The 70,919-nt window shown below is 46.1% G+C and overlaps 1 protein-coding gene, 2 long non-coding RNA genes and 1 other non-coding gene across 6 annotated transcripts; 2 read left to right on the top strand and 2 right to left on the bottom strand.

The window, feature by feature from the left end:
- Positions 1-13,239: 13,239 nt before the first annotated feature.
- On the bottom strand, positions 13,240-14,503 carry LOC132685769 (uncharacterized). The gene is made up of 3 exons (XR_009613319.3): positions 14,044-14,503; positions 13,685-13,789; positions 13,240-13,425 (listed from the first exon to the last, which is right to left on the bottom strand). It is a non-coding gene; the product is annotated as an uncharacterized LOC132685769 (long non-coding RNA).
- A 5,546-nt stretch (positions 14,504-20,049) lies between these two features.
- On the bottom strand, positions 20,050-46,131 carry LOC132686570 (uncharacterized). Its single transcript, XR_009613764.3, has 2 exons — positions 45,529-46,131; positions 20,050-20,454 (listed from the first exon to the last, which is right to left on the bottom strand). It is a non-coding gene; the product is annotated as an uncharacterized LOC132686570 (long non-coding RNA).
- A 282-nt stretch (positions 46,132-46,413) lies between these two features.
- MGST3 (microsomal glutathione S-transferase 3) lies at positions 46,414-70,501 on the top strand. 3 transcript variants are annotated; one of them, XM_060644427.2, is made up of 6 exons: positions 46,458-46,590; positions 63,416-63,539; positions 65,861-65,934; positions 66,701-66,758; positions 69,267-69,339; positions 70,251-70,501. In XM_060644427.2, exons 2-6 carry the CDS (start codon positions 63,423-63,425, stop codon positions 70,385-70,387), a joined length of 459 nt encoding a protein of 152 aa, XP_060500410.1. In that variant the 5' UTR covers positions 46,458-46,590; positions 63,416-63,422; the 3' UTR covers positions 70,388-70,501. The 3 variants fall into 3 exon arrangements, with proteins under 3 accessions (XP_081648059.1, XP_060500410.1, XP_081648060.1); XM_081791934.1 differs by lacking the exon at positions 46,458-46,590 and adding an exon at positions 61,043-61,299; XM_081791933.1 differs by lacking the exon at positions 63,416-63,539 and having other exon boundaries at positions 46,414-46,590.
- TRNAR-UCG (transfer RNA arginine (anticodon UCG)) lies at positions 53,089-53,174 on the top strand. Its single transcript has one exon. It is a non-coding gene; the product is annotated as a tRNA-Arg (tRNA).
- Positions 70,502-70,919: the final 418 nt, after the last annotated feature.

The raw sequence follows: 70,919 nt of genomic DNA, 5'->3' as shown, positions 1-70,919 counted from the left end.
GAATACTTCCCGGGGTGCCTGGGCAGCTGAGTCGGTTAGGCATCTGACTTCGGCTCAGGTCACAATTCGTGAGTTCAAGCCCTGCATCAGGCTCAGTGCTTACAGCTCAGAGCCTGGAGCCTGCTTCCTATTCTGTGTCTCCCTCTCTCTGTGCCCCTCCCCTGCTTATTAAAAAAAAAAAAAAAAAAAAAAAAAAAAAAAAGAGAGAGAGAGAGAGAGAGAGAGAGAGAGAGAATACTCTGGGGCGCCTGGTTGGCTCAGTCGGTTGAGCGTCTTGGCTCTTGATTTCAGCTCAGGTCATGATCCCGGGGTTGTGTGATCGAGCCCCGCGTCGGGCTGTATGCTGACAGCATGGAGCCTGCTTGAGATTCTCTCTCTCCCTCTCTCTATCTGCCCCTCCCCCGATCCTGTCTCCCTCTCTCTCAAAAGTAAACAAATAAATTTTAAAAAATAAGGTAAAAAATAAAAACTCACGTACCAAAGTTTATTTAGCCAAATGAAAACAATTCCTTTTGAAAGAGTCATTTTAGGGGAAAGGAAGTTGCCACTAAATACTCAACCGAAGGGCAGAAGGTTTACGTCCTTACCAGTTACAAATATTTGTAATTACAGTATTAATCAAGCACTGAGCAGTATCTTGGAAGAAGCAATGTACATCATTGGCAAGCACACTTGCCTCATGCCGCAGAAAGAAGTCACTCAAGGGACAGGAAGGAAAAGTATTTGCTCCCCTGGGGCGCCTGGGTGGCTCAATCGGTTAAGCGTCTGACTTCGGCCCAGGTCATGATCTCACCGTTCGTGAGTTCGAGCCCCGCGTCGGGCTCAGTGCTGGCAGCTCAGAGCCTGGAGCCTACTTTGGATTCAGGGTCTGTCTCTCTCTGCCCCTCCCTCACTCATGCACTGTCTCCTTCTCCATCAAAAATAAACATTTAAAAAGAGAAAAAAGTATTTGCTCCCACTCATATTCAAACTACAGGGTGTTGCTCTCTCAGTCAGCACGTGGATGCCCCATTCTGGACATTAGTGAGTAATCGATGTCCTGTCCGTGAACCAACAGCCTTGAAACCAGCAGATAAAATACCAATTCTCAGCAAAATTAGACCCGAAGTGCCCAGACAAGTCATATGCCAGAGTCTACCTTTGGCCTCAGATTTTCCTATTCCCAACCCTGACTGGGCTGAGACGCACTATATCCTCTCCTGGGACAAGGTCAGCAGTTCAGCTAAGGCAGCACTTTTCCAGCACATTTCCATCCCTGGCTCCCGACCCATGGCCGGCACTGCCGCCCAGGCTATTACACCAGTGGAATTGAGTCATAAGACCACGCTTACTCACCACGAGCGATGAAATGGGGGGAAATTGCAAAAAAATAATTCTCCCTTTAGAGCTTTGCTACTTCTCTTCCTGTGAATAAAATGATATTTGTGATCATTATGTAATCAGGGAAGGATCATATTAACACCAAGAAGAATTTCCTGGGTTTAAGAAGAAAATAAGGGCTTCCGAAGTAAAGACCCTCAGAATTCAACTCTGAGGTTCTTTGCCTCAAGCCTGTCTGTGACCTCCGCCAACGGAGCTGAGGAAGTGAGGGGGATGTTTCCCCTGGCCCATTTCTCTACAAGTTCTGGTTGGTGCTGTTGAGCTGGGACTAAGCACACTGTTGGCCCCTTTTCCCCTGCACAGGAGAGAGTGAAAACCCAGACTCACGTCTTGGGCTTTTAGCTCATATAACACCCATAAAGCTGTGGAGAGGTGCTGAATCCAAAGAAAGAACAAACTGGCCTTCAAAGAAATCTTAAAAGCAATTAAAATCTTAGCTGGAATTTTCTTTAAAGGACACCCAGTGAGCATTCCATTCGTAATAATAATAATAATAATAATAATAATAATAATAAAACTTCTCAGACTGTCTTTCCCTATCCGTTTCCTACTCTCTCTCTCAGAGAGCACAGACGTGACATCCCACACTCCCCCTCTGCCCAAACACGCTCTCTCAGACCTCAGCTGGCATTTGCTGTCATCCCCCTTCTGGCTTTGCTTTTTGGAATGCTCTTCTTTCCCTCCAGGACTGCCGTGCCCTTGCCAGGGAGCCCATCCCTCAGCCCCACTGCCTCCTTAAGATGTGATCCCACACATCGTGAGCAAAAGCGGCCACACATCCAAGAAGCCTACTTCCTCTTGCAAGGCAGGGGGAAAAGGAAAGCTCCTGAATGTGAACACGTTGTAGGTTTTTTTTTGTCTTTATCTCACTTGCCCACCAAAATATAGACTTAAATGTATGGAAGGTGGATGATACCCGAAGTCAGATGACCTGGATCGTCTTAGTCACTGTGTATGAGAACTTGGGGCAACGAACCTAAACTTTCTGGCCTCAGTCTATAAAATAAAGTAATAAAGTAAAGTAATAAAGTATTTTATCTATAAAATAAAGTAACAGTGGGGCGCCTGACTGGCTCAGTTGGTTAAGCATCCAACTCTTGATTTTGGCCCAGGTCATGATCCCGGGGTTTTGAGATCGAATCCCATGCTATTCAGGGCAGAACCTGCTTGGGATTCTCTCTCTCCCTCTCTCTCTCTGCCCCTGCCCCACTCCCAGTCGCACTCTCTCACACGTGTTCTCTCTCACCCTCTCAGAATAAATAAATAAACACTAAAAAAATATATATATATGGTGGGGCACCTGGGCGGCTCAGTTGGTTGAGTGCCTGACTCTTGATTTCAGCTCAGGTCATGATCCCAGGGTCAGGGGATCAAGTCCTGCATCAGGCTCTGTGCTGACATCATGGAGCCTGCTTGAGATCCTCTCTCTCTCTCTCCCTCTGCCCCTCTCCCCCACCCATGTGCTCTCTCTCTCTCTCTCTTTCTCTCCAAAAGAAAATAAATAAAAATAAAATAAGAAAATGAATTTTAAGAAACTTGGGAAGGGACACCTGGGTGGCTCAGTCGGTTAAGCATCCAACTTCAGCTCAGATCACCATCTCATGGTTTGTGGGTTTAGGCCCCGCACTGGGCTCTGTGCTGACAGCTCGGAGCCTGAAGCCTGTTTTGGATTCTGTGTCTCCCTCTCTCTCTCCCCATCCCCTGCTTGTACTCTCTCTCTCAAAAATAAATAAACATTAAAAAATTAAAAAAAATTTTTTTGATAACAATAATGTTTTCATCACAAGGACATGATGATGATGATAAAGTGAGAAAATATGCTTTGTCATAAGAAATAACAAGAAAACTGTGAAGTACATACTCCTCAAACTCATGAACCCTGAGATCATGACCCGAGCCTAAGTCTGATGTTTAACCGACTGAGCCACCCAGGTGCCTCTGCTGGCTTCAATATTTTGCACTGCTTTGGATATTATATATGGATCATTCTCAATCATTATAGAAGGTTTAAGAACATACTTAGAGATATAAAATGGCCTGTTTTCCAGATTGTCCACTTTTCTGAAATAGACTTTTTTTGGTTATTTGCTTTTTTTAACTGAAGTTGAGTTGACCTACAATGTTATGTTAGTGTCAGGTGTACAATATAGTGATTTGACAATTCTGTACCCTACTCAGTGCTCACCACAATAAATGTAGTCACCATCTGCCAAGTTTGTCACTCTTCACAATCTTGGCTAGGATATTAAAGATTAGCTACCTTCGCTTGTGTCGTGAGTCACCTGATTCTACCAACCTGTTTGGGTGAATTCCATAAAGCAGAAGCCAAAATCTTTAGACCACCAATTCTAAATCTAAATTCCTAATTCTCAGACTCACACTCCACATAAAATTTCCAAACTATAGCTTATCCATAGCACAAAAGGTATTTCTGATCTGATCCCCTTTTAAAAAGAGACTCCTATTCATTTTGAATTCTAGAAATCAAGATTCTCCTGTCCTCAAGTCTCTAATGAATAGCAGGCAAAGGCATCAGACACAGATTATAACAGGGCTAAGTTAGAAGGGACAAAAGCGTGGAACCCAGGACCAAAGGAACAAAGAATTAAGGAAAAGTCACTAGAGTGCTTACACAAAAATACCAAATCTATTCCTTCTAAAATAGATGAAAAAGACTGTGAGCCTCTGTGGATCCAATGCCTTCTGGTGAAAAAGATTCCAAAGTGATCCCTTCAGGTTCTATGTGGAAAGGTGCCGGTGTGGATAAGTCAGAGCTTAGGTGAAAGGGGACCCAGAGAAAGGGAGGACGCAACCACAAAGTGATATGCAAGCTAACGGAGGGTGTAGCACATAGGACCTTCTTTATTTTTGAGCTTCACATTTGGGATATAGGTACCTATGGATCAGGTCAAAGAAGAACCAGGCTGCTCCTGGTCTGGAGCTCCTACTCCAGAAAGGCAGCTGGTGGTGGGTATCTTTTCCCACCCCCAACCCCTGGATTGGAGGAGCCCTGCCTTTTAATGGAGATGTAGCATTCACCTTGATTCACAACTGCCTATTGGCTAGCTCATCGCTGGACTGAGGGAAGAAGATGTATAAGAAAGATGAGGAGAGGCAGCTGGGAAGAGATTTTTAATAAGACTATTACTGAATTGCTCTCTGCCAGATTCCATGCCCAGCAGATAATCAGCAACAAATTTAATTTCCCTGGGTCTTCTATAATGAAGATCTGCTATCTTCTGTAGGACATTCAAGTTTAAATAGGTGGATTGTCTGAAGCACTCCCAAATTCTGGATAACCCCAGGATCTCCTTACGTGAGAGTTTTCCCTTAGATTATCCACACCATCATCAACAACAGTAGCTAAAAAGGATATAAGGAAACCTGGATTCCATTCCCAAAGAGGCATTTAACTCCGTCAAGCTGGTAAGAAACTAAGAGCTGCAACTGATCATGTGCTCAAATTATAAGACTTAAACTTGACAACGAAACCCAAATAAACATAACACCATAAGACATTTTCCATTGATCCCTCCTTTGAGTTCCCTGCATTTTGCTTAACATGATGCTCACCATGTGTGGCTAAGAAAAGACAATACCCTCAAAGGCAGAGAAAGCTCAAGAGACCTGTCCATGGGATAATAGGCTCAGCTGTGGAAACTCCACACTCCAGATTGAATTTCACAAGCAGGACAGGCAGGCACCACCAAACTGGGTCCAGCGTCATGGCGATGGCTTCTGCTTCTCTAATCCGCTTTCGTCTATGAGTCAAGGGAAAACCTGGAAATGTTATACTAAGCATGAAGGCGTTTCCAAGAGACCCAGGACGCCATCCCCAAAGAAGTACCTTTTCCTTTTCCTTTATCTACCCACCTTCAAAGAGCGATCACATAATGGGGCACCTGAGTGGCTTAATCGGTTAAGCATCTGACTCTTGGTTTCAGCTCAGGTCATCATCCCACGGCTCATGAGATCAAGCCCCAAGTGTCAGCACAGAGCCTGCTTAGGATTCTCTCCCTCTCTGCCCCTCCCCAACTTGCGCTCTTGCGCACGCGCTCTCTCTCTCTCTCTCTCTCTCTCTCTCACACACACACACACACACACAAAATAAATAAATAAGCTTTAAAAAAAGGTGATCACATTAAATGACTCAAGAATAACCTAATAGGATGCTGAGATGCTCCAAACAAAAGTCCAGTAGATTTTTCCCCAATAGGAAAATTTAGTTCTTTAGAGCATACCTCAAGAATCATATATACTTAATATATGATTAATAATTAAGCCTTCTATTGTAGACATTGACATTAAAAAATAAAATATACAGAGATTGCACAAATCTTGACAGTAATGTCAGTTATCCATCCATCCATTCAATAAATATTCAACTAAACCAAACATCTTTATTATAAAACACTCATGTGACAAGCAAAATGAGGAATAGAAAAATAGGTAAGAAATAGACTTTGCCTTCAAAAACTAAGTCAAGACACATACACAAAAACAAAAATAAAATCAAAACCAAAAAAATAAAGAAAAGAAAAATATAATAGAAAGTAGAAAAAAAAAAAAAAAAAACACAGAAAGTTATTGCCCTGAGAGGGGTCAAGTGCCATACTCATCTGAGCTCAGAGAAACCTGAAATCATTCCTGGTGGAAGGGGTCAAGAAAAACTTCACAGAGAAAAGAGTATTTCAGATGACCTTTGAAGGATGGGTAAGATTTCAACCTGAAAGATGAAAGAAAAGTGCATCCAGCTGGAAAGATTGGCCTAACCAATGGATCTGAGGAGGCCAACACAGAAAACAAGACATTTTTCAGTCTGGCTGGAAAATAGGCTGCGAGGCATATAAAGCAGAGGGGGGAAAGTCGGAAAGTAAGCTATAACTATTTCACAGATGGCCTTCAATAAGAATTTGGAATTTGTATTGTAAATAATGAAAAGCCACTGAAGGTTCTGAGCTCAGGAGTGGCACGGTGAGACTTCAGAACACAGATTAGAGGAAAATGCAACCAGAGGCAAACAGACAAGTCAGGATAGAAATATGATGGTGTAGATTAAAAAAAAAAAAAGATCCGGGGTTTCAGAGAGGGTGTGAAGAGGAAGAGGTAGACTAGAGAAAGGTTGAGTCAGGGTCAACGGGATTTGCCATCGGTGGTCATGTGGGACCAGAACATCAAAGACCATCCTGACGTATGCATTCTGGATGTCTGAGAAGATAGTCATATTATCAACAGAAACACAACTTAGGGGGTGACAAAGCCTGTGGAGCCCCTAAATGTTTATGTTTGGCCATCAGATGGCATTGTGGAGCTGGTGCCAGGAAGACACTCAGGGGAGAAAATACAAAGGTCTCATTCATGGGGCCCCAGGTGGCTCAGTCGGTTGAGCATCCAACTTTGGCTCAGGTCATGATCTCATGGTTCATGGGTTTGAGACCCGTGTCGGGCTCTGTGCTGACACCTCAGAGCCTGGAGCCTGCTTCCGATTGTCTCCCTCTCTCTCTGCCCCTCTCCTGCTCGCTCTCGCTCTCTCTCTCTCTCTCTCTCTCAAAAATAAACATTAAAAAAGCAACGGTTTCATTCAGTCCGGTTACTTCACCCCCCTGTGATATTTGCCACCATGGACCCCTCTCCCCTTGAAATTCTCCTCTTGGCTTTCTGGACGATATGCTTTCCTTGTTTTCCTCCTCCCTCCAGGCAACTCCAGTCTGGGCTCTGTGAGCTCGTCTGCTGCTACCTGTCCCACAAGCATCTTCCGCAGAGCTCCCGCCTTAGTCCTTCTCTCATGTTCCATCCTGTCCCTGAAAGGCCTGTGTGCTGTTGTCTAACTTCACCTCTGTGCAGGCGGCTGCTGTAGAAGGCCGTGGTGGGGCGTTCAGGCTCTGAAATCAGAATGGGCTCAAATCCCAGCTCCACCCCCTGCTGGGCAAGCCAATGTTGGACAAGTCACTGTATCTTGATCTTCCTCACGTGCCAAATGTGTTTATAGGGTTGTTAAAAGGATTTAAGGTGAGAGTTCGTGCAGAATCTGGCACATCCTAAGTCTTCAGCAAATGGTAATTATTATTAACCAAAATGTGTAACTGGAAATCTAATCTCTCTCCTGATGGGCAGGTCCATACAGTCAGGCGTCCCTGGGCCAGATCCCCCGAAGTCAAAGCGACTACACCATTTTCTCACCTCCCACAACCCTTTGTTACAAACATTCATCCGGTCGTCCGAATCCATAGCCTAATGGGACTCAACCCATATCGCTCCCGCCTACCTCCCCCCCAACATCCATTTCTCATCAAATCCTATAAAATTCCAAAGGATTCAACATGGCATAAAACGCCCATTGTTATCTCACCTCCACTTCCCTGTCCAAGCTCATCTCCCACCCCTCCCTCTCCTGCCCCATATATTTACACATTCTGCCCCCGCTTCATACAATGGTACTTACCATTCCTTGCAAACATCAAGTAATCTAATATAAATGTCTTTACACGTTTCTTTCCTCTGCCTGAAATGTCCTTCTTCCCGACTCCCACGCCCAATCTATTTGCCTTTAAAGACTTGGTTTGTGGCATCTCCCTATAAAGCCTTTCCTGGCCACCAGTGGGCAGTTCAATGCCTTTCTCTCTGCTTCTATAACAAAGTGTGTGCCCCTATTGTGGTACTCACCGCACTGGGATTTTGACTTGCTTGTCTCTCTTCTCCAGGAAACTGTAAGGAGCTTACAGGCAAAAAACCGTCTTATTCAGTGCTTAACTCCCCTCTCCCTGATCAGCACGCAGAAGGCCCTTAAATGATTTCATATATTAGTGAATAACTGAATAATCCGACAGAACAAGATAATCCTAGATGCTTCATGTTCCCCCCCTCTTTTGTCAGCAGGGTTAATCATAAAATGCATGTAGCTTGACTTCAATTCAGAATTTTTTTCTGGTTTAGTCCATGCCTCTATAACAACCAATAGTTTTCTATCCTATTACCCAACACACGTATCTTTTAAAGCTAATGGTTGGATTTTATTTTCTTCTTCGTGATTTTCTGCATTTCCCAAATGTTGTTCTCTTGGTCCATACCAAATCAGTCACCTGACAAAAATCAGGAAATGTAAAGGAAAGTCTGAAAGAAGTCTAAGTCTGCAAGTATGATCAGACTCCCTTTAATTCAAATAGTCGAGTAACGAGGAGCCTAAAGATTAGTATTCAGAAAGCCAAACCGGCATTGTAGTGGGTGTCGGGGGGGGAGGGGCGTGTATGGCAAATTTCAGGTGATGAGATACTAAAAGAAAAAAATAAAGGGCAGAATATTTTTAAAGCACATCCTCCTGATTCAAAGATGATCCCCTAATAAGGGGATGAAAGTGATAAAGTCATTTCCCAGTGCTCACAGTGAACCTACAGGACCAGCATTGGGTGCCCATCAGCCTCCCAGACTCCTGCCCTGGACCCACCCCGACAGACACGTTGACTCTGGACCTGAGCAGTCTCCCCCGGTGTCTGAATGAACAGCAGCTCTGTGTCCTGGCCTTCCTCTCACATTCTGGAAGCTGCCATTGTACTCCAGAGTCCTAGACTTTTTGGTGAAAAGCTCCCTCTCTTCCAGGTTGAGGGAATGAACCGCAGATAATTGGCAAAGCACAAAAAAAAGGAAAACTAACCCTGAAGACCCAGCAGCTCAGAGATCAGTGGCTTAGACAATGCTACCACCCATTGGCCAAAAACAGAAGTACTGCTGCTCTTTGCGGACAGTCTGGAGTGACTTAATGGAACATTTCACGTGGATTTGGAGCGGACAGTAGCCGAATTGTTGTCGCCATCATTACTGGTGCCTCAACAATAAGTTTCTGATATTTATACCATAATCACAACAGCAGCAGGCCTATGAGTCAGCGCTGCATCAGAAATTGAGGTTCTGGGAATGCGGAGCAGGAAATCCGTTCAGACTTTAAAACAAGGAGCGAAGGGAGATGAGCAAAGTGCCCTAATGGGAAAAATAGATGGAGTCGGAGGCAGACAACACCAGGAGACTTCCACATACTGCACACTGACCGCACGAAGTACAGTCCTATAAGGAATCTAACTTAATCCCCACTAAAATTCTGCAAGACTAGCGCTTTTGTGCCCATTATTAAAGTGGGTAAGGGCCAAAGAAGCTACAGACGTGCATAAGCTCACAGCTCAGACACAGCAAGGCTGGTCTGAACTCCATTCTACCTGTTCTGTTCCCAAAGCCCACTCAGATTCCATCAGACCACAACCACCTACTCTCACTTCTCAACTTGTTTAGGACAGACACTGGGTCTACAGGATTGTTTTCTTCTTGTAATCACAATCTCCTGCTGGGGTGTTAAAGAGTCAATGTTTTCGGTTTAAAGGTTAGATGTTGAACGGAGGAATGCACACTCTTGGAAATCTGGTGCCAAGGAATCTCTGTATCCAGAGGGACTCTTTTTTTTTTTTTTTTCCCTCTCTCTCTTTCCTGCCCATTTCTCTCTCCCCTATAAAACCCTCCGCCTAACTACAATCTCAGTTTAAAGCTGCACTGTCCAGTCCAACAGCCACTAGCTACATGCGGTGACTGAGCATTTGAAATGTGGCCAGTCCAAATTAATATGTACTCTACATGGACAAATATATACTGGATTTCTAAGATTTCATACAAAAATAAAAATACAAAATATCTCGTTAATGATTTTTATAGTGATTACATGGTAACATGATATTTTTGATATAGTAAGTCAAATAGTTATCACTAAAATTAATTTCACCTGTTTCTATTTACTTTTCAATGGGACTACTAGAAAATGTTAAACCACAGATGCAGAAAGCCCTCCATTTCTACTGGCTTGCACTCACTTAAAGACACGCAGGGGCACCTGGGTGGCTCAGCTGCTTGGGTGTCTGACTTCGGCTCAGGTCATGATCTCACGGTCTGTGAGTTCGAGCCCCACGTCGGGCTCTATGCTGACAGCTCAGAGCCTGGAGCCTGCTTCGGATTCTGTGTCCCCCTCTCTCTCTGCCCCTCCCCTGCTCATGCTCTGTCTCTCTTTGTCTCAAAAATAAATAAAAACATTAAAAAAAATTAAAGACATGCAAACATGCTTTTGTAAATAAAGACATTTCATACCTTAATTAGTACAAGATAAGAGCATGAAACCAAAATCTATTTCTTCCTCAGCTGATAGAAAACTACCACCTGATGTTCAATTAAGACAGCTATAATTATTAACCAGGAGTTTCACGTTGTGAAGAAACTAATGAAGCCAGATTTGCTCTGATTGTGTGTCTTACGGGTGACTGACTTGTTCACTAATTATCCCAAAGTTTTTATCCTGCAAGCTGCATTAATAATAGTGTAATTTATATTCTAGGAGCATGTGCCCAATAGGGCTCAACAAAGAACTTCACATCTTATGTCAAGGAAAGTAGGGCTGTTACCAGTGTTCCTAAAGCTGTGGAATCGTCTCATCCCTGTTGAGCTCACCACCTTCAAAGTAGAGGGAAATCTCATCGTGAGCAAGACCAGTCATACCTTAAGAGGAAAGCGATTCAGCTTCCAAGGTTCCCTCCAGGCTAACTGACTAAGGTTCTTGGCAGCTTTTCCTTATCTCATCAAAAAAAAGCAACAACAACAACAACAACAACAACAACAAAAACCCTGGGGGGATGCCTGGGTGGTTCAGTCGATTAAGCATCTGACTTCGGCTTGGGTCATGATCTCACCTTTCATGGGTTCAAGCCCTGCATGGGGCTCTGTGCTGATGGCTCAGAGCCCGGAGCCTGTTTCAGAGTCTGTGTCTGCCCCTCTGCTACTCGCACTCTGTCTCTCTCTGTCTCTCAAAAATAAATAAATAAATGTTAAAATTAAAAAAAAAAAAAACCTGGAGAAAAATGGCCTTAGAGAAATCGACAAGCCAATGAACTCCTAAAAACAAGATATATTCAAAGTTCCAACCAAAGATTTATAGGACAGGTCTAGTCAATGGCTCTCCAGGATGACAAACTACTGGTGCAAACCACTAGGAGTTCCCTCCTGTGCAGGGCCCTCAGAACAATGGGGACTTGGGGGGCACCGAGGTGGCTCAGTCGGTTAAATGACTGACTTCGGCTCAGGTCACGATCTTGCAGTTTGTGGGTTTGAGCCCCACATCAAGGCTCTGCACTGACAATATGGAGCCTGCTTGGAATTCTCTCTCCCTCTCTCTCTCAAGATAAATAAATAAACATAAAAAAAAAAAAATAGTGACTTGGGACTAGAACATCAGCAAGGGTGAGGGCCAACAAGAATGCCCCCTGCCTGCCCAACAATTTTGAAGAGCCTCCTCTTGCCTTGGACCAGGCTCTGTGTCCATCGTGATGCTGAGTTTCCAGACAGGGGGAGGCTGGGCTAATTGATTTCTCAAGTTCACCTTCAAAACCAGACTCTGATCCTCTGGTCTCCACAGAAAGGAACACACCCAACAAGTTAAATTGAAGTAAAAAGAAATACCCTTGGCCTGAGGTCTCCTAGGAGTCCATTTGAACAGTGCACAAAGCAAACTCAACAGAGATCTTCTGCCAGCTCTTCTCAATTTTCTCTGCTATGTGTGATATTTTCCATGGATCAGACCAGAGATGTTGGTTGTAAATGATAGTCAGATGTTTAAACAATTTTGTTGCTGAAACATGATAATTTCCAGAAGCCCCCTTTCTATACATGGTATCTCTGGGTGAGACCCACCACAAAGAAAATGAGTTGTACAAGAAGAATGGCAGAAGATCTGGAAATTAACCAGGAAACTGGACCACAGCATGCCTCAAACAAAACAAAAAATCATTAATAGGAAACAGGCCAGTTTTTAAGGGTCATGGAAAGAATACACACTGGGTTCTCGGCAACTGGCTATGTTTCAAAGTCAGTAACCTCCAACTTGTCAGGGAGGATTGTGGTTAATGCTGCGAAAGACATGTGCTGAAAGGTTTCTAGTTGCCCCTAAATTCCTGAATTTCTAGTCAGGATATCATACCACACATGTGCAAAACAGAAAAGTCTGGTAAATTTTAAATGGTTCCTGCTGTAAGTAAACTCAATATATAAAATTTTAACTTATAAAATCAATACATTAGGAGGTAATCATCCATATCAAAAAAGAATTAACTTCAACCTCTTTTTAAGTAAATTTTTTCCTATTCAGATATTAGGTTGAATCACACAAAATTGCCAGTTTTTTACTATTTTGACCAAATAAAACCAAAATCCTGGCAATCCCGTGTGGTTCAATCTATACATTTCATTACTAGAAAAATTTTAAGGGAGAACTAGGAATCCCTACAAGTTCAAAATAACAGAAATAGAGATTTTTAAAGCACTTCCCAAATAACAATTCACAGTCAACAGGAAAACATTTTGTCCAACGATTTCAATTTTGATCTACATAATTTTTCAGTAACATACCTGTACCCTGTTTTAATCTGAGTATTATAGGATGTAGTCAGTGATCACCAAGAATTTGGGGAATAAATTTGGCAATGCCTAAAATAATAGTAATAAACTCCACATTTATATATTTCCACATTTCAAAGTAGCTTTAATTGAAATCAGTCATTAAGCTGGGGCGCCTGGGTGGCGCAGTCGGTTAAGCGTCCGACTTCAGCCAGGTCACGATCTCACGGTCCATGAGTTCGAGCCCCGCGTCAGGCTCTGGGCCGATGGCTCGGAGCCTGGAGCCTGTTTCCGATTCTGTGTCTCCCTCTCTCTCTGCCCCTCCCCCGTTCATGCTCTGTCTCTCTCTGTCCCAAAAATAAATAAAAAACGTTGAAAAAAAAAATAAAAAAAATAAAAAAAAAATGAAATCAGTCATTAAGCTACATCCCTAAATCTTTTGTGAAACTGAAACAAAGATGGAAGAAGGGGGGGGGGAGGAAAGATGGACTAATTTTGATTATCAGAATTTACACATCCAAATGAGGCTTGCGTTCAAAGGCGTCCCCATGGAACACTATGTATCTCTTCCCAGGTGGCACTATCATATTGCTCGGAATGTTTCCGGAATTACTCTTGGAACTGCCTTCAAATCTGCGTAAGAAAACCAGTATATTACTCAATAGTCCTATTTGTCCTTTTCCTTCTTGCTTTCAAATTCCAAACTGGGGTCGACCACTATTAACCTTATTTCACAAACGTGGATCCAATTGGTTTTGGGTTATTTGATAAATAATACATCACCTGCCCAAACCCGTAGAACGTACAACACCAAGAGTGAGCCCTAATGTAAATTACGGACTTTGGATGATGATGATGTTCAATACAGGCTTATCAACCATGACAAACGTACCCCCTGGCGAAGAATGTTGCAAACGGCGGAGGCTGTGCACGTGTGAAGGCAGTGGGTATATGGGAAATCTCCACACCTCAACTGCGCCGTGAACCTAAAGGTGCTCTAAAAATGACAAAATCTTAATTTAAAAAAAATGACATAGGAATAAAATTAAAAACCGCTCTTAGGAATGGGACATTTGTGTACACTGAGGATACTCATGTGCCCACATTCCCTGGTTGTCCCCTTATCCCTCTTCTCCACCATCAGTACCCTCCACCCTCCGAGGAGAAAAAACAGGTGTGTTGTCTTTAAACCAAGGCGATTAGGAATGAGCCGCTGGGGAATGTCCCTAGGGTGGCCAGCCCCAGTCCCACCTAGTGGCTTTGGTGTCTTCCTTCACTTTCTGCCTCTACTGACGCATGGGCACACTGCGCAGCGTGATGGATTCGTGAGGGAGCCTCTCCACGTGAGAATAACTGCCAACGTTTTCAGAGTTTACTTGAACAATTACAATGACCCATAAGCGAAAAATATTTCTTACGTCCAAGTCAAAGCAAGTGGATGTTCTCTTTGGGGATAAAGGCTAAGAGGTAGAGCTCCTCTCGCGGACAGAGAGAGGCGAAGGAGGCCATCCCATCCCCGCGTGCGAAGGGCGTGAGGGACCTGGGGTCTAGGGGACCCTGGCAGGCCCGGCCCGGGGCTTTGAGACGCGAGGCTTAGCGTTCTCGTCCGCCGCCAGGACCCCTCCAGCGCGCTTACCCGCGCGGTGGCCGCGACACTTTTATAGACGCGCGGGGAAGCTGTCCAATGAGCTCAGCCCTCTCTGGGGCGCCCTCCGTGTTCCACCAATCAGGCGCTGCTACGCAAGCCCGAAGCTGATTGGTCAGACTCCAGGGGGCGGGGGCGGGGAAACACTGGGGCGGGCCCCAGGTGGGAACGCTCTCGCGGCGCCTGGAGGAGGGAGACTGGTGGTGAATGCGCGCTGTTCCAGTTAGCGTAGGGGCCCTCAATCAGGGGGTTCTGTGGGGCGACGAGAGCGGTTTCAGGGGAACCCGAGGAAGAGAGAGCCCCCTGGCCGGGTGCTGGGATGTGGGAAGGGCCCGCGGGCCCCACTCCTGGCTGAGATGTCCTACACCAAGTCTCCGGCTTGCTCCCTGAGACAGGGAAACGGAACAACCCAATAGTTACTTCTGATAATAATAACAATCGTCCCTGGGAGGGGACAGTTGCAGCAGGTCATATGAAAGTCTGTGATTGTGTGGGCTCGGAGAAGTTTTCCGAGTTGAAGAAGGAAATGCTTGTTTGTTTGTTTTTCAAAGGAGGAAAATAATGTCAGCAAAAAAGTGAAGGCAGTCAGCTGATTGATGTTCTGCAGGCCATTGAGACCTCCTAAAAGGAACGAGGGCTTCAGGAAGAAAGGTTGGACAAAGATAACGGGGGATAACAAAGTGGAAAGAAAAGGGAAGTATTTGAAAACTCTAGAAGAAGAAAGGGAACAGATGAGTCGGAAAAAAAAAAATAGAAGAAAAGGAAAGTCTCTAAGCCTCTGCTCGGTGGGTACCTCACCGTGTTTTCTGGCCCGTCCTCAGGATACCTGAAAAAAGAAAAAAGAAAAAAAAAAAAGCTGCTTACTTATGGAGTGAGTTGAGGCTGATCTAAGTTAGTGCTGCCCCTGAAAATCCAGGAGGTGTGTTTGTCAGGCTCAGGGTTGAGTCAGGAGGACCCAAGCATGCCTGGGTGACCCGGCAAGAATTCTCATCCATCAACATTCAGAGTGTGCACCGTACTGTCCTCAAGAAGCTTCAGAACAATCTCAGAACACGGTCAATCCTTTATTAGATTCACTTCAGTTTCTCCCATCAAAGGCACCTGCCAAGTGGCACTGTGCTTCTAAGCCCTGCAGACCTTGTCCTTCTTCCGAAAGCATCCTGTTCTGGGAGGAATAACAATGATGGATTTTTTTTTTTAAAGCTCCGCATGTGTGACATTTTTGTACTTTGCAAAGTACACTCACCCACTCCCTTCTCTTCTGACACTGTGTCTCCCCAGATGTCCCGTTCCTGCGGAGGCTTTGTGTCCGTTCCTCCCAAGTCGCATCCCCTGGCTCATATCCTTATATTGTTTTCACTGCTTCTCCAAGCTTGTTTCTGATTTCCACAGAGGCTGATGTAATTCTGAGCTTGCTATACATAAAATTACTTTTCCAGGAACATTATTCGTGAAAGGAAAGATCCCTCTTTTCCATTATGGAGATACACCAGTGCTACTTACCTTTTCATCCTCTCTTAGGAAACCAGCTTTGCTATAATTAACTTTCACTTCCTTGAGCAGCTCTGCCCAGTCACTTCTTCATTTGTTCCTCAGGAATTTCTTGGTTCATTTCTGAATCTCAAGAGGCTGGGGCCTGTCTTCATTAGGAGTCTAGCATCTCGTTCTTTACAGAGCTCTCAAATTGGATATCAGAGCACAGAGGGCTAGAAACAGCAGGCTGGCTCTCTTTAATTTTCTAACAACTAATGTGACAGCTGTCTAGCTTCTAGTGTTTCCTGACTCTTCCTTTCCCCTCTCCATGCAGCTGACCCACCTTACTGATGTCATTCTGTTAGTATTTAGATGAATTATGCTGCAGGTTTTCAAGCCAGTTGAGGATACAAGGAAGACCGTTAATGTCTAGACCTCAGGTCTATTGGCCTTAGATCCTAGTATCATTTCCCCACATAGACAGGTTGGTGGCGCTGTTCTTTGATTTCACCTCCTATCCATGTAAATGGCTCTCTGCCTGCTAAGCCTTCAGGAGGAAAGAATCGAATAGGAATTACCTTCCCCAACTCCAGCTCTTCCGTCCTTTTCTTAAATGTCCAATATTCTGGACTCCCCCCCACACACACACACACACTTATTCCTGAATCAGTATATTCTGAGTGTTTGGAAGTGAAAGCCTTCCCTTAAAAGCACCTGGTCAAGAGACACAGCTGCGTAGGGCAGACTACTCTAGAAACAATAGGGTACCCAGAGGAAGCCCCCGAAGTTCACAGGCAGGTCTGTACCCCATGTCCTAAGCTGAGTGCAGGTTTGAGGGAGACTGTGCACACAAGGGGTCATGAGCACAGGTCCCACCTGTGGCACCTGCTGTCTGGGAGACTCTAAGGGACTTACTCAGCCTCCACCTCTTTGTCTGTAAAAGGGGCAGAATGGAACCAACTTCATAGGTTGCTGTGAAACTTAAATAGGTCAGTCATATAAAGTGCTTAAAACACGACCTGGAATTGGAAGTGCTCCATACGTATTAAGTGTGGTTATCATAAAGCCATGATCCCACACCCACAACGGTGTGCCGCCCCCCGTGAGCGTCTCTGACAGAATCGTTCTCCGGGTTCGGACAGTGAGGCGTGGGACTTCTCACACGTCTTCTTTTTGTCGACACCAAATGAACAAACCTTTTAGAATCTCTGAAAGTAAGAAAGAGAGTTTTATTTCAGCCCAAGTTAGGACAGCTGCCCAGAAAACACATTCTTCACAAGAAGGAAAGTGCTCTGGAACATCAAGAGTTTTTAGGGGGTTATAGCCTTTTCACATCTTGGAGAAGCTCAAAAGACTAGAGATTAGCATCTAGGCAGGAGTCATGGGTTTTATCATCAAGGAAAGCAGGGAGCGGGAGCCGTGATCGCTATTTCAAGGACAAGATGGTTTTCCTCTGGGCTACTCTTCACAAAGCAGATGTACAATGCATGCATGGTGGGGCCGGAAATCAGGCTTTGGGTTTGAACGAAGTTTACATACAGTCATGTTGACTTAGAAAGACATCTAAAACGGCTTCCCTTGTATAGATCAGGCCTCTAAAGAGGTTTTTTTTTTTTTTTTTCTCACTACTTTCTTGCCATAGGAGGTACTTGGTGTCCAGAAAGCTTTTGCTTAAACTGTAGGGAAAGCATCGGAATCCGTTTTCATTTCTACTACAGTACAAGGGTGCATATGAATCGTCACCACTGATGCTGGAAATTCCCCGACACGAGTTCCTCTGTGACCTATCAGCAGCAGCAAAGACATGCACGCGTCCTCCATTTGCTCCACCGTAGCCGTCGGTGTTCCACGACCAGATGCTCCAGTGCAGCCAAGGGCGCGGTGGACGTAAAAAAAATCAGTGCCCTGAGAGCCACCACTGAAATTAAGTGTTGCTTGTGGGCACCAGTCAAGTGACTTTCTAAGGGGCGTGGTAACAGGAACTACCAAGCGAATGAGGTGGAGCGTTTGACGGGAAGTGACACAGTGGCCACACGGTGGCGCAGGATGATGAGCGACTGACTCCGTTCTGCACGAGGGCCCATCACTGATGCCCTTGAAAGCTCTCTTTGCAAACACTCGTGTCTTCTTCCTCATTCCACAATCTGTGGCCTTTTCCCCCGCAGTCCCTCTTTCCTTTCGTAATGTCGCGGTTCCCATGATTACGATGGTGGATTCCTTTTCTCCGGGTTGACCCTGATTGCTGGCCTGTCCTCGGCAACCCCCTGCTTCTGGAAAGCGGTTCCTCCAGTGAAATCTGCAAGACCAGTGGAAGCTGAGCAAGGCAGGGGGCAGCCCGATCCCCCCTCCCCCTCCCCCCCATTTCACCCATCAGGTTGGGGTCTGGGAGTGCCGCTTAAAGCTGCTGGCATGCTTTATGTCACCTTCACAAATTTCCTGAGTGGCGTCACCCTCAGTTTTTCAGATGATATGATCTTTTACAGAGGACAGAGATGTGGGCATTGAAATTGGGAGAGAACCACCAAACCACCAGGGGCCTTCTCTGCAAAGCCCTGGGTACTGTCCCACTCTGGAAGGAGGCAACCCTACATGGCACCCCGAACTCTGCCTTGATTGTCCCCATAGCTGGGTGGATGAGGAGCCCCCCGGGAGGCTCGGACATCTCGAATGGAGAGTTATCTTCTTCCCCGTCTTCCTCAAAATGAAGCCTGTTGTAGAAAGTCCCCGCTGGCTCCAGGAACATGTCAGCCACCACACCTTTGCCGTCTACCCTCCTCAAAACTCAGTTTGCATCAGGGCTTATCCCAAACATAGATTTATTTAGAAAATACAGCTCACTGGGGTGCCTGGGTGGCTCAGTCGGTTAAGCGTCCGACTTCGACTCAGGTCACGATCTCGCGGTCCGTGAGTTCGAGCCCTGCGTCAGGCTCTGGGCTGATGGCTCAGAGCCTGGAGCCTGCTTCCGATTCTGTGTCTCCCTCTCTCTCTGCCCTTCCCCTGTTCATGCTCTGTCTCTCTCTGTCTCAAAAATAAATAAACGTTAAAAAAAGAAATTAAAAAAGAAAAGAAAAGAAAAGAAAATACAGCTCACTGATGTGTAACTAAAAATACATAAATACACCCCCAAACCAAAATCTAAACAGATGTCCCACTCTGTCCCGCTTCAGATAAAAAGTGACCCATCTCTTTCAAAGAGGGGGGAGAAGCTGGGCTAAGTAAGAATAAAACATTGGGAAGTGGGGGAGAGGAAGGGCGTGTTTTGTTTTCTCCTTGAGAGACAGGAGCAAACCCTAGGAGCAGAATGCAGCCGCCTCCAAGGCCCTGGGGGAGTGTCCCTGAGACCCTGCACGTTGCTCCCAGCCACTCCCCAGAAGACAGAACAGTGAGCCTGTGCCCTGTACACCATCTGAGAAGCCCCTCTCTCCAGGCAGGTGCTGCTTGCATGCACACCCACCCCCGAGGAAAGGGGCAGGGAGCCCCCTCTGTGCAGAGATTCAGGGACTGAATAGGAGCTCAGACGTGGAAACAGGACAGGAAAAGAGATTTTCTTCAAGAAAACCAGACAAGCAGAGACATGGAAATATGAAAGCAGATTTTACGCCCAGAGAAATAAATACGCTAAATTGATTTCATCGTAACCTCGTGTTATTCCTGTGATGGAATGTGACCCTGGAATGAGAGAATATAAGTCAAAAGTGCTTTGTGCAGATCAAGCGGCAGAGACGCAGAGAACCTCAATCCCACTCGGGTATCAGGGCTCAGCGAGATACCGTGTCTGTGGTTGTTCAGCAGACACCGAGAGCCTTGGTCAAATACTTGGCGGTAACTGTAATAAAATGTCTCCTGGCTCAGGGGCCCTCACCTATATAATATAAAGTTTCCGTAGAGTATAATTGGGAAGAAGTTTTGTCTCATTTCCTGTGTCACCCAATTCCAGGCCAACCATCTCCATTCCTTCATGGGCTGTCCCAGCCTTGCCACCGGCCACTTTCTATGGTTCCAAACCGTTTCCCTGAATCCCAGGACACGGCCAACATACTGGCCTCAGGGAGGCAGGAATGTCTCTTTCTACTGTGTCAGTAGCATGAATAAAGACCCCTCCCTTAATCCCATACAGCATCTTTGAGACCAGGCTGAAATATTTGATAGAACTTTACTGACAGCGAGACTGTTGTGTATGAAGCATATGAAAGACAAATGAGGGATTACGTCACATGATCCTATTATCCCCCACCCCCACCCCCATTCTTGAGAACCGAGGTTCTTGGTCACAAAGAAAGGTGACACAAATATAAAAGACAAAGTTAAAACGCTGTGATGCTGAGTTTGAAATAGAGAAGTATCAGGGCACCTGAGTGGCTCAGCCGGTTAAGCTTCTGACTCTGGATTTCAGCTCAGGTCATGATCTCGCAGTTCGGTTTGTAAGTTCAAGCCCTGTGTCGGGCTCTGCGGTGATAGTGCAGAGCCTGCTTGGGATTCTGTCTCTCCCTCTCTCTCTGCCTCTCCCCTGCTGGTGCGCTCTCCCTGTCTCAAAGTAAATAAACCTAAAAAAAAAGAAATAGAGAAGTGTTAGTATTAACTTGTGAGCTATTTTATCTAAAATATTCCCTTGCTCTGTCCACTGAAAAGTCCACAATAAAAATAGTCAACTCAGTATCAGTGAACATTCCTAGTGCCAATATTGTGGTCCTGAAATATATTTACCACTAAAAAAAAAAAAAAAAAACATGGCTTCTGGAAAAAATGGCTGATTCCAGGTCTGAGGCAGGAAAGATAAAGATGAGTCTGGAACACCTCATAGAAAATGAGGAAGTTACAGGGTGCCTGGGGGGCTCAGTCAGTTGGGTGTCCAACTTCGGCTCTAGCCACGATCCCTCGGTTCCTGAGTTCAGGCCCCGCATCAGGGTCTGTGCTGATGGCTCAGAGCCTTGAGCCTGCTTTGGATTCTGGGTCTCTTTCTTTCTCTCTCTCAAAAATAAACATTTAAAAAGTTTAAAAAATAAAAAATAAAATAAGGAAGTTATAGGGGCACCTGGGTGACTCAGTCTGTTGAGCATCCCACTTCCGCTCAGGTCAAAATGTCATGTTCGTGGGTTTGAGACCCGCATCAGGCTCTGTGCTGACAGCTCAGAACCTAGAGCCTGCTTCTGATTCTGTGTCTCCCTCTCTCTCTGCCCCTCCCCAGCTCGTGCTCTGTCTCTGTCTCTCCAAAAAATAAAAAACTTTTAAAAAGTTAAAAAAAAGAAGAAAAGAAGGAAGCTATGAATGCCCATTAGAGTGGTGTAAACACGATTCAGGAGCCACTCATTGGTAAAGAAGGAATAATTGGTGCATCAAGAAAAAAAAATAATTGCAATCAACTGAAATGCATCAGATATGTTTAGATCCATGGGTTTAAATTACTTTTTAAAAAACCCTATGTGATGGAGCGCCTGGGTGGCTCCATAGGTTAAGCATCTGACTCTTGATTTCAGCTCAGGTCATGATCTCACGGTTTGTGAGATCGAGCCCTGTGCCCGGCCCTGTGGTGACAGCACAGAGGCTGTTCAGGATTCTCTCTCTCTCCTCTCTCTCTACCCCTCCTCTGCTCACTCTCTCTCTCTCAAAATAAATGGATAAACTTTAAAAATAAATAAATAAAAATTCTCTTATTTGATCATCTTTGATGGATGATAAGGGAACAATATATTATTGAGAAATGGTTAATAAAGGGAAAGAACCGGATGTTTGTTCTGCCTTTCCTATGTGAACTGAATTATTAGGTAACCAAATAGTAGAAGGAAGTTCTTTTAATAGATGTATTTGAACTAATAAGTGAAGGAGTGATTAGATTAGAATAACCTTTTGTGACTCCTGACGTACACTGAGCATCGGTGGTAGTTAACCTCATACACACACACACACACACACCCCTACACACGTACACATGCACAGACCTACACATGTACACACATGTACACATATGCACACGCACGCACGCACTTCACACATGCACACAAACAGTAAACATTTTATGTGCTGGCTGATGGAAGAACAGTATAGCATCTACAAAGTGCTCTAACCAAAAAGATAATAATAATAAAACCTGAACCCGATCAAAACTCTGAATCTAACTACCAATTTACAGGAAAGACAGATGACAGAGAGTATGCTAAAGTGTACCATGGGATGGAAGGAGCAAAATCTAGACTATAAGAATCTCTATCAGTCAAGCAACCCAGTTTATTCAATAAATAAAATGCAAGGTGGGAGAAAAAGGTGGGGGAAAAGTTATAGATTAAAAGAGATTTAAAAGACATCATTTTTTAAACTGAAACAACTAAACTCTAGTGTTCAGGGATGCACACATGGGTCATAAAACTTTTTCTAAAAAAGCAAAGCTGTAGTATCCATAAAACTCAGGATGAAACAAATTTTTATAAAGCACTGGAAGAGTCTGCATTTTTTGTAATATTTCTAAGACCGAGTCCCTTTATTTTTTATTTAAAAATTTTTTTAATGTTTATTTATTTTGGAGAGAGAGAGACAGAGCGCGAGAAGAGGAGGGGCAGAGACAGAGGGAGACACAGAATCCGAAGCAGGCTCCAGGCTCCGAGCTGTCAGCACAGAGCCTGACGCGGGGCTCGAACCCACAAACCATGAGATCATGACCTGAGCCAAAGTCAGATGCTCAACCTACTGAGCCACCCAGGTGCCCTAAGACTGAGTCCCTTGAATGCAAACAAACAAAATGGAAGAGATCTTGACAAGATCAAATTTAAATATTAGGGACATGACTTAGTGATGTGTTTTTCAAACTTTTATTGACAGTGACCTAACAGAAAATATATCTCTTATATCATGAATCAGTATACATGAACCTGTCCCAGCTCAGGATTTTCCAAACTTTTCGGAATGGACCATGAAGTCAGTTTAGGGGGCTGTGACCAGCTTTTAAAAATATCAAACAGGAGGGGCACCTGGGTGGCTCAGTCACTTGAGCATCTGACTCTTGATTTTGACTCAGTCATGATCCCAAGGTCATGGGATCGAGCTCTGTGTCAGGATCATGCTGAATGTAGAGCCTGCTTAATATTCTCTCTCTCTCTACCTGCCCCTCTCTCCCACTCATGCTCTCTCTCTTTCTAAAATAAAAAAAGTAAACAAAACAAAACATAAAAATATCAATAGGAAAGAATAGAACAGAAAATTTAGTCCATCCGACATAATTAAATGAAGTATGATTTTATGAAAATTTATTTCATATCTGTGTATGAACATGTATATTGAGTTGCAATGTAAAATCTATTTCTTCTCATGAGAAAGTGGTCCAAAAAGATTGGATGTATAACCCCAGCTGTTTTCACAGATTGGGTTTCATTAGTCTCGATCAAGTATACGATTGCTACGTTGAGATCAGCAGATACCCGAGCCCCGACGGCCTTCAGAGCAGTGTGGACCTGCAATGCTGCAGACCACATGTCTTGGGAAACAGCCAATCAGACCCTTCCCATCCTGTCTACGTTGGCGTGGAAAATTTAGTTATGACACCAACTTTAGGACCCGTCGCTGGGTGAGAAGAGCTTCCGGTTTTAAAGGCCAATCCCAGGGACTTGCCACATCTATGTGAAAACAGCACAAGTTTCTGCAATCTGGTTTGGTTTTCGCCCCAGGACGTGCATGTGCCTGCAGGTACTGGTCTCCCTGATAATCTTGCAACGTGTCCAGACCCTGAATCGATTCACTCAGCTCCTCCTTTATGCAACCCTGCCTCCCCTTTTGAGGTCCCCTACCTGGCACTTTCAAAGGGGTTTTTGGTAATTTGTGGCTGTATTTTTAAGTAAATTTACACTTATGGGTAAGCAATAGAAGCTTCCAGTTCAAAACCTTCACAGGTAGAAAGCCTCTCCTTGCACCCCTGCCTTCCAGCCACCAGGTCCTCCCAGAGGCAATAGATGTCACCAACCACTCCCACATCTCGATGCTGGCCCAGAAAAGAGGTTCCTGAAAACTGGTTTTGCAACCCGTGGGCTTTCAACACCTGAGGGATGAGAAAGTGGGGAGAGAGAGCTGGCAGGGTGCCTTGAGTCCCATGCCTACACTCTCAAGGCATCGTTCCGGAACATTTACTACCTGTGTTGTCATTACCTATTTATGAGTCTCTCTTCCCTCCTGAACCGTAAGTCTCTTGGGGGACCGCGTGGGCTCCCCTTGGCCCTGGGACAGCATCACCTTCTTCTGATCCATCCATATCTCTGGGAGTGGCTCACCATGGCCTTCAGAGCCCGCATGCTGGCCCCTAGAAAGGAGGTGTGCCCTGGGAGCTCCCCTTGAAAACCGTGCCTGGTGCCCCTCCTACTTCTAACTTAGGACCCCACACCGCTAAGCTGCAGCTTAGTATAATCGGTCAATAATCCGCCCATCAGTCTGTTTTCCCACATCGATCCACCTCCCTCCCTCTCACAGGTGTGCCCACAAGACTGATGGATGGTCCGGTGTCACCAGGGTCACCTGGGGTGCTGCTCCAGCAGCTCACATCTCACACACCTGGGCATGGTGCTAAGTGGGCAGAGCAGACACCTCCTGGGATGAGATCACTCCCCAGGCTGTGGGCACCGGAAGGGCCTGGGCATGTTCAAAATGGATCTTATTAAGGCCAACCACAGAGCCTTGGGGACAAAGGTTAGGAGAACATCTCTGGCCCAGAGCCTGAGTAAGTGGCTGCTGTGAAAAGAGGGTCACTGATGAAGGGACCAGCAATGAGGGAGAGACAGAAGTCGGAGCAGGTCAGGCCCCAGAGCCGTGGACCACTCGGCAAGGTAGGGGGGAGGCCCAGAGGGCTTGCAAACGGACCATGGCTGAACTCCCATGAATGCCCTAGGCCCATCAAGGCTAAGCCCTGGGAAAGAATGTCATGGAAAGCCAGGATTCCGAAGAGGGGCGTGTAACAAAGGGCACGAGGCATCCCAGCAAAGAGGGTCGGAGCACACAGCACACAGGCTTCTTCATGGAAGGAGGAGGAAGGTTATTTAACTGTACAGTGTGGAGAGGGCCTGAGTTCAGGGTGATGAAGGTCAACTGTCATACAGTCAAGAAGCAATGTCCAGGGGCGCCTGGATTGCTCAGTCGGTTAAGCATCTGACTCTTGATTTCAGCTCAGGTCATGATCTCACGGTTTGTGAGATTGAACCCCCACATTGGCCTCAGTACTGAGCGTGGAGCCTGCTGAAGATTCTCTCTCTCGGGGCACCTGGGTGGCTCAGTCAGTTAAACCTCCAGCTCTTGATTTCAGCTCAGGTCATGGTCTCATGGTTCATGGGATAGAGCCCGCATTGGGGTTCCACTAGTACATAGTCTGCTTGGGATTCTCTCTCTCCCTCTCTCTCTGCCTCTCCCCTGCTCACACTCTCTGTCTCTAAATAAATAAATAAATAAATAAATAAACAAACAAACAAATATTGGAAGAAAAAAAAAAGATTCTCTTCCTTGCCCTCTGCCCCTTTCCCTCTCTTAAAAAATATAAAAAATAATAATAATTAAAATTGATGTATCAAGGAGCAGCACACATATAATACACAGAGGTAAGGAGGCAACCATCAGAAAAATCAAATATAAAAAGAGTCCAAGAGTGGCTGCTCCGAGACAGGCCAGAAGGATCAGGTGGCCCAGGGACTGTGGCTTGCCTGTACTACCTCATTTATTTAACAACTGCGCCTGAACTACGGTCATGAACATTTTACACATAAGAGAAGGATGGCTGCCGTGCCTGTGAGAGAGCTACCCATCCAAAATAGTAAAATTAAAGCATATTGGGCTATTTAAAGGCCTTGTTCTTTCCAGAAAACAGAGCCATTTCTCCAAGGTGGAAGGCAGCCAGATTCACGACATCAGTTCCCATTTCTGTGAAGCAGGTCACTGCTCACCTCCTTCCCGCAGCCACGGGAAACCAGATGCCTGCAGCTTGGTTGCACTGTTAACCACTTAAATTAAGAATAATTAATCAGCGAGTCACTAGGTACACGACTTCTTTCAAATGAAATCAGACTTTGCCCCAAGATACTGGGCCAATTATTCATTATTTGCCTAACGTGCAGTTTTATGTGTGCACAGAGCATTCCTTCCCAGTCAAGAATCTACAAGAACATTACACCTTTGTACACCTGGCACCTACAACCCACTACCCTTTGCCAGTGGCCACACATTCACCTTCCTTCCACACAGCCCTGCTCGGATGCACTCCACTGCCTGTATGCTTTGTGCCTGAGTTTAGCTTTGACTCTTTGGTTGAGGAAAAAGAATGCTTCTGCTTAGTAAAACTCAGGCAGTGAGCAAAATGTAAAACTGTTTTAATGCTGGGGGGAAAAAAACAGACATCCGTGAAACAAAATAGAGAATCCAAAAATAGACCCAAATACATATGGCATTTTAGTTTCTGGTAAAGGTGACATTTTAAACAAGGAGGGGGAAAAACACGGATCCGCTGACAAATTGTTAGCAAGGAAAAGCTGGATTCCTGCCGCATCCTTCCCTTTCTGGCGCCTCAAAGATTTAAATCCAAATTATCAAAGATGTAGCATGTGTCGAGGAGCTGAACATAAAATAAACCACAAAATTTCAAAAAGAAAGCACGAGTGCACGTTCGAAAAGGTCTTCCTAAGAAGGATATAAAAACAGAGAGGCCATAAGGTAAACAATTGGTTAAATTTAAATACACAATTTTTTTTATGGACTAAAAGTAGCCCGAACAAAGTCCAAAGACCAGTGTTAAACGAGAAAAGACAGCTACAACAATATCTGGCAGCAAAGGGCTTATGTCCTCAACTGATAAAAAGTATGTATGAGCTGGTAAGACAAAAATGACAAAACAGTATGAAAATGGGCAAAAGATAAGAACTGGCAGTTTTTAAAGAAAAGGAGTTTCAGCCATGAAATCCAAATGAATAGATATTAAAACTTACTAATAACTAGACAGGTGCAAATCAACACAAAACGAAATAGCTGTAAAATTGGCAGACACTTAATATTTAAGGACAGCCAATGTTGTTGAAGATGTGGGGGAACTAGGCTCTCGTGTCCTATTGTGGGACCATAAAGTGAGGGATATAAACATGGGGAGGAATATTTGACCATAGCTATCAATATTTACAGCACCTTGACTTAGCATTTCCACCAAGAAAGAGATATACTCTAGGCATATTTACAAAAGCTTGCCAGGAGAGTCTATGAGGTTGGGTTCCTTATACTGTTTGTAATAGCAAAAAAAAAAAAAAAAAAAAAAAAAGGAGAAGGAGAGGAAGAGGAGGAGGAGGAGGAGGAGGAAGAAGAAGAAGAAGGAGGAGGAGAAGAAGAAGAAAAGAAAAATTTTAAGGGGGAGAAAAAGAGAGAGAGAGACTAGACTGTCCATCAGCAAGAAACTTGTAAGAATAATTAAATGTCTGACGATGCCAAATGTTGGCAAGGTTGTTATGCAAATGGGAAGTGTCCTCTTCTTGGGGGTGTGGGGAGAATGGGTGCTAATGTTTAGAAACAGTCTGGTACTACCTAGTGAAGTTGATGCACCCCTGACCCAGAAATTCAAGTCCTAGAGATATATCTTTAAAAACTGGTACACATGAGCATCAAAATACTTCAATAAACATGTTCATAAAAGTATTTTCCACAATAGGCCCAAAAGCGGAAACAATCCAAATGTCCACCATCATTAGAATTGGTTTTTTTTTTAAGTGGGATTAAGTTACACAATGGAATTCTACTATAGAATAATGAAAATGAATACATTCAGCTACCTGCCACAACATGCGTCAATCTCATAAATATAACATTGAGCAAAAGAAGCAAGAAACAACAAAACTCATGAAGTATGGTTCCATCCAACTAAAGCTCATAAACAGAAAAGTAAACCACCTTCTATGGAAATGCATCCATAACGGTAAATTTTTTTTTAAATGCAAGAAAACTATTATCACAATAATCAAGATAGAGTGACTTCTACTAGGTAAGGATAAGGCTGTAATTGAGTAGAAGTCTACTGGGGGCCTTTGGGTGGTAGCAATGTTCTATTTTTTGACCTGGGCAGGATCTAAGTCGTGTGTGTGTGTGTGTGTGTGTGTGTGTGTACACCATATAGCACAATAAAATAAGGATAAAAGAAATTCTAAATGTATTATTGGAACATCCTTATGATGAATACAATGGCATCATCAAAGAAGAGACGAAGATAGCTCTTGAAGTGCTCATGCAGAAGATCTCTAAGATGCACTAAGTGAAAGAAGCAAGGTGCCAAAGCTTGCATGGCAGAAAGAAAGTCCTATAAATAAAACTGAAAGAATGACACAGAGATAAGCAATAGATAACGGATATGCACATACATATATATATACACGTTTATGTATAAATAAACAGGTATGATATAGTGATATCATATATCACTATATATATCATATATCACTATCATATATCATATATAGTGATACAAAGATAGATAACAGATTGATAAATATATAGATAACTGGTTGATTCATAAAAGCACTGATATATGATAGACGCATAAACAGAAAGATAGATACTTTGATACCCAGATACCTACATGGATACCTAGGGAGATAAATGCATAGAGAAAGACCCATACATAGATAGATGATAGACAGACAGAAAGACGAGTACGTCGATACAAGGATAACATAGAATGATAAAAACATAAAACATACAAAGGTAATAAATAACAGATATATTAACTCATAGATACGTAGATGCAGTGATAGATAAGTGGATAGACCCACAGATAATATTTAGGATGCGTGTGTGCAGGTTTTGTTTGTTGGGACTGGGGAGGGAATTAGAAGACAATTAACAGGGGTTGCCATCATACAACATTACTATATACATCCATAAAATATGACATGACATTACTTGGGAGTATATGCCATTTTGATAAATTGCTTAATATATCATTTAAAAATATATTTTCTTCTATATTCATAGGATAAGAAAGATGGCAATAGTGTACCACAAATATTAAAATAATAATGGTTGGTAACAGAATTGGGGACAATCTTACTCCATTGTGCCCCTCATTTAGGTTTCCCAAAACAGCAACAATATTTTTTATTTTAAAATATGCCTGTAACGAATTAAAATATAAATAAAACAGACATACTTGACTTAAAAAAAATAATAAAAGGACACAGGTGGTCATTACTCCCTTTTCATTCACAACTTTTCACTTGGGTCTTTAAACAGGGACGGGTGACTACAGCTAGGGTCCTAACTAGCTTTTTATCTGAAAAGCTGTGTGAAGTGGGCGGCCTGGTCTTTCTATTCCCCTGCATGGCTGTCTTTTGCTCCGGGGCCAGGGAATTTGACAGCAGAGAACGAGTCAGAGAGGGGGCAGGCCCAGAGCCTGTCTTCGGGCAAGGCTGAGACTCCACTCACTCACAGATCAGAAGCCAAATCGAATAGCTCAGCAAACCACAACAGCATTGCTCAAATATTCATTCATTCACTTGCTAGCTAAATACCTATTGGACACCTACCAAACGCTGAGATGGCCCTAGACCCTGGGAACATACAGATCAAGTGTCTTCCTGTTGGGCTATTACATCATAATGGAGAAGAGACACAGTAAGTGGATACGTTATCATAAAAGGTTAGGGATTAAGAATTAACCAGGGGCGCCTGGGTGGCGCAGTCGGTTAAGCGTCCGACTTCAGCCAGGTCACGATCTCGCCGTCCGTGAGTTCGAGCCCCGCGTCAGGCTCTGGGCTGATGGCTCGGAGCCTGGAGCCTGCTTCCGATTCTGTGTCTCCCTCCCTCTCTGCCCCTCCCCCGTTCATGCTCTGTCTCTCTCTGTCCCAAAAATAAATAAAAAACGTTGAAAAAAAAAATTTAAAAAAAAAAAATTAAAAAAAAAAAAAAAAAAAAAAAAAAGAATTAACCAAACACAGGAGACATTAGCCAGAGATTTGCCTGTTTCAGGTAGACTGTTCAAGAAAGGCCTCTCTGAGATGGGGACTTGTGCACAGAGACTCAAAGAGAGGAAACAATGATGCAAAAATGGGGCGGGGGGGGGGGGGGGCAGGGAGCATGCTGCGTGGTAAGGAAAGCAAGCCTAAAGGCCCTGAGGTCAGAGCAGGCCCAGTGCGTTTGAGGAAAGGCCTGAAGTCCACCGCGGCTCAAAATAATAAGAGAAAATGAAATTAGGGAGGTCAGCAGGGGCCAAATCAAATAGGGTCTTTCTTGTGAGCTCTGCATTTTATTTTCTGTGTGCCATCGCAGTGACAGCCAAACTTTTATGTGACGCTTGCTGGGCTTTCCAGGGGTTTGAGCCAAACGCGTTCTCTCCTGAAGCACTTTGGGAGGTGTTTCAAAGACAACCACACACCACATCTCCCCTCTCCCCATCCTAACTGGATGTATCTCCCCCGTGGCTCCCTTGGCACAGGTTAGTACTTATGACGGCTTCCTCCCTCCATAGCCCCGGCTGAGCTCACTCTTCCCTCCACGTAGCGGTCCTGCTCTGCCATCACAGTCCTTATCTCGTTCCACAAGAACCCCTGACGCTCCCTCTTACCAAACGTGCTGGGAGCACAGGCTGCCCTCTCCACTCAGCAGCCTCACTTCACCTCTGCGCCAGGAACACAGCAAAGGCAGCCTCAGCGCCTCCGCATGTGGGCCAAACAGCGGTTCCCTGTGTTCTCCAACTGCAAGAGACATCTCCCCACTGCTCAAGTGGTCCCAAAGCAGCCCCTCTCCTTGGGCCAGTGTTCCTCAACCTCGACACCAGTGACATTTGAGGCTGTGTACTTGGTGTTCCTTGTGGGGACTGTCCTGTGCCCTGCAGGATATTTAGCATCATCTCTGGCCTCTCTCCAGTCAGGACAACTCCAAATGTCTCCAGACATGGCCATCGCCCCCTGTGTGTGGAAGCCACTCCCCTCCATTGAAGAACCACCTTCAGGGAAAAACTTGCTTCCCTGCGGGAATAAGCGTGACTCACCTCGGACTCAAAGTCCAAGGCAAAAGCTCTTAATCAATCTCGACTCCACCTTGACCTTTCCAGATTCTCTTATAGCCTAAATGGTGAAGGTTCCAAGTTTGCAAAACCAGTTTTCAGGACTCTTTTCCAAGGACTGCAAAGGCCCCCTGCCATCTTGCTGAGAAACGTGGTGTATTTAAAACCAGAGTCTTGGAGCCTCAATCAAAATGGAGGCAGAAATGGCCCCGTTCTCATACGCTATTCTCGAACCATTTCATGAAAAATGAAGGCAGCATACCTACACATCACACTAGCATTTATTAGTACAGTGTCTGCATAGAATATCTCTGGGAGGATTCACAGGGGGCTTGAAAGATAATTGGTTTTTTCCAAGGAAGGGATCGGACAAGGTGACTGGACGAACAAGGACAGAAGGCTTTCCACTTTCATAACTTGTGAATTCCAAACCATAATATTATCAATAACACTACTTTTCAAAGGGAAAAAGAGCGAAGGATTCAAAACAATGGCAACTTTAGAACCTTAAAAGGAGAGGCAGAAGTGCTTAGGACAAAGCTTGTGTGGAGAGCCTGAATTCTAGAAGGCAAGATGGCCCAGCTGTTCTGTGGTCCCAGCATGTCCTGGGGTAAAAAAAAGGAAGTAAATGGAAGCGACTTGTGTTATTTTTATACAAATATTGCAAGTCCACGGAATTTTCCCTCTAAAGGACGGATTTCAAAGCTTGGCTTTTTCTACCAGAGGACTGCAAAATCAACGTATTCATTCATTCATTCTTTTTTTTTTTTTCTTAATTTACTTATTTTGAGAGGGAGAGTACGTGAGTGGGGGGAGGGGCAGAGAGAGAGGGAGAATCCCACGCAGGGTCTGCGATGTGAGCCCAGACCCTGATGCAGGGCTCAATCTCACAATCTGTTGAGATCATGACCTGAGCTGAAATCAAGAGTCAGAGGCTTAACTGACTGAGTCACCCAGGCGCCCCCATTCTTTCTTTCTTTCAGGCGCTGTTCTAGGTGCAGGGGAAACAGCTTTGACCAAGACAAAACCCCAGGTCTCATCTATTCTAATCCAGGGAGAGGTCAGAAAAAAATGCAAAAAAAGTGAGTAAGCTATAGTGTGTTAGAGGGTAAGAAACACCCAAGAGGAAGAGGACATCATGGAGGGTATATAAGGAGTTTTAGGTGCAGAGGTAGGTATTAAGGTTTTAAACAAGGTTATCAGGGCAAGAGGCTTCAATAAGAAGATGAGTTTTGGGAGCATCTGGGTGGCTCAGTCGGTCAAGCATCTGATTCTTGACTTCAACTCAGGTCATGATTTCATGGTGCATGGGATCAAACCCCACATCGGGCTTTGCGCTGACAGCGTGGAGCCTGCTTAGGATTCTTCTCTCCCTCTCTCTCTGCCCCTCCCCTCCTTGGGCTTGCTCTCTCTCAAAATAAATAAACATTAAAAAAAAATAGCTTTAAAAAAAAAGATGATGATGATGATGGTTTTTGAACAAAGTCCTGAAGCTGTTGAAGGAGGGAAACTTCCAGACTCTGCCCAGAAGGGCCCTGTGCCTGGGCTTGGGCTCTGCTGTCACAGTCGTGAAAATCTTAATGAAGTTCGAACAAGAAGCCCCACATTTGCATTTTGTACGGGGCACTGCGGTGTATGTAGCTAGGCCTGCTTCCAGATAATCTGGGGAGTACCTGTCCATGCAAAGAGAATGGCAAACACCATACCTGGAGTTTTCAAGGAGCAAGGACGCCAGGTGACTGGAGATGGGAGTCAGGACAGTGACAGGCTGATGCACCACATAACACAAGACCATCCTGAGTGCTGGGCTCGCCCTCTCGGTGAGACAGAGAGCAATCCGTGAGCTTTGGGCAGGGGGTGACACAACACGTGTTTTAAAAGGATTACTCTGGGGGTGCCCGGCTGGAGCCTGGTTGGAGCATGCGACTCTTGATCTCAGGGTTGTGAGTTCGAGCCCCAAGTGGGGTATAGAGAGGACTTAAATAAATAAAACCTTTGGGGGCAGCTGGGTGGTTCAGTTGGTTAAGCATCCGACTTCAGCTCAGGTCATGATCTCACAGTTCAGGAGTTCAAGCCCTGCGTTGGGCTCTGTGCTGACAGCACAGAGCCTGGAGCCTGCTTTAGATTGTGTCTCCCTCTCTCTCTCTGCCCCTCCCCTGCTCATGCTCTGTCTCTGTCTCTCTCTCACTCTCAAAAGTAAACATTAAAAAAATAATAAATAAATAAAACTTTAAAAAATAAAATAATATAAAAAATAAAAATAAGAAAATGATTACTCTGGACTTTTACTGAGACTAGGTAAGACAGATGGGCAGGAGTGGGATTAAGGTGACCAGTTCAGAGGCTATTATTGCCCTAAATGACATTGGACATGGCTTGGACCAGAGTGCCCTTAGTGCAAAGGTAGTGAGAAGTAGTCAGATTCTGGGTGCATTTTGGAGCATTTGCTAGATTTTACACAGTGTGAGAGTTGAAAAGAAGAGTCAATGATGCTCTAAAGTTGGCCTGAACAACTGGAAGGATTTGGGAATGCGCAAGACCGTGAGAGAAGCAAATTTTCCAGGGAATGTGAGGAATCCACTTAGAGATTTTTTTTTTTAAGTTTCTTTATTTTTTGAGAGAAAGAGAGAGAGAGAGAGAGAGAGAGAGAGAGCATGAGGAGGGGAGGGGCAGGAAAAGAGGAAGAGAGAAGATCCCAAGCAGGCTCCCCGCTGCCAGTGCAGAGCCCAATGCAGGACTCGAACTCACAGACCGTGAGATCATGACCTGAAATCAAGAGTCAGACACTTGATTCTGACTAAGCCACCCAGGCACCCATCACTTAGAGATGTTTTAACTTTAAGGCGACTATTCCATCTTTAAGAAGAGATGTCCAATAGGTCATCTGTGTCAGGAGTTCAGGGGAGAACCCAACTGACAATGTATATTTAGGATTCATAGGCTCAAATGGACGAGATTTAAAGTCATGGGAGTAGATGAGACACCATACAAGCGTGCAGAAAGAAAAGCAGTTTGAGGCGTGAATTCTGAGGTGCTCCTGTAGTAGAGGTATGAACGTGAGGGGGAACCAGCAAAGGGAGCCCCTAAAGCATGCTCCATACAGAAAAGTTACCATCCTAATAGAGCCTAACAGAGAAGAATATCTTTCAATATGTTGAAAAATAAGTGGCATACAGCCCTGCAGATGCTTAGAGTCTTGACATCAATCTAGGCTTTGGTAACAACTCCCAGTTCAGACAAGCCATTAGCAGAAGAGCCGTGAACCCCAAGCCATGGAAATGACTGAGTACTAATATTGTTGTGGTGGTGGTGGTGGTGAATAATTTCAAAAGAAGAATGAGAAAGAGTGTCTGGACTTGTAGGATGTCCAATGATCCCAGGTGCCCTGAGCCCGAGGCGATCCCCAAGGCACAGGATTTTGAATGCTAACACTGGAAAGTCCCAGGCAAACAGGGATGAGTTGGTCAACCCAACCTGGTGTCAGTCATTCAAATTCAGTCCTCCCAGCTACTTATCTTGTGTTTTCTCATCTGTAAAAATAGGAGTAATACAGGATTGTTATTAAGATAAAACAAGAATATTGCACATCAGAATGCCTGATAGTAGGTACTCAATAAATAGTAGTTATTATTTATACTGGAAGAAAGACATCACTAGATTATGGCAAGCAAAGTATTTGGGGTTCACAATTATTTTTTAATTTTTTTAATGTTTATTCATTTTTGAGACAGAGGTAGAGTGTGAGCAGGGGAGGGGCAGAGAGAGAGGGAGACACGGAATCCAAAGCAGGCTCCAAGCTCTGAGCTGTCAGCATAGAGCCCGACACGGGGTTCGAACTCACAAACCGTGAGATCATGCCCTGAGCCGAAGTCGGACACTCAGCCGACTGAGCCACCCAGGCGCCCCTGGGTTCACAATTATGATGCTGACTTACGAAGGAACGCTAACACACGTTCATTTTATTCCAGTTTAACACCATTATCGTTAAGAGGTAGAGAGGTCATGACGTGAAATAAAGAGAGGAAGCCCAACACAGTATTTGCTTCTGTCATAAACAGAATTTACACCATCATAATATTAACACCAGTTACTGACTTTCGACTTGTAGAACTGAACAACAGATAAATTATGGGAGGGGCGCCTGGGTGGCTCAGTTGGTTGAGCGTCCAACTTTGGCTCAGGTCATGATCTCGCGGTTTGTGAGTTCGAGCCCCACATCGGGCTCCGTGCTGACAGCTCGGAGCCTGGAGCCTGCTTCGGATTCTGTGTCTCCCTCTCTCTCCCCCTTCCCTGCTCACGCTCTCTCAAAAATGAATAAACGTTAATAAAAATCTTTTTTTTAAGTTGTAAAAAAAAATTATGGGAAAACCAGAGTTTCAAAACAAATTATAAAGAAGCCCAACACAATATTTGCTTTTGTCATAAACAGGATTTACACCATCATAATTTTAACACCAGTTATTGACTTTCGACTTGTAGAACTGAACTATAGATAAATTATGGGAAAACCGTAGTTTCAAAACAAAGTAAAAATGTTATTCATCTGGATTTTGTCAAATAAATCTATAGCTGTCAAAAGCGGGGGGATGGGGGTGCCTGGGGGGCTCAGTCGGTTGGGCGTCCAACTTCAGCTCAAGTCACGATCTCGCGGTCCGTGAGTTCGAGCCCCGCGTTGGGCTCTGGGCTGATGGCTCAGAGCCTGGAGCCTGCTTCCGATTTTGTGTCTCCCTCTCTCTCTGCCCCTCCCCCATTCATGCTCTCTCTCTGTCTCAAAAATAAATAAACGTTAAAAAAAAAAAGCGGGGGGATGAAAATGGGGTAAAGAGGGGCAGAAGGCAGTAGAGGCACCAAGGCTCACTATGGGAAATTAAACACTGTCTCTTGTTTGTGCACCAAGAGGTTGAGATTTCAATGTTTCGCTTAAAGACGCCCGATTACAGTGGAGGAAATGAGACGGGAGTTCGAGCCATTTTGGAAGGTGGGTAAGTGGTGAACACATTTTAAAGGTGATGGAGGTGAACTAACTTCTCTCCTACTAGGATGGCAAGGCGTAAAGTGGATACAGTTAAAAAATGGTGTAAGGGAGGCGCCTGGGTGGCTCAGTCGGTTGAGCGTCCGACTTCAGCTCAGGTCACGATCTCGCGGTTCGTGAGTTCGAGCCCTGCGTCAGGCTTTGGGCTGATGGCTCGGAGCCTGGAGCCTGCTTCCGATTCTGTGTCTCCCTCTCTCTCTGCCCCTCCCCCGTTCATGCTCTGTCTCTCTCTGTCCCAAAAATAAATAAACATTAAAAAAAAAAAATGGTGTAAGGTTCTTGTTGGGAAATATGGAGATACCACCACAGGGGAAAAAAATAGAAAGGTTTAAAGTTGTATCTGGGGACCGGATGAGTTGAGGCAGGAGACAACCTCATAGGTGAATCAGCACTTTCATGATAATCCTTTCTCCATCCCTCTCTCCCCTCCCCCCATTGGACTTTAATAATGTGCATTGACTCTGTTTACGAAAGCTTAAAAGTAAAAAGAAAACAAAGACTGTAAAAATAACTGCCCATTCAAACTAATTTTTTTAAAGGATATTAAGTGCTTTTATGCACTCAGCTTTTCAGAAAACTGAGTTGTTTGGAGTGACTCATTCTTTGGATATGATAAAAAAATTTTTTTTTTCCCTACTCCACCCAGTCCCTCCTTCCTTCTGAAGCCAGGCCCCTGTCTATACAGTCACTGAAAACTAGATTCTCACACTTTGATCGCACTTGAACTATTTAGAGAAGACTGACCAGTCAACCCGTCACTGGGTACACCACTGTATTAATCTGCTCGAGCTGCCATAACAGAACATCACAGCCCGGTGGCTTAAACAATGGAAATTTCTTTTCCCACGAGGCTAAAGCAAGGTGTTGACCAGGCTGCAGACCCATCTGGAGCTTGGGGTCCTCTTCCAAGTTCATCCAGGTTGGGGCAGAATTCAGCTCCTTTCCATTGCAGGACCAAGGTCCCTGTTTTCTTGCTGGCTGCCAGCTGGGCATCACTCGAGGCTCCTGCAGCCCACCCTCAGGGGTCAGCCAGGTGGGCCCTCCATAAGCCATCTACCACAGGTTCGGCCGTTGGCTTTGGTCCAGGCTAACAGGAAAGTGCCTCTAGAAACAGAGCTCGCCTGATTCGATCTAATGCACAGATCCCACTCAAATTTTGTCAATCATCCTAATAGTATCTACTATAGGTCTAGGATCTCATTCAGGATCACACCTAACACTTAGTTGTCATGTGTCTTTAGCCTCTAGTTCCTCAGTGTTTCCTTATCTTTTATGGCCTTGACCATTTTTAATGAGAACAGGCCAGTTACTTTGTAGAAAATCCCTGTTAACAGATCGGATGTTTGTGTCCTTCCTAAATACGTATGTCGAAACCCTAACCCACATTGTGATGGTATTGGGAGATGGGGCTTTTGGGAGGTAATTAGGTTTAGATGAGGTCATGAGGGGGGGACCTCATTACAGGATTAGTACCTTTATAAGAAGAGGGGGAAATCCCTCTCTCCTTCTGCCTGTCTCTGTCTCGATCTCTGTCTCTATCTCTGTCTCTCTGTCACGTGAGGACAAAGTGACAAGATGGGCGTCTATGAGTCAGGAAGCCTTCACTGTGATCTCAGCCTCCAGAACCGTGAAATAAGTGTCTGTTGCTTCAGCCACTCAGTCTATGGTATTTTGTTATGGCAGCCTAGCTGAGTAAGATAGTCCCACAGTTTGGATTTATCTGATATTGCCTTCTAATTACATGCAAACTATATATTCTTGGTAGAAATACCCCAAAAGGGATGCTATGTTCTTCTAACGGCAGCCTATCAGGAAGTCCACACTGTCTATTTATCCCAATACTGGTGGTATTTTAACATTTATAAGATAGTGTCTGTCAGAATTCTCTATGGTAAAATTAACTGGGAAGTATTTGCCATTAATTAATAAACATTTAATGCATCGTCTGTGTGGAGACAACTTTGAAATTAGGCAAATATTCGGTCCCTCGTCAAACATTCACCCACTGGATTTAGCATCCATTAATGAATCTGACCTGAATCAATTACTACTATAACGATTGCAAAATGCTTCTAGTTCCATCATTCCCTCTGCACTTATTAATTAGTATCATACTGTGCAGTTTTCCCTTCTTATTGATTGACTGATTCAGTATGGACTCATGGGTTTCTACTTTATTGAGCGGATTATATTTGTTACTATTACTATTTGTTTGTTGCTCGAATTTTCCCAGACTTAGCCAGTGGAAGCTCCCTTAAGCTGATTCTTACGTCCTTATGACATACCCCGTATTACTCTTTGAACAATTTTTACTTTCTGGCACAAATATATCTTTGAGGCTCAAACTTTACTTGTTTTTTCCATATCTGGAATCAGCCATTTACCCAAAGATCCCTGGTTCCTTTTAGTGGAAAATGGTATTTAGAAACCAAGATCTGGGGGGCACCTGGGTGGCTCAGTCAGTTAAGTATCCCACTCTTGATTTCAGCTCAGGTCATGATCTCCAGGTTTGTGAGTTTGAGCCCCACATTCGGTTCTGCACTGACAGCGTGGAGCCTGCTTGGGATTCTCTCTCTCTCTCTCTCTCTCTCTCTCTCTGCCACTCCCCCACCCATAACCCCTCTCTCAAAATAAATAAATAAACATTAAAGAAAATAGAAACCAAGATCTGGGCACTGGTTATGCTCATTGCTACTGGGATATTATTGCTTCTACACCCTCACAGGAGACAGAACTAAAAATACGTGAACACACATACACTTTGCCTATAAATCTGTGTTTATGTCAGTCTATCTACACATACTGACAACCGTGGGTTCACAAACATTTCCAACTCCAAACCATCACCACAGGGTTTTCTCCAGCCTCTGCTTTTCCATGTTTTGTAATTTCCTTTTCAGATCGTGAGAAACTGGATTCCACCGTTCTCAATCTTTACTTTTTTGGCCAATTCCCCAGTGGTAACCAATCTCCTGACCACTCGCACAGTCTCCTTGGGCCGTGGCCCTGGCAGCCCCAGCCACGTTGGCTGAGCCATTGGCCCTGGTCTCACCAAACACACCAACCACAAAGGTCGAATCCTCAAACCTAGCTGTCCTGACTGGCTAATTCTTTGGCATGGGCACCACCAGTCTTGCCAGCCAATTCCCCATCCCCAATTCTACAGACCTTGTTGAGGGCGCCAAAGAGATGACTTTTTTAAAAACCCAGAGAGTGCTGCCGTGATTAAAATTGTTTATTACTGGTGGGGCACCTGGATGGCTCAGTCAGTTAAGCGTCCAACTCTTGATTTCAGCTCAGGTCATGATCTCATGTTTTGTGGGTTCAAGCCCAGCAGAGGACTCTCTGCTCTCAGCCCAGAGGTCACTTCGGATCCTCTGTCTCCCTCTCTCTCTGTCCCTCCCCCTCCTCTCTCTCAAAAATAAACGTTTAAAAAATTGATTATTACTAGAGAAGAAAAAGACCTCAGTGGAACAGAATAAAGAATCCAGAAACAGACCTAAATATCCATGCATTTTAGTTCATACTAAAGGTGTCATTTCTGATTAGTGGATTTACAGGGAATCTAGTCAGTGGCATAAATAAAATAGTGTTGGGGAAATTGAAGAACTGTTAAAAAAAATATGAGGCTGGGCTTATAATTTATTGTTTATACCAACATTAATTACAGATGGATCAAAGATTTTGAATAAAATATATCCACATAATTTGTGAATAAAGCGTGAATAATTTATATATTCGATCTTGGAGTGGAAAAGGCTTTTCCCAGAAGGAAAGCAAAGCCAAGGGGCTGTAAGGCAGAAGTCTGATAAATGTAACCACACAAAATTATACATTTATGAAATTTCTCTTCGATCAATCAATACGGCCTAAAATTCACTGGGGCTGACAAAATAATTTCAAACAACAAGTGCAAAATAGAAGAATAAGGAAAAGATATGCCGGCAGCTTAAAGAAAATAAAAAGGTGGATGGGTAATCCTTCCCAGGCTTGCACCAAAGTAAGAAAAATGAGAACCAAGACAAAGCGATGCAGTGCTTCTCCCATGAGAACGGAAGGCAGGGCTGCAGATCGGAGCCACAGAGGCTGGGACACTCTCCACACCACTGCCCCACACCGCACCTGTCTGGTTGAGCATGCGCATTCTCGCCTGCTGTCGTAGACTCAAAGTGCAAATTCATGAACTCTTTCTGCAAGAAAATTTGGCAATTGATTTCGATATTTAAAATGTACCGACCTGGGGCGCCCGGGTGGCTCAGTCTGTTAAGTGTCTGACTCTTGATTTCAGCCCAGGTCCTGGTCTCTCGATTCGTGGGTTCGAGCCCCACATCACTCTGTGCTGTCAGCACAGAGCCTGCTTGGGATTTTCTCTCTCTCTCTCTCTCTCTCTCTGCCCCTCCCCTGCTCGCACTCTCTCTCTCTCGCAAAATAAATATTTTTTTTTAATTTTTTTAAATAAATAAAATGTACAGACCTATTAACCCAACCATCCCAACACTAAGAATTTACCCTAAGAATATACTGGCAAAAGTCGCCAGGTGTCTCTTCAACTCTTGTAGGATGTTGACTGCAGCCTTTTTCATAATAATGAGAGAGAAAAAAATGGAACCAACTACACGAGGAACTGGCTAAACAAAGTATAGGTACATCCATCCTCTGAAGTAAAATGCCACCTTTAAAGAGAATGAGCTAGTGCTCTAAGTGCTGATATGAAAAGGTTTATGAAGACTTTATATTGTTTTTTTTTTTTAAAGCTAACTACTGTGAGTATAGGAGAAACCCCTTTGTATTAACAAAATTTTATATAAAGAGATAAACACAGGGGCACCTGGGAGGCTCAGTCAGTTAAGTGTCTGACTTCGGCTCAGGTCAGGATCTCACGGTTTGTGGGTTTGAGCCCCACGTCAGGCTCTGCACTGACAGTATGGAGCCTGCTTGGGATTCTCGCTCTCCCTTTCTCTCTGACTCTCCCTCCCTCCCTCCACTTCTCTCTCAAAATAAATGGATAAACTTAAAAAAGAGAGAGAGAAATACAGATTTGCAGCTACTCATAGACTTTTTTTTTTTTTCCTAATTTATGGAGGCTACTTCAAGACCATCTGAAACAAACATAGGGGGAAGGTGATACCCGTATTCTGATCTTTCCCTCAGAGCTTGGTTCCTTCGGACTGAAAAGCTTTAACGGGGTGGCCTTTGAGGAAGGACAGTTTTGTCTCTTGCAGTTTGAGGTATAATCCAGAGATGCCTCCAATTCTGGACTTTTCCTACCCCACCTGGTCCTTTTCTGCTTGAAAATGAGTCCGCTCCTGCCTGGACACATCTCATAATTCAGGTCCACAGGGGAGCTTGGGTGGCTCAGTCGGTTAAGTATCTGACTTCGGCTCAGGTCATGATCTCACAGCTCGTGAGTTCAAGCCCCACATGGGGCTCTGTGCTGACAGCTCAGAGCCTGGAGCCTGCTTCAGGGTCTGCCTCCGTCTTTCTCTGCTCCTCCCCTGCTCACACTCTGTCTCTCTCTCCCTCTCAAAAATAAACATTTAAAAAAAGAATTCAGATCTACAACCCCTTATCCACAAATGTGAAACCCAAAAAGCTCTGAAAAATAAGTTTTACTGTAGCTCATTCCTGTAACTCCATGGCAGTAAAACTCGACCTATATTGGTGTGGGTTATTTTTAATCTCTATTTATCCTTGCTCGTGTGAATAATCATGCATCTCACTGCAGAAATAAGAATATGCTTGATTATGGGGTGCTATCCCAGACTCTGCTGGGGAGTTTTGTGCTACACTCTATAATATCTGCCCTCTTAACTTCCTAAATTTAGAAAACTTTTGAATTCTCAACAGCATCTGGCTCCAAAGGGTTTGGACCTGTACCTTGCTAAAAGCAGCAACGTGCTGCTAACTCACCCTAAAATTCTGGTTCTTTCCAACTTCCATTCCCATTATTATAGGCTCAAGAGGAATCTGTATCTGCCTTCCTGGCTCTCTCAGGCAGTGTTTTACCAACTCTATTTCCCCAGCATGACAAGGATCCGCCTCACTGGCTGGTGCCCAGATACCAAGTTGATGATACATTATTTTGGATCTTTATTATGGCAGCCCTCCACTCCTGGTTCTAATTTCTATGTATTTAGAATAGTCTAAACTGCTATCATAAATATGACACCAAATGAAACGGCTCAAGCAAACCTTTACGTTCATGTGACGTTTGGGGAAAGCGATTCCCCGTCGGTGAGAAGCTCTCTTCTGCGTGGTCATGCAGGGACCCAGGCTGACAGCTCTGGCCCCCGAGGTTACTCTGGCCTCCACCTGCTCACCACCAGCTTGAGAGAACTCACCTAAAACATTCCTCGAGGGAGAACTGTCACCTAGAGATAGCCACACCTAACTACAAGAGAATTTAAGGAATGTAGGGTAGCCCGAGAATCCTTACTAGCTACCATTAATGAAGAGCCAAACATTCCTGAGCATGCTCATTCTAGCCACGAACAAGTCTGGCTAGATTGTTCTTTGGGATTTTTAGGGATATAAAATATGGCAGAAATGGAAGAGGGGGGACCAGTGATCATCTGTCAAGGGCGGGGCATGATTTTTGGGTAAATCTGGAGGACGGTGAAATGTGGTGCGTGAGGAATATGAACAGAAGAGGAAGCCATTAGATATATTATTTGCTGTTCCTCCTTTACCAACCTCTAAATGTTGAAAAACCCAATAGTAGGGACCTCTGATCTGTCCTGAACTTCATTCTATTCTCTCTACATGTGACTATAAAACCCATGCATAGATCTTTGATTTCCAAAAGCTCAGACCTGACAGCTAAACTCTTCTAGCAACTCTTTATCTTCTGAATATCTAAGAGGCATCTCAGGATAAAATGCAGTTAGAGAGACTGGCTAATTGTTCCCTAAATCCCCATCTTATGCACCCAACTAAGCATTTCCTGGCTTCCCATGATGCTAGATGAAGGCATAGAGCCTAGCAGATCACAAGATAGAAAGGGCTTAGATTCATGAATAAATGCATAAAACATTACTCTCTGAATACCCGCATTGAACTGCTTTGTGAACAAGAAAAGAAAAATCTATTGTGTTCAGCCATTCCTATTTTAAAGCTATTTGTCCAGCAGCCGTTAGCCTACCCAGGCTACAGACGTCCAAAACTGAACCTGACTCTCCTACCCAAATTCCTGCCCCCACCCATCTCCTCTACCTACTGTGGTAATTCCTTGGAAAGTGATGCCTTTCTCCATTCTATTGCTCAGAACAGAAGCCTTGACTTCTTTCCTTACCCACACATTGAGTCCACAAGCAAGGGCTCTTGGTTCTCTCTGTATTATTTCAGTTTGACTACAATAACAAACCCAAGCTCGCAGTGATTCACAATAAATATTTATGGCTGACACACGTCTGTGACTGAGCTGGGCTTCGCTAACTTTGGTTGAGTTCAGCCCAGTTTGGCTCCAGACTGCAACGCAGGTTCGGGTCTGCAAGCCATGCTTCTCATTCTGAGACTCAGAGGGAAGAAACAAGGGATTCCTGGAACACGCTCTGTTTTCATGGTGGGAGGGGCAGCAGCACAAAAGAGAGGAGAGCAATTTCCCATGCCTCATTGAAATTGCAGTCACCATCTGTAATTATACTGGTTTTATTGACAGTTTCCCCTATTAGGATGTAAGTTCTATTAGTGCCTGGCCTCTACTAGGCACTTATAGGTTTGTTAAATTCATGTTAAATGAGAGCATTCTGGGAAAGTAGTTTGCATCTAGGCTGTTAAGGATCTTGAAATGCCCTGTTTGAGAGTCTGCACTTTCATTCTACAGGCACTGGTCAGTCATCAAAGTTACTGTAATTGTCCAGATCAGAGGATACTTAAGGCCCAAACTGAGGCAGAGGGACTAGTAAGAAGACTGTTTGGGGTGCCTGCATCAAGAATCAGTAGTAGTAACAACATTTATTAAGTGCCTACAGTACTCCCAGACACTGTGCTATCTTCCTAACAAGCCAAGCAAAATAGGTGTTACTATACCAGTTTTGTATCTATCTACAAGGGCAAAACGAATTTCGGAGAACTTGTATAATTTCCCCCAGAATCACATAGCCATTAAATAAATGGCTATTCTGGGATTCTAGCCAATCCCCAAGTGCAAGAAATGAAGCCACGATTCTAGTTAAGGTCATTATTTAGATGATGTCCTTTGCTGAAATGCATAAAGGTTTGACCGCAGCTTTGGAGACCCTGTGAGAAGCCCGTAGCGCAGTTAAGTGGTTCTTCATGAAAACAGAAACGGCCGCTGGCTAACTTGCTGAGTAGGATAGTTCTTAGAAGGCTGTGGGGGCTCACAGAGTCAGTGACGGCCTGCAGATACAGGCTTCATAAAAAGGTCAGGAACCCAGGGGACTTCCAGAGAGCTGGGCCACAGGAATGAGTCATTCATGCATTCTTTTGACACTCCTCTCCCCTCCCTTTTTGTTCTGTTTTGCTACAGTCCCCACTCCTGTCTGTAATCTTTGGTTCCACTGGTTTTCTGTTTTCGACAAAGTCTGGTTAAGCCAGCTCTACCTCCTCCCCCTACCAAAGCCTCACCTGTCATGAGATTTTTTTTTTTTTAATATTTTAAAATGCTTATTTATTTTTTGAGAGAGAGAACAAGAGGAAGGGCAGAGAGACAGAGAGAGCAGAGGATCCAAAGCAGTCTCTGCACTGACAGCAGAAAGCCTGATGTGGGGCTTGAACCCATGAACCCTGAGATCAGGACCTGAGTTGGATGCTTAACCCACTGAGCCACCCAGGCACCCTTATGAGATTTTTTTAAAAGAAGGTCCTCAGCAGTGAAGTACTTGTCTGTGGTCAGAGATAAGTGAGAAAGGAAGGGGCCAGAATGAATGCTTCAGGTTCTTCACTCCTTTTACCACCTCAGGCTGCCTCTGCTTATAGATCAACAGTAACTTACTGAGTTTCAGCTGCTGTAACAAAAACACCATAGGCTGGATGGCTTACAGAGAAAACTTATTTTTCTAAGTTCTCCAGGCGGAGAAGGTCAAGATTAAGGTGCCAACAGATTGAGTGTCTGATGAAAGCCTGCTTTCTGGTTCACAGACTGCACTCTCTCATATGTGAGGTCTGCTCTGTCCTCACATACAGCAGAAGGGCCAAGGGAGCTCTCTAGGGTCTTCTATGAAGGCACTAATCCCATTCACCAGGACCCCACCCTCATGGCCTAATCACCTCCCAAAGGTTCTATTTCCACTCACTCACTCTAGGGACTAGGTTTCAATACAGAAATTGGGAAAAACACAGTCTATACCAGCAAGGGGGGAAATTTTCCCTTACTAACCCACCACTGCTTTCCGACTTTCTTCTTTTCAAAGTTCAACCAAAACAAGCCCTTTACACCCAACATGCCAGAAACTTTTAAAACATAAGGCCTTCTTGTACCTAAGACGTTGAAAGCATGAGAATGGAAATCGCTGAAACACCAATGAAGATTTTAGGAGCCCTCAGAAGACTTCGAGCTCTAAGTACATGACAACACAATAAAAAGGAAAAACAAAGAAAAAAAAAAAAAAAAAAACCTAGATTCCAGCCTTTCCATACCTTGGCTTGGAATCCTTCGGGTCCCAAGCACACTCTCCTAGAGGGGAGACGCAGAGGGGGTGGCCATTGGTGACATGTGGGGCACCCAGAGGAAAGGGGAGAGGGACGCACTTAAAACACGCGAGAACTGGAGACCCTGGTGCCTCGTGGGGTTGGCTCTTCCGGCTGAGTTCACAGCACTCGGAAGCAAGTTCTACCCCCTAGGGCCGACCCCGCCTGCAGGCCTGTCGGGGTCTCACCGCCTCGAGCCCGCTCCAGGGCTGCGCACGAGGGCGTAACAGGGGCCCGTGCACACTCCCGAAGGGCTGTGGGTCCCCGAGGCGGTGCAAAGTCGCTCCCAGAGGCGGACCTGCGAGGCGGGCCCAGGCGAGCCGGCTGGCGGGAGCCGCGGGCGAGGGCGGATGCGGCCGCCACGCGGGCTGGGCTCCGTTCCGCCCTCCGCAAAGTTGACTACAGCAATACTTATTAGCGAGAGAAACGTACAGGCCCCGACATCCCTAAATCCTCTCACTCGGCGAGTGTGGCAACTGAGCGCCTGCCGCGTCTCTGAACTGTAGCCGGACACCGCCAACCCACCCCGGGACCCCGGCGCGGGGGCGCTACCACTTGCCGCGTACTCGCCGCACAGGCCGCGCACGCGCCTAGAAGCAAGCTACGGTGGCTCTGCTGGGGACAAATCATTCACGTGCTACTGTTCTGCGACCCCAATCCGAAGAGTGTACACTGGCTGGGACAGTTTGGGAACGCGGCCACGGAGCCATTTGCGGAAGGGGACTAATAAACGGACTGGGGAGTAGGTGGGGTAAATGCGTGGACAGGCGTGAGGAGACAGAAAATTCAGTCTCCGCAGCCTAAGCACTGAACTGGGGCTGGGAGCCCACAACTCAGAAGGTGCGCCGGATGCCCCGCCCTGGGGGCGTGGTTTCGCGGGGGCTCTGGCGGGGGCGGGGCCTGGTCCCGGCCACGCCCCTCCTTGCCAGTGGCCAAGGGCGCGGCACTTTCACTTCGCTGCAAAGCTGCGGTCTGCACCAGGTCTGCACCAGCCGAGCGAAGGTGATCCAGGTGAGTGCCGACACCTACGGACAGCGAGGAGCGCCGGCCCCCGGGTCACTTCAGCTCCTGCGTTGGGCACTGCCCATACCTCTGCCATCCCGAGCTGACCAGGGACGCCCTCCTTTTCCCCCTTCTGGTCTATACACCTCTGTCTACCTTTCCATTCCCCTTGCCTTCCACCATCCCTGCACCCTCCCCCCTGATGGAATAGGTTTGGAGCGTCGAAATGGGGCCCACCTCGCTGTCTGTCAGGCAGGGAGATTCTCAAGGTCAGCCCTTCAGTTCCTTCCTTTCCTCTCCTCCTCTCCCGGGGCTGTGCAGACCCGGCGCTCCTTGTTTCTGCCTCCCAGAGCCCACCTGACCTTGCCAAGTGCCCCTCTGGTGCAGAGGTTGGGCGGACAGGACACTGCAGGGGCGGTGGGCGGTGCAGGCCCGATCGGTAACAAGTGCCCCGGGAGCCCTGCGCCTGCTGCGGATGTGTTGCTAGGAACCCTCGGGGAGAGCCTCCCAGGGAATTGAGTTTGTTTTCGCTCTGCCTCATAGAAACGTTTGACCATTAGTACTGGAACCCTTAAGTGGGTCATTTCCTACCGCTGCCTGAGAGCAGGAGACCCCGCAGGGGAAGAGGACTCTTTATGGACGGTTCTGCACTGGATTTCAGAGCACTTTCCTCCTTATCTGTGTCACTGCAGGGAGCCCCAGAGCCACTGCGGTGGGGCAGCTACAGAGCGGTGAAAAGGGGGCTGGAGAATTCGTGAGTCATTCCCCGAAGTTGTGGCTTGTGCTATCCTTCTTTTCGGGCCACGAGTTTACAAGCTACTTTGTAGCTTAGGAGACAAGTGGGTGTGGGGACAGGAGGTAAAGGAAAAGCTGAGACAAGAGGGTATGTAGGAAAGGAGTTGGGGCTTTCTCCAATCCCTCGACTGGAGAAAAGGAGTCCTAGAGGGAAGGACACAACTGCTGTGCAGACGTATGGCTCTTTGCCGGTGCTGTGGTCCTAGGCGTGGTCGTGTGGGAATGCCGCAGGTTTGAGATTTCCTCTGTGCGTGGGAGCTGCAGCGAGGGCTTCTCTTGGGAAATCTGTAGATCACCGGGAGCCTGCAGTTTCACCCAAGGTTACTGGTCAGAGTTCCAAGGCTGTTTTAGTTTAATGAATTCAGTAATTAAGAGCACAGTATCCTAGTCAGGGATTCAAGAATGTTTATTCTCACCGCAGTTAAATGTAACTAACTAAAACTAACCCCATGAAATCCAAAGAAGTACTGTCACCCCTGGAAAGACATTCTGTTAAGCTTCCAAAGTGACACAGTGTTACAGAAATAGAACATTGTCAAGCAATTTTTTTTTTCCTGAACCGATGTTACTATATATAAAACAGATCTGCTAGAGGGATACTGTGGCCAGCTATAGAAAGTGCACGCCAGGGGCTGCTTTAGATGAGGGAACAAAATTGGAGAATGGCAGTCTTCCCCCTAATTTAGATTTCCTCCTGCTGGCCTAGAGTCCTGAAGAGACACAGTCATGAAAGGGAATTTCCTAACCTGGAGGACAGCAAAGGGACTGAACATCCATGAAAGAAAGGGCTTTAACCTCATTATCCAGAGACATGCTGAAAAGCCCCTGGAACAATCTGGAATGAAGTGGATGACCAAGCTGTCAAAATGCAATTAGTGCCTACTGCATGCACAGGTAGCTGTATTGAAACATATTGTTCCCTATATTTAATTTAAATATTCTGAATCTGTATGCAGAATACCGCTGTGAACCACAATCGACCACGAACCATTTTTAAGCAATGTTTAAAAGAATCTCCATATTGCTACAGTTGCGCAGCTGAATTCATTAATACTCCTTATGAGTATACCATCCTCCTGAAAGAGAAGAGTTCAGCAGTAAGGCTAGGATACTGTGGAAGGAGAATTCCTTCCCTCCCTGTCTCTTGCAGTGTCTACCTACCTATCCGTCTTGGTGAGGAGAAAAACAGCAACGAGGAGACGGGAAAATTACACGACCTTCCAAATAACATTTGCAAATACCTTTAAGGGATTTCTGCATTTGAGATTTTAAGTCCCCGTTTACCCTCTGAGCTCTTTCCAGAGTTGAGCTGTTCATTAACTGGAACTCGGGTTCTAATACGTCGGTGCCTTAGCTCACTCTTTTTTTGATAAGTGGTATTTTACTTCTCCAGCCGGAGCAACGCGGATGGTTTGGGCACAGCTTCATTCTAAGTACTGTCAGGTACAAAGAGTTAGACTCCCGTTTGAGGCAGGCGCCAGCAGCCCAGGTGGGTTCCTTCATCCAGAATGTCTGGTACCCTAGCAAGGGCCCAGCAGCTGCTAGGAATTAACTACAGTCCGCCCAGTTTTTTTGTGATGGAAAACCCAACTGGTGTCACTGTGACTCATTCGAGATTTTTGTTTTCCTCTTGTGGAAGTCAGGGCTTAGTTTCCCCATGACCTCCATTCAGTTCCTATGTAATGCCAGTTAAGGCACAGGTTATGTAGAAATCATGATATGAAAAGTGCCAATTGCTGTTGATTTGCTCCTTTGCAAACCTGTGCACCTGAAAGCGGAGGAAGTTTTCCCTTCCTGTAATCTCTCCTCTTGTCATCCGGCAGTGCCTGCATTCATTAAAAGAAATTTAAAAACAAGTAACTTTTTGGATCTTTTCCAAGTTTTTTTTTTTTTTTTCCCTTCCAATTAGAAAGTTCTGAGGCTTTAATCAGTCAAAGACTTGGAGTTAATTATTAGCTCTCTATTCCTATGAATATATTTTATGCTCCGGAGACAGTTTGGGGGAGATAGAAAAATTGCAAAAGAGATCAGGTGTGGTCAAACTTGCTCTCCATTCTCATTAAGAGGCAGTATAGGCAAGGGTTGAGAGCACAGACTCAGGAGCCAGGCTGTCTGGCTGTGTAGGAGTCCAGGCTTCCTCTGCGATGGCTGTGTGACCTTGGGCAAGATTACTTAACCTCTCTGATGCTCAGCTTCCCCTTCCTGTCTGTTGTGTACTTGCTGTTTTCCTTCCCTGTGTTCTCTCTCGTACATCACAGTTTATGTCCTCAGAGCCTCGCTCTCAATCTGTTACCCTCCTGCTTCATGGTCCTTTCTGTGTGGTCTCCATCCATTTCACTGTGTCTTCTAGAAGGTCAAGACCTTCTCTCTGAGTCTCGATCACCCTCGTAGCCCTGCGCACCTCACATGTTGTCAGTATGTAGTGGGGGATAATTCAGGGAAGGAATCATTCCGAAGCAATACTGAAGAAGGTGGTAGGTGTGGGCTTAAGGCAAGCGTTCCATTTAGGTGAAATGGTTTGTCCTACGTTGACTTTAATCAAACCAGCTCCACAATGAGTTGCCACGAGATTTTTATTTTCTTGCGCGTCCCATGGCTTCTCCTCATTCTTTCCCTTGTCCTCTGAGGTCGGTGCCTTCAGACCATGGGAAATGTCCCGCAGCCTGTCGCTGGGATGACGTCTCCCAGGGGGCTGTGCTCCAGATGGGCCAGCATGACCCAGGGCTTCTGGGTGAGGTGCCGACACATCAAGGAACTCTCGCCGCATAGAGCCTTTTGTGTCAAGAATCTGAGAAGGTTCGCCATCACACCAGCAGGCTTACCTAGAATTTGTCCTGTCTTGTTACAGTCTACTCTTCTTAGATTCCTGAGGAGCTGAATTAACAGTTTTTTCTTCCAGGGGAGATTCAGTTCCATTCAGGCATGTGTCTTTTCATACAGAAGTCAGACTCCAGAGAAGACAGCAGATAATTAGCCCACTTGGCCTTACTGGGGTTTATTTGTGTCCGTGCAGACTCACCCCACACAGAACTCTTCCCGGGAACTTGGCCATCATGCTGATCCCGCCCTCCCCCACTCCTGGTCGGCGCAGTTAGGTATTAATTATTTTCAGCACCGACAGTGGCCGTTTAACTATAAAGCTGAATACATTTGGATTATAACACATTTATCTTTAGGGCACAGATCTTCTACCCTGCTCACTGATAGCTAGCTTCCACTTTCCAAATGTTCACCCAGGAACATTGACAAGGAATCAAAGAACTTGAGATGCTGGGGAAGTACCACTCTGACCTGCCTCTGCTGTTCCCCTCACTGAGTTAATGACCGAGTGCTGGATATGTAAAGGTATACCCGTTCAGCTAACTTCACGTTTAGCCCTCGGAGACCTATCTACCAAATGTGCAATGCAGCCGTGGGCAGTATTTTTCCTCACCTGGGTTATTATTCCTTCTCTTAAACGTCCATGCACTTTAAAAAAAAAAAAAATCTAGCCGTCTTGTGAAACTTAGACACTCACACAGACCTTATCATCTGTTTAACGTAGAAGCGTCCAGAATTGGCACTTTGAAAGTGTAGGATGGACGAAAAGAAATCCTGTGACTCTTTTCTCTCCCATCATGGAAACAGGAGATGCCTTTTGAGTTGTTTCCCTCCAGGTTCTTGAGCTTTATATGGGTTCAGGAGGGGTCAGCTGCCCTGCCTGAGATGATTTGGAGAACCGTTCATTTGTAGAAACACCTAGAGGCAGAGGGGAGGCTGGGCAGCTACCCGGGGGAGCTTGAAGCAGGCTAAGCAGACACCCGGCACGGCCTCAGAGGTTTCTGAACCACCTTCCGGCATTGGGGACTTACGGAAGTCCATTTGGGACGATCAGACCAGCCCTTAAAGTCACCGTCTTCGGGGTTAGTCTTGTGAAAATGGTGGCCTTTGCCACATAAGATAAGGGGCCATATGTAAGGAAGATTGGATTAATAGCACAGGGAGCCAAATGAGAATTTTAAGGAAAGGCTGGGGAACAGCTCCAAGTCAGTCTGGGAGTGCTTTATCTTCGTCCCATTCGTGCGTGTAGAAAAAAGGACACCACTGAGAAATTACAGTACAATTTGAGGAGAACGGTCTTGCGAATGGAAGTAGGGGTTACCATGGTCCAGGATGGCGTTTATCTGCTTGTTTGAGGGCAAAGAGAAAGCTGAAAGGTGAAATCCTTTCTCCCTTAAAAAAGACAGTTAGGGGCACCTGGGTGGCCCAGTTGGTTAAGCGTCCGGCTCTTGATTTCGGCTCAGGTCATGATCTCATGGTTCGGGAGATCGAGCTGCACATCGGGCTCTGGGCTGACAGCGTGGAGCCTGCTTGGGATTCTCACTCCGCGCTGCTCTCTCTCTTTCTCTCTCAGTCTCTCTCTCTCTCTCATAAATAAATAAACATTAAAAAAACTTTTTTTAATCTAATTAATTTCATTTAGCTAAAGATCATGTGGCTTGGTTGAGTGTTCGACTCTTGATTTCAGCTCAGGTCATGATCCCAGGGTTGTGGGATGGAGCCCCGTGTCAGGCTTCACGTCCAGATTCTCTCTCTCTTTCCCCCCCCCTGCTCCTCCCCCTCTCCCTCCCTCCCTCTGCCCCTCTCTCTTCTTACACTCTCTCTCTCTCTCTCTCTCTCTCTCTCTAAAATAAAAAAAATAAAAAAATTAAGAGCCGCAATTAAGGGTGGTTCAATTAGTTAAGCCTCTGACTTTGGCACAGGTCACGATCTCATGGTTTGTGAGTTCGAGCCCCAAGTCGGGCTCTGTGCTGACAGAGCCTAGAGCCTACTTCAGATTCTGTGTTTTCCCCCTCCCCCACTCAAGCTCTATCTCTCCCTCTCTAAAAAATAAATAAACATTAAAAAACTTTTTTTTTTTAAATTTAAGCAAAGATAAGTTAATGTAACTTCATGGCTCAGAAGCAATAATTTGAGGCAGGTTCCCAAATCTGTAAAGCCTGCCTTTTGCCCCATTTGTACCGTGTTGATTGCGCCCTGGGGGATTTTCGCTGGCCGCCCAGAGGGACTTGAGTAAGTAGTGAAAGAGAGCTCTACCCCAGGAGCCTTCTGATGAATGTGGTTCAGGACGTGTTCTGGGTAATCCTCGTAACTGGAGGAACCCCTGCCCCAGTGAGATAAGGCAGGAAGGGTGGCGGCAGCAGGGACTGGAAGGAAGGTTGAACCGCGTGTATGCACTGGGGTGGTTAGGTTTCCAGCGAGTCTGTTGGGAAATTCCTCAAGGGACCACCTCGGGCAGAGGTCCTAATGAAAATCCGTGTTGCTTAACTCAGGCACTAGCATGGAGCGTGTCTTCTCCTCTAAACCCAAGCTTGATCCCCTTCCCAGGGGAGCCTTTGCAGGGGTGCCTTGTGGCTTTCTTAAAGTCGCCTGGGTGCCCGCTCACTGGCTGCAGTGAACGTTGTTGCCCCAGTGCTGCCCCTGCTCCTGCCCCCCACTGTCCCGTGGCCCCACCGGTTACCAGGGTGCTGGGCACCCTTGTTCTCTAATCTCCCCCTGGGCTTTTCTGCTGCCTCATGGCCCGTACCCCACCTGCTAAAATACTGTTCCCAGTTTTCTTTCCTCTCCTTGATATGTCCTCAAAAAACCATGTTCGGCTATTAAATACTCTGATAGATTAAAAAAGCTACAAATACAAGTGTTGCCGTTTTAAAAAATATATATTCTAGGGACGCCTGGGTGGCTCAGTCGGTTGAGCATCTGACTTCGGCTCAGGTCGTGATCTCACGGTTCGTGGGTTCGAGCCCCACATTCAGGCTCTGCGCTGACAGCTCAGAGCCTGGAGCCTGCTTTGGATTCCGTGTCTCCCGTCTCTCTGTGCTCCTCCCCTGCTCACACACTCTCTCTCTCTCAAAAATAAATAAACATTAAAAAATGTTTTTAATATATTCTAGAAATAATTAGGTTTCTGCAGTATTCTCAAAAAGGGCATCTATGGAAAACTCACAGCTAACATATTTAATGATGAAGGGCTGGAATGCTTCCCCCTCTAAGATAGAGATCAAGATAAAGATGTCACTTCTGTTCAACACTGTCCTGGTTCCGGGGCGTCTGGGTGGCTCAGTCGGTTGTGTCTGACTCAGGATTTGGGCTCAGGTCATGATTATACGGTTCATGGGGTCGATCCCCATGCTGGCAGTGTGGGGCCTGCCTGGGATTCTCTCTCTCTCCCCTCTCTCCACCCCTCTCAGTTTGCTTTCTCTCTCTTAAAGTAAATAAATAAACTTAAAAAAAAAAAAAAAGCCACTGTTTTAGTTCTAATTAGAGCAAGCAAGCAAAAGAAAGAAAAAGGCTTCCATAATGGAAAGGAAAGAAGTAAAACTGTCTTCGCAGCTAACACCATCCTGTATGTTAAGTATGACCAAGATCGTGGATCTGCCTCTCCCTTCTCCTGGGCTCTCGTGCCCTGGCTCTGTTCCCCAGCTCTGCTCCTGCAGTGCAGCTCCAGTCCTGCCCCTGAGCAGGAGTTCTGCAGAAGTGACCCTCCTCATTGCTCCCTGGCTGGGGGAGAAAGCAATCTAACTCCTTGGTAAGGAGCAAAGCCAGCAGAGGGATGTAGTAGCAAAGAGCTAGACCTCGCTGTCCGACAGTCTGCTTATGTTCAGACCTCAGCTCCGTACTCACTGGCTATGGGACCTTGGACAAGTTGCTGAACTCTTCTTTGCCTCAGTCTCCCCATCTGTAAAACGGGGATGATAAGAGTAACTACCACGTAGGATCATTATGGACATTGTTAATTTCTGTTAACTCTATTATGGGCCTGACAGAGGAGAAGCAGTAGGTCTTAAAGTAGATGTTCAGGATGTAGTGATAATATTATTCCCCATTTTGCTATTTCGGCCATATGGGATGAAGAATTCCATGGGGAGTTAGATGGAGGTCCCACTGGATCCTTAAATAGGCCTTTCATCTGAAGTCATGTTGCCGATTGTTTAGAATTTGAGGGACGCTTGGCCCGTGACATTGGAAGCGATCATCTGAAGAGCTCATCCTGGACCATAATGACCACCACTCTCGAAAGATGAAGAGTGTTCAACTCTGACTCGTTTGCCTGGTGGGAAAATCTGGTCTGGCAAGTGATCGTGACCATGAAAGAGAGATCTGGGAATCTGCGAGCTGTCCCAGGTTAGGCTCACAAGAGAAGTCTCAGAAGAGACTGAGCTGCCTTACCTACCTGTGTTGCTTTGGTCTGAGCCCTCTGTTCAAGCTGAAAGAAGAAAGCAGTCTCCTGACAGGCACATCCTCGGTGTGTGATTGTGAACATCCTCTGGTCTCATCAGCCCATCGGGTTCTTAAGGATGCTGTAGAGAAGGGGGCCCCTCACAAGCCTCCAAGGATGTTGGTAGAATGTGGACCGCCAAGATAGGACCGCCAAGACAGAACTCTACCAGTGGTTTTAGGATTGGATAAAATCAACACCTCCCGAAAACTGTATCTTTGCCTAGAACAGTGGTTCATAAAATGTGGCCCCTGACCAGCATGATCGTCTAGGAACTTGTTGGAAATGTAGATCCCCAGGCCCCATTAAGCCCCTCGGGATCTGAGACCCCACCTGCGGGTGGGGCGTGTTTTAACAAACGCTTCAGGTGACGTTGATGCTGCTAAAGTTTGAGAACCACTGACCTAGAACATAAGACAGCACTGTATCGAGTTTCCGTCTTCATGGAAGGAACTATAGAAGACGTCAGCAGGAGACAGATTCTGTGCCCTCAAGGAGCATATTTGGAAATGTGTACTATTTTCATTGATCAGTATGCAAGGTACATGTTATAATAGCTCACTGATGAGCGCGCAACAAATGTGCAGACATTCAAAGGCAAGCCTGCAGCCCATGCGGGTCGGTCAGGAGTGCAGGTGTCATGGAGGAAGGGGGAGTACTTAACACTGGACCAGGATCGGGCAGCGGGAACAAATTTAGGAGCAGGGCTGCCGGAGATGTATTGCCTCACAGACTGCTTCTTAACCCTTGACACATGGGCTTCCACTTTCTACCATTGCCCTGAAACCTGGCTGTTGGGGCGCCTGAGGGGCTCAGCTGGGTGTCTGACTGGACCTCAGCTCAGGTCATGATGTCACGATTCGTGAGATCGAGCCCCATGTCGGGCTCTGCGCTGACAGCACGGGAATTCTGCACTGGAATTCTCTCTCCCTCTCTGTCTGCCCCTTGCCCACTCACACTCTCTTTCATTCTCAAAATAAATAAGTAAACTTAAAAAACAAAAACAAAAACCTGGCTGTCAAGGGGTCCCACTCACCAAAGCCAAGAGCATTTGGGAGGTGACACTTCCTCTGTTAACACATAACAGTCTCCCTCACACCTTTCCTCCTCTCTGCCTCTCAGCTTAGTCCCTGGAGGGAGAACCAGCAGGTGATGGCTGTTAACTCTGCTCCTAGAGTCCATCTCATAATCCAGACCTGTCTGTCCTCTCTAACCCCATCTCCTACCACTCCCATCAGCTCCTGGGGCCCGACCACACCAGCTGCCTTCCTGGCCCACCAGTGTGCCGGGCTTTCCCTCATCTAGGGGCTTTGCACTTGCCGCTTTTTCTTTTTGTTAATAAATTTGTTTTTTTTTTAAATATTTATTTTTGAGAGAGAGTGCGCAAGTAGGGAGGCGCGGTGGGGGGGCGGGGTGGGGACAGAGGATCCGAAGTGGGCTCTGTGCTGACAGCAGAGAGCCTGTTGCGGGGCTCCAACTCACGAACCTTGAGATCATGACCTGAGCCAAAGTCGGACACTTAACGGACTGAGCCATCCAGGGGCCCACTGGCTGCTTTCTCTGATTTGAATATTCTCCCCCCGCCCCCGAAATGTCCTGTTGGTGTTTCTTCCTCATTCCTGCGTCACTGCAAATGTTGCCCTAGCAAGGAGGTCTTCCTGGTCTTAACTGAGATATAATTGACATATGAGATTGTGTAAGTTTAAATGTCTCAAATATTTATTGATCCCTTGGCATGTTTCCGGTCAGTCTTCTGTCCTCCTTAGAATGTCGGTTCCTTAAAGGACAGGGGGACCCCATCTTGTCCACTGCTGTGTCTCCCACACTTCTGCAGTGCTGGCATATAGTGAGTGCTTTCCATGTTGTGACTGAGTAAGTGAATTAAGTGTTCTTAGACACATTATGCTGTCCACACTGGGAATCTACAGAGAACAGCCTTTTGCCACATTCGAATCTATTTTAAATGGTCTCAGAACTAATTTCTTTTTTTTTAATTTTTTTTAAGGTTTATTTTTATTTTTGAGAGAGAGAGAGGCAGAGAGAGAGAGAGAGAGGCAGAGCGTGAGTGGGGGGCAGCAGAGAGAGAGGGAGACACAGAATCCAAAGCAAGCTCGAGGCTCTGAGCTGTCAGCACAGAGCCCGACGCGGGGCTCCAACTCACACACCGTGAGATCATGACCTGAGCCGAAGTCGGACGCTTAACCGACTGAGCCCCCCAGGCGACCCAGCACTAGTTTCTAAGTCGGAGTACCTTAACTGATTTGTAGAAAAATCAGTATCTCCTTATTTAGGAAGTGTTACTTATGTGGGTAGACATGCACAGTTAGCAGTGTTTACAAGATGCCTCCGTATTTGGACCCACGTTTATTAAATGCTCATACCAGATGCTTACCTAGTTCATTTCAGTTAATTCCTTAAACCATCCTGTGAAGCACGTAGTTAGTATTCTGTTTTGTAGAGAAATTAGAGAACATTCCCAAGCTCGCAGAGCCAGTGTCTGAACACACATCCATCTGACTGCAGAACTCCTGCTGTCTCTGCTCCTGTGGATTTTCCCATAGAAACAGACAAATCAGAAAACAGTCTGTTACGAGTAAAGTTCCGAAAGGATCTCTGCTTTTACATGAGTGATAAGTAATTACATTAAAAATAAAATCTGGTTTCTTTTAAGCCTTCAAGTTAATATTCTTTCAAAAACTCTTTTGACTCATCTCCAGAACTCTCCGGAAACAGTTAACTGAAAGCTTACACCTCTGAAACACTCATAAGGGAGGGAAGAACAGAAACGCTTCTGTCCTATTTCTGCCTTTCTCCAAGACGTTCACTTTCATTTTGAAGGGTATTTTTGTACCCAGTTTCTTTTTTGTTTTAATTTTTTTTAATGTTTATTTTTGAGAGAGAGATAGAGACAGAGCACGAGTGGGGGATGGGGCAGAGAGAGAGGGAGACACAGAATCGGAAGCAGGCTCCAGGCTCCAAGCTGTCAGCACAGAGCCCGACAAGGGGCTCGGACTCATGAGCGGTGTTGATCATGACCTGAGCCGAAGTCAGCTGCTTAACTGACTGAGCCACCCAGGAGCCCCTTTGTCCCCAGTTTCCGATCACTGCTAGGAAGGGGGGAATCTTGAATTGGGTACGTGTTATATTTGCCTTTTCCCCCAGTAGAACATGAGCCTCATGAGGGCAGGGACCAAAGTCTGGTGTGTTCATCTCTTCATCGCCAGCCCTGGACCTGTGAGTGGTAAACTTGAATAAGTGAGTGCCCGCTCACACCCACACAGGGATGAGCCTCTCCCGCTGCTGCGATGAGGGTTTCCATGACTACGGTGTGCTGATTTCCACGGTCAGCGCTACAAACCTGCTTCCTCCTGAATACCTCCTGCTTTTCCGAGATTTTAACACAGCTGTCTAAGAGCTCAGAACAAGAAGTGAACGTATATCGTTTTAAGTGTAGTTTGCTGTTTTAAAATAGCAGTCCTAAATTATAAACTCTTAAACGTATATTGCCACTTAGTTAAGCATCCCCTTTCATAACTGAATCAGGGCAAAATTAACATTAACATATGTGATATAACCCGATGTGGAACATTTGTTGAGAGTTTACCACGTGTCAGGCATCCTGCTGAGCATTAATGGCTCCCCCATTTCCTCCTGGAGACACCCACAGGGGTGGGTGGGCACCACCCTTGTCTCCCTCTAAGGAAGAAGGAAGCCCAGGTTGCTGAAATGCAGGGAGGAATGTTCCCAAGGACACAACAGCTAGGAAGGTGAGAACCAGGTTGAGTTCAGTGTCCCTCCACAACTGCAGCCCTGTCCCGTGCACTGCACAGAGCAGGTAAGTGACAAGGGTCAGCCTAGAAGTCACATAGGGCGGTATGATGGGATTCGTAACATATTGCCTGTTCCTCTGCTTTCTCAATTCCTAATTGTCAGGCCACTTTCTGTATAATTTTTTTGGTATGTGTCTGCTCATTTTGGAAATGATAGAAAAGTACAAAGGGAAATCTGTAATTTACGCATCTAGAAATAATTATGCTTATGATTTTGATATTTTCTCTTCTGTTATTGAGAAAACTAAGATTATATACTACATACACTTCTTTTTAATAGTTTTTTTTTTTTTTTAAGTTTACCCCTTTATTTTGAGACAGAGAGAATCCCAGGGGGGCTCCATACTGCCAGCGCAGAGTCCAATGCGGGGCTCAAACTCACAAACCCTGAGATTATGACCTGAACCAAAATCAGACACAACCAACTGAGCCACCCAGGCGCCCCTGTATACACTTTCTGAGGTGGTTTTGTTTTTCTTTTAATGTAACATGCTGTATGTTAAGCCTGTTTCAACATCTTTACTTGTGTGTGCACCATTTTTAATGGTTCTACAATATTCTGTATTATGGGTGCATTAATTAGTCCTCTCTGCTTGGTCATTGTGCCATTTCTGTCGCTGCTGTTATAAATACTGTTCAGGTGAATGCCTTTGAACCAAATCTGTCTGAGTTTCTGATTGTCACCTCCAGCTACGTTCCCAGTGGAGTTCATGAATCAAAAGGCACAAACGATGTCAAGAACATGCCCGTTGTTAGGCTGCTCTCCAGATGGTTCTATTTTACACTTCCCCCTCTGTGTAATAGTGCAAACTAGGTACATTTAAATACGTACCTAAGTGAATTTCTATTTATACAAATTATAATTTCTGATGTATTCAGCTGGAGGGTGACAATTAACAAATGCCATTACACAGCTAAGTGGGTTGCAAAGGAACCCATACCTGCGTTGGTGGTTGGGCACCACGTGCCGTGTATCTGGTGCCACAAAGACCCAAGTCTAGGGCAGAGCTCCCACCCCCAAGACAACCTCATCTTCTTGCCTCAATAAAAGGGTTGCTATTAACACAGAGCAGGTATGTAATCAACAAAATGTTGAGTGTTCACCGGGAGAGGTCCTGAAGCCACTGCCCTGGGGCTATCTGCTGGCTCCAGGCTGGGACAGCCTCGGGTGTGGCTGCCGCTGCCTGGGGTGTGGCCACTGTGAACTGAGCTGCCTCCACTTCACCAGTGCGCACACCTGCACCTGAGCCCACAGAGGCCAATCTTTAAGGGGTGGGAACGTCCGTCTCTGCCCTCGAGTCCTCCGAATAGAAGGATTCAGCAAAAGATCGGGGTTGGTTTGGTTTTTTTTTTTTGGAACCCTAAGTGAATTAAGCTGATTCTCTCCTTAAAGGACAAGCCTTACCCATTTTCCAGTCCCTGCTGGATTTCTGTTTTCAAACCGCAGTGGGGACAGAGCCTTTTTCTGTGTTCTGACCTCCTCTTTCTCTGCTTCAGAGGTTTCAGTAGATACTTGTGAGGGGAACAAAAGGAGACTTGAATTGCTTAAGCGCCTACTTGATGCCTGGCTCTGTGCTCGGCGACGAGCATTATGTGAGCTGGAGGCATGATTCCCGAAAGCCACCTGGACTTGCGGCTTGCTTTGTTTATTCTGCAGGTGTCAGTAGGCACAGGCTGTGCCCGGCGTGGAGGGGCCAGACAAGCACAGTCGCCCCGCGGGGGAGCTTGTAACTGGCTGCTGTCTGGTCTAGCCCCGATCACACCAGCTGGTGCTGGAAGTGCTGACTGCCAGGCTGTATGAAGCGGGGGTCCTCACTCGGTGGGAGCGAGCGTGAGGGGGTGTCAGGAGGGCCCCTCCCACAGGCGGCTTCCTGGACTTTGCTCTTGCACCTTTGCGGGTGTGTCCAGGGCTCCTGCAGGGAGAGGATCTGACACACTCACTGTCCCACAGCTGATCATGTGGTCTTTTGCGAGCCACCCACTCTAGCATTGGACTCTGGGTCCCCCTTCCTGTACGTTCTCTGCCCTTCAGAGGTACTTTGTGTTCCCGGCTCTGCCTGCCCCCTTTTCCCTAATACCACAGTCAGCATAGCAAGGTGGGGGGAAGGTAACTTTCACTAGAGTGTGAAAGCCTACTAGGTTTAAACTCCCAGATTGCATGTATCCTTTGCAAGAGGAGCTCAGTAGTAAATATTAATTCCTAATTGTGAATTTTTGAGCAGTCGCCTGAGTGTTCGTTGCTTTGCCACAGAAACATTCAGCCAAGAGGTGCTTATCTGTCCTGCCACTCAGCCGCTTGTATCCCAAACCCTTGCAAACCAGAAACTCCAAGGTCAGTGACTAAGCCATGAAATTCTACTGTTTTGCCTGTGCCTGAGCATTCGGAGAAGAATTCTAAAACCTGCTCTGGTCTTCGTTCTCTTCTCATCCACATGAACCTCGATTTCCTTTTCTGCCAAGTGAAAAGGCAGGGCTCTGGAGATGGGGTTCTCGGTCCAGGCCTCTCAACTCGCAAACTGGGACCTAAGCCAAGTGTGCTTCCTTCATTGTCCTTAAACAGGTGGCTTCTGACAGAGCGAGTGACAGCTTCATTTTCAGTGACCTGTTTGGCCCCAGTGTGTTGAACTCAATGGACATCAGATAGATTGGAAGGCTCGGTCATTTTTATCTTCAAAGAGGCGTTCGGAATTCGCCCTGTGTTTTTATTTTAATAACTAGTACAGAAGCTTCCTCCGCAAGCTGACTCTGAATTTCAGAAGCAACTACTTCTACGAGAGAATGAGAGCAGGGAAGTTTGGAGGGCAGCCTGACTGCTTGCTGCTGCCATACCTGATGGTGGGGACATGGTGGCCAGGAGGCCCTTCCTATGCTGAGTCATGCAGATGGCTTTTGGGGGTGTGTCCCCCACCCGGGTGAGGTGGGGTGGGCGCCCCTCCGGAGCAGCTCCGTAAAGAATGTAGGAGGGGGACACTGGTAAGAACTATGGATCGTGGCAGGTGGGGGACAGACTTTTGGGGACTTCAGCCCCAAATGTCATTTTTCAGACCTAAGCAAAACGTATTTTTTTTTTTTAATGTTTGTTTATTTTTGAGACAGAGAGAGATAGAGACAGATAGCATGTAAGCAGAGGAGGGGCAGAGAGAGAGAGCCACACACACACAGAATCCCAAGCAGGCTCCAGGCTCTGAGCTGTCAGCACTGAGCCCCACGTGGGGCTCGAACCCACGAACTGCGAGATCGTGACCTGAGCTAAAGCTGGACTCTTAACCAACTGAGCCACTGAGGCGCCCCCAAATCCCACACTGAGGAAAGTGCTGGGACACTTCTCAGTTTGCAAATGGGCTTAAAAGGGGACATTGGAACCAAATTGGAATCTAAATTTGAAACCCAGCTCTGATGCTTTCCATTTCAGACCTTGGGCACATGATTTCCCCTCTGGGTACTCTCTGGACACAGGGGTAACTCACCGTATGGTCAGGGTGACTGGAAACACCTTGGGGCTCGGTAGCCCCTCCCGGGCTTACAGGTGAGATTGCAGCGAGCCTGTCATCGAGATGGACGTTGTAAACTGAGTGCAGAACACACAGGAGCTGCTTGCCTGGGACAGCCTCGTGCACGGTGGGTGGGCAGTAAGGGTCCCAGGAAGCACTGCCTCTTCCCTGTGTCCTGCCTGTCCTCGCCCGTCTCCATCCCGTGACCAAAGCTCAGAGAGGTTGGGGGGCAGCACGAGTTTACCTTGAGATGATGAGGGTTTCCTCCCAGCTGCGAAGTTTTCTTCTCCTTGACGGCCAGTCTGTTTCTTCTCTCTTCTTCTGGGGCAAAACAGTGGCTAACGCAGCTAAGATTGCAGAACACTGAAAATGCTGAGATTAGCTTTTTCTCCAAGCATTCTATGGGGAGATTTTCCAAATACACAGAAACGTTGGAAGAATTATACACTGAACATCCTTATAGCCACCACCTGGGTTCCATAGTTAACATTTGGCTCTGTTGGTTTATGTTGTCATTTCTTGATGCATTTCAAGAGGAGTTGCAGGCAGCAGAACATGTCACGGGCTAGTTTTGGAGTGAGGATTCGATGAACAGCCTGGGCTCCCCTGAGCCTCCCAGAGCTGGGTCTCTTCGCAGCGTGACAGGCTCCAAAGCCATGCTCTGCTTTCAAAGCACTAGATCTGGGTCTCCTACCTGTGATGCCTCCGCTGCTATACCAGAGTGTGCCCCAGGATCAAAGGGAGTCCCGACCCCCTGCTCTCACAGTGTCCCCCACGCCAACAGACATACAAACAAAGAACTTGGAATCGTGGTATACTTACTGTTTCATATCCTGCTTCCGTCTCCCTCCTTCCCCCTCTCTCCCCCTCTCTCCCCCTCTGCTCCTCCCTCGCTCCATACCCCCTCTCTACAGTTGAATATATCCTTTAGGATTTTGCCATGTTAAACTCCTTTTTCAAAAACATAGTTTTTAGCAGCTGTATCTTTCTATAGCAATGACTACTGCAGAGGTATAGCTACATCTCGTAAATGTAACATTCATCAGAAGAGAACATGTTATGATATGATTGTATACTTTTTCAGTCTGTTTATTTATCTTGGGGTGGAGGGGCAGAGAGAGAGAGAGAATCCCAAGAAGGCTCCCAGCTATCAGCACGGAGCCCCGTGGCAGCGGGGGGTGGCCGGACTTTCAGGAATCGTGAGATCGTGGCCTGAGCTGAAATCAAGAGCTGGACGCTTACTTGACTGAGCCACCCAGACACCCCAGACCTGAATAACTTGTAAACTCTGTTGCGTGATACACAGGAACGTCTCCATCTGCCTCTTAGAAACATCTTGTGTACTCACACCTTTGTGGGCTAGGTATGCCTCTGCAGGTAATGAAGTGCACGGCCCCAGGCCTCCCTCTGTGGGCGTCTACTGTGCAGGCTGGTATCCTGATGTCTTCTTCCTTCCACAGAGCCAACATGGCCGTCCTCTCTAAGGAGTATGGTTTTGTGGTTCTGACCGGCGCCGCCAGCTTTATCATGGTAGCTCATCTGGCCATCAACGTTTCCAAGGCCCGAAAGAAGTACAAAGTGGAGGTGAGTGGAAATGTAGACTTGGCTGGGGCTAGAGCTTGTTTTCAGCTGTGGAGGGAGAGGGGCGACGCCAGCGGTCAGCAGTGGCAGTTGAACTATACCCGTTGGAAACGCTGCCCCTTTCCGGCAGGAGGAAGGCGGGGAACCGAGGGGCCCTGCTGGGGAGCAATTTCCATCTTGTTTGCGCTTTGTCTTTTCTGTTGAAAGACCAGGTGTGCTGGGACAAGAACAGGATGCTTTTGGCTGGAGCTAGGTGCCGGGAAGAGTTATTTTCTAAAGAGGGTTCAACAAGGGGGACTTCATCAAAACAAAAAGCTTCGGTGCAGGAGAGGAAACCGCCAACAAACTGAAAAGGCGACCTACTAAATGAGAGGAACTATTTGCAAATCATACATCCCATAAGGGGTTAATTTCCAAGATACATAATTCACACAAGTCAATAGCGAAAAAACCAAGCAACACAATTTAAAATCGGGCAGAGGACCTGAACAAACGTTTGTCTAAAGAAAATATACCAATGGCCAATAGGTACATCAAAGGGTACCCGACATCATCACTAATCATCAGGGAGATGCAAATCAAAACCACAAGGAGCTGTCACCTCACACCTGTGGGAATGGCTGTGTTCAAAAAGACAAGAAATGACCAAAGCTGGTGAAGATGGGGAGAAAAGGGAACGCACCGTTGGTGAGAACGTAAATTGGCTCAGCCACTATGGAAAACAGTATGGGGGGTCTGCAAAAAAATTAAAAATAGAACTGCCATACGATCCAGCTCTTCCATTCTGGGTATTTATCCAGAGAAAGTGAAAACATGAACTCGAAAAGCTATGTGCACCCCCATGCTCATCGCAGCACTATCTCTAATAGCCAAGATACAAAAGTAACCCAAGTGTCCATCGGTGGATGTGTGGGTAAAGACGATGCGGTATATATACACAGTGGACCACTCAGCCGTAAGAAAGAATGAGATCTTGCCATTTGTGACATGGATGGACGTTGAGAGCATTATGCTAAGTGAAATAAATGAGAGATAAACACTGCATGATCTCACATATGGAACCTAAAAAAAGCTAAAATGTACAGCATGGTGGCTATAATTAATTTTTCTATACTGCATGTTTGAAAGTTGCTGACAAAGCGACTCTTAAGTGTTCTCATCAAAAGAGAAACAAATCTGCAACTCTGTGGGGTGACAGATAGTAACTAGACTTACTATGGTGATCGTTTCACAATACATACATACATCGAATCGTTACATTATATATCTGAAAATAATATAAGGTATGTCCATTGTACCTGGGGTTTTTTTTTTTACATAAATAATAAAATAAGCTAGAGAGGGCTGAATGGCAACAGTGTTTCCTGGTGTGCCACTTTAAAAGTGATGTCTTGGGGCACCTGGGTGGCTCAGTTGGTTAAGCGGCTGACTTCAGCTCAGGTCATGATCTCGCGGTTTGTAGGTTTGAGCCCCACGTCAGGCTCTGTGCTGACATCTCAGAGCCTGGAGCCTGCTTCGGATTCTGTGTCTCCCCTTCTCTCTCCCCCTCCCATGGCTCATGTTCTGTCTCTGTTTCTCAATAATAAATACACATTAAAAAAATTTTTTTTTAAATAAAATAAATAAAAGTGATGTCTTAAGGTGATTTTGTTTCCCAAATAGTGAAGAAGCATGTGTTGCTGAGGTTAGCCTGAGCTCAGACATTGGACACAAAAAGGAGCTCTATTTAATGCTCCCTTTATGTATTTCCAGATGATCTAAAAGGGATAATTACCGAGGTTGTCCCTGGTGAGCACATTTAAACGTCTATTTCTGTTTAGCAACTTATAATTAGACTCTCTGACTAGAGCTTCTTTTAAAGTTTTCATATATTGATTTTCGTTTGTTTTTTTTTTTTTAATGGACGTGTCCATGAAAATTCTCACACACTTACTGTTCCCCCATTAAGGAAACTCTTAAAAGCTTGTGGCGTTGGATCACTCTGGGGAAGGAGCTACTTCCCTGTGGTGTCTTTGTGAGGTACTGGAAACTCACCCGTGATGGCACCATGTCAAGAGCACGGAGTTTGCAACACGCGCTGCCTCTGTCCCTTGTGCAACTACGGCACAGACCTACATTCCTCGCACCGGGTATTGACAGAAATGCATCGGATCTGCTTCTGGGAGTTGAGACCCTTCTCCCTGCAGATATTTAAGCAGAAAGCGATCAGCTGTCAAGGGCATAACAAAAGCTGCTTGAGGATAGGTTATCTTTTAGGGTTGATTGTAACTCAACACCGAGTGCTACTCTTGACCATTTGATCCACACGGACTTTGTCTTCACAGTATCCGACCATGTACAGCACGGACCCTGAAAACGGGCACCTTTTCAACTGCATTCAGCGCGCCCACCAGAACACGTGAGTGCTGGCCCTGCCGGGTGCTGGGGGGGTGTCTGTAGGGTACGTGCTTTCTGCCCAGCGCCTCGGCCTTTACCACTGTGTGCTGAGTAGCGGCTGTGAGAACGATCATAGTAAGGCACCTCGCTGAAAGTGTCGTAAAAAGGGGCGCCTGGGTGGTTTAGTTAAGCATCCGACTCTCGATCTCAGCTCAGGTCATGATCTCACAGTTTGTGAGTTTGAGCCCTCGCATCGGGCTCCAGGCTGACAGCGTGGAGAATCCCTGCTTGGGATTCTCTGTCTCTGCCCCCGCCCCCCAAAATAACTAAATTAAAAAAATAAAAACTATTGAAGTGTCGTAAAAATATGTATGTGAGCAGATTAAATATTGTGAGTTGTTAGCATAGCGAGGTTCAGATAATCTTTTCAAAAATGTCTTTTGCATCGCTTCGTCCATCTAGAGCATTTGGAAGCTGTCCTGAGATGAGCTTGAATCTCCCAGCCCTGGGGAGGGGGCAGCTGTGGGCTTGGGAAGGAAATCTACTGAAATTCTCCAAGACCTTCCTCGTGGGCGTGTTAGAGCCAGGCCTTTTGCCCAGTGTGTTCTGAGTTACCCTTACTCCCACGCAGAGAAGAGAGGGTAGATCCTGGTGGTGGGGCTGCTCTCTCTCCTCCATGTTCAGTTTTATTCTCAGGTTTCTAACTTGGCAAGTTAGTAAGGGGCTCTTCGTTTTACAGGACATAAGTCAGTGGGGCCCTTTCTAAAAAAGTTCTCTGTCTATTCCAGGTTGGAAGTGTATCCTCCTTTCTTATTTTTCCTAGCTGTTGGAGGTGTTTACCACCCGGTAAGTTTTTCCAGGGGGGGGGTTTCATCTGTTTGGATTTAGTTCGCTGCGCTATTTAAGGAAGAGACAGCAGGAAAGGAACGCGTACTGAACATCATCGACGTCTATTTAAAAGAATTGCATTCAGCTGCTTCTTACAAAGCTAATCTTTAAAGTAGGGCGAATTTTCCCCACTTTTGACAGGTGAGGAGAAACCTCTTGGGGACTGTGTAACTGTCACGGGGCAAAGAGCTACCTACAGAATACAAGAATCAGAATTTGAACCCAGGTCTGTCTGATTCTGGAGGGTTCGTGTCCGTAGTTGTTATTGGCCACAAGCATTTACTGGTCCCCTGGGGTTACAACAGTGAACAAAACAGGCAAAGGTCCCTGGCTTACTGTTAGTTGGGAGTCACAGACAGAAATCAAATGGGTACAGCATGTGACTAGGCTAGAAGGTGATGCTGACGGGAGACACCTGTCAGCGGGGTGGTCACGTGAGGATCGTGCTGCTTGCGGAGGTGACATTTAAGCAAAGGAAGTGAGAGTCAAGCAAAATGTTAAGAAGGTGAGGGAGTAGGTGCTGCAGGTGTTTAGACACCTTCCAGACAAAGAGCGAGGGCGAGGCCCTGAGGCAGGAGCCCACCGGGTCTGTCTGGTGAACAGGGAGAAGGGCAGGCGGCCTGAGGGGCGAGCGGAGCCTTGTCGGCCAGAGAAATGCTCTGCACTTCACCTTAACCTAAATAAAGCAGGTGTGTCTATGCCCGATTAGGTGCCAGTGGGTCTTGTCCTGGACAGAACGTGGTTCCCTTTCAGGGACCAATTTCCGCTGAATTCTTTTTTTTTTTTTTAATGTTTATTTTTGAGAGAGAGAGAGAGAGCGTGCAAGTGAGCAGGGGAGGGGCAGAGAGAGAGGGAGAGCCAGAATCCGAAGCAGCTCCAGGCTCCGAGCTGTCAGCACAGAGCCCAAGGCGGGGCTCGAACCCACGAGCCGTGGGATCGTGACCTGAGCTGAAGTCGGACACTCAACAGACTGAGCCACCCGGGCGCCCCTAGTTTCCCCTTAATTCTGACCAGAGTGCTGACACTTTGCGTTTCTGGTCCTCAGCCTTCCGTGAGCCTCTGGTCGGTACCTGAAGGGCCTTGTGCTTTTGTTAGAAGCTCCCAGAATGGCACACCTGTAGCCCATGGCCTTGAAGTTCATATTGTTTTCAGAGACACGTCTGCTGTCTTAGAGAAGACACTTCTTTTTTTTTTTTTTAATTTTTTTTTTTAACGTTTATTTATTTTTGAGACAGAGAGAGACAGAGCATGAACAGGGGAGGGGCAGAGAGAGAGGGAGACACAGAATCCGAAACAGGCTCCAGGCTCCGAGCTGTCAGCACAGAGCCCGATGCGGGGCTTGAACTCACGGACCGTGAGATCATGACCTGAGCCGAAGTCGGACGCTTAACTGACCAAGCCACCCAGGCGCCCCGAGAAGACACTTCTTCCTGTGCCTCTAAGGGGCCCCAATCCTTGCACGTGACTGGACGAGCCCGGCTAAATAGACTAGTTGGTCTCTCCAGCTAGGCGTCACCCGCTGTCACCCGCATCCCCTTTCCCGTCCCTCTTCCCCAGACGCCATTCCCGGTGCTTCGGTCTTTAAAATACTCTGAGAACTGCTAGGACGACGAGTACATGGGTCCGAGGTTGATGGTAACTCTGCAGCCTTAGTCTGGCACGGCCTGGCAGAGACCAGCTTGCACGTGGTGACTTACGGGCCTGGGGTTGTGTTTTTAGTGGTTTCACGCACCTGATCGTGAACTTTACCCCAAATCAACTAAACAAAGTCCTAAGCTACTAACCTTGCCCCCAGTGATGCACTTGGAGACCGTGACGAGCGATGTTGCACGTTCCCGCACAGCCTCCCTTTTTCTCCAGACTCCTTCTGACCTAACGGTCACCCCAGGATGGTGCCCAGTAGGACTGTTCATCTTGCAGGAGTTTTACTCTCTCAGGCGTAATGGGAAGGGGAAGACCTCCCCCTCCCAACACCTCCTGTGCTGGGGTGACAGCACCACATGTCACGTCCACCTTTTCTCGCGGAGCCCCTCGCCCCTGTGCGGCCGCAGCACAGCCCCCTTCCAACCCCCCCGACCCTGGCGGGGAGCCTCACGGAGCGATGCGGGGGCAGGGGTCCCAGGCTGCCTCCTGTTCACAGCCCCATGGGAGACGACCGGGCTTGGGGTTCACCCTTCGAGCCCCAGGCCTGCCTCTCCCTCTCCCAAGCCAGGGCTGGGGGGGGGGGGGGGGGCTCCTTCCATCGAGGCTGGCACTCCTCTCCCCTGTCTGTGAGGGGTTTGTAGAGGGATCACAAATCTCTGATGTTCCCGAGACAAATAACCTCCCTCTCACGCGAAGTTTGGTATCTTCCCATAACCGGGAAAGCACTATTTTCTTAACACACTGTGCCATCAAAACCCTAGATGTTAAAGAACATGTGGCTGTTTCTTGAATGCTGATCCTAACACAGCCCTTCTATTTTAGCGTGTAGCTTCCGGCTTGGGCTTGGCCTGGATCGTGGGACGAGTTCTCTACGCGTATGGTTATTACACAGGAGGTAAGTGCGCACGGACGTCTGCCAGGGAAACAAATTTCAAATCTTATGCGACTCTAGTTTTCTTCTTAGCAGGGCTTTAAGAAAAGGGGGAGTAACTTGATATTTAGGTGAAAGGTCTGGTATCTTCTTTCTGCTAAGTTTTCAAGACTAACAAAACTTGTTTTTACTGAGCGCTTTCTGTGTCACTTGCTGCTCTAAGACCTTTGCATATGGTGTCGAACCTTATGGCATTTCTAGGATATAGATGATATTATCCTGTTGTATAGATGGGGAAACTGAGGCTCAGCACTTACCAGTGTCCACTAGTTAGCCAGACTCACACCCAGGCAGCCTGACTCCAGAGCCCCCACTCCTAATTCCCTACTGTCAGTAGTGTGCCCGAGAGAGAAGGGGGAGGAAGATTCCTTTGGCTGTGCTTTTGAAAGAGGGGGAACACGCCCAAAGGTCCTGGAGCAAAGTTGCTCTGATTATTATCCCATCGTTTTTTTAAGGTCCAAACAATACTATTGTGACATTTTTTTAAATGTTTCTATTTACTTTTGAGAGAGCGCGCGAGTGGGGGGGAGGAGGAGGGGCAGAGAGAGAGGGGGACACAGAATCTGAAGCAGCTCCAGGCTCCGAGCCGTCAGCACAGAGCCTGACGCGGGGCTCGAACCCACGAACCGTGAGGTCATGACCTGAGCCGAAGTCGGAGGCTTCACCGTCCGAGCCACCCAGGTGCCCCAGTCGTGGCATGTTTCTTTGCGTGTAGTATCTGACATCCTGACAGCTTTCGGCCAGAGGTTGGTTGACCTCGTGAGACCAGACAGTTGAGGTGCAACCCGAGAGGCCTCAGGTAGGGTGGCGTGTGGATATTGGAAGCACTGTCCTTTCGGGGACACCCCCAGTCACCTCCCTTTCTTCTGTTACAGAACCCAGCAAGCGGAGTCGGGGCGCCATCGGCTCCATAGCCCTCCTTGGCCTGCTGGGCACAACCGTGTGTTCTGCCTTCCAGCATCTTGGTTGGGTTAAAACCGGCTTGGGCGGGGGGTCCAAATGCTGCCATTGAAGAATCATAGGCTGTTTAAAAACTCTCGTTCATTTTGAGTGACCTTTATTTTCAGTTACTTTTTTTTTTTCTAAATATAATAAAAACCTACCTGGCACTAGCCTCATACCTAAACCTGACTCCATCGCTTCCTTTTGAGTCTTTATCTAAAAGAAGTAGCCTGTTCCTACTAGACGAGAGAGGTGACGGATAGTAAGCGCCCCTCCTCACGCCCCCAGAGGCGGTTTGTTTATGTGAAGTTGGGAAAACGTCTGCTGTGGTAATATGTTCATAATCCTGCCACAGCCGTGAAAAGCTGGGGCTCAAGGAAGGGAAGTCTTCTAGCCTAAGGATGTAAGATTATCTTATCACTTGCTAATACGTATGGGAACAAGGATTTTTTAAAATTTCTATTAAATATTGCTTCTATTGCTGAAAAGCTATTTACGACTAAGAGTATGAAACTTAATATAAGATCTGATTGCATAGGTCCAAAGGCAGAAAGACACCTTCCAACAAAATGGGGAAAATTAGAAGGTTTAGTTGACTTGGA

The sequence above is a fragment of the Panthera onca genome, chromosome F1, assembly GCF_046562875.1.
Source record: "Panthera onca isolate mPanOnc1 chromosome F1, mPanOnc1 haplotype 2, whole genome shotgun sequence".
NCBI lineage: Eukaryota > Metazoa > Chordata > Mammalia > Carnivora > Felidae > Panthera > Panthera onca.
This window is presented reverse-complemented; position numbering and strand designations above follow the sequence as displayed.

Excerpts from the sequence above, each read along its gene's own strand:
- MGST3 (XM_081791933.1), top strand. The coding sequence starts at position 46,429 with ATGCCCCGCCCTGGGGGCGTGGTTTCGCGGGGGCTCTGGCGGGGGCGG. Across the intron at positions 66,759-69,266 it reads TTGGAGGTGTTTACCACCCG|CGTGTAGCTTCCGGCTTGGG; the intron begins GTAAGTTTTTCC and ends CTTCTATTTTAG. Across the intron at positions 69,340-70,250 it reads GTATGGTTATTACACAGGAG|AACCCAGCAAGCGGAGTCGG; the intron begins GTAAGTGCGCAC and ends CTTCTGTTACAG.